This window comes from Mya arenaria, chromosome 4 (assembly GCF_026914265.1).
Source record: "Mya arenaria isolate MELC-2E11 chromosome 4, ASM2691426v1".
NCBI lineage: Eukaryota > Metazoa > Mollusca > Bivalvia > Myida > Myidae > Mya > Mya arenaria.
The window spans coordinates 50,411,147-50,466,974 of record NC_069125.1 but is presented as its reverse complement, the minus strand read 5'-3'; the positions used below and the strand labels follow the sequence as shown (position 1 = coordinate 50,466,974).

The window sequence follows — 55,828 nt, the reverse complement described above, 5'->3', positions numbered from 1 at the left end:
CAGGTGTTACGTAATTTTGTGTATTGAAGTTAAGGGAGGCTACTACAGTGAACCGAAGTCAGAAATTACAGAATTCACTTTAAAGGGCAAAATAAGAACACAACATTTTATGTTTTATCAAAATTAACACTTTGCTAATATGAAAAAAAATATTAAATGACACAGCACCAAAATAACACAAAAAAACGATACTTATTTTACGAGTATACACTAATCGCCATTTCCTGTAGACGTAACGGGGCCATTTTAACAAAGTAAATAATCGTGGGATTTTTTTGACGATCATAATATGCAGAACTGAGGTAAGTTTGGGATTCAATCGCTATTTTTATCGATGACGCGAATTCGCTTTCTTCTTTGTATTGGCGAGTGCTCATATTTAAGATAATAAACATGGATAATGCAACAATTAATGAGCACAATGGCAAACAACTAGTTCACTAAACTAAAGAAGCTGTCTAGATAAATTGGAAGTGTTCTCTGCTTCATGCTTTTCCTCAAGGTTCTTTGAAAAACATGAGAACAATGTTCCTGATAAGTTAAATGCTTAATTTATTTAAAAGTTGACAGGTTCTACCAGTTTTTTTGTCACCCTTTTTTGAGCAACGCTAAAGTAGTTCCGAGACTACACAGGGTACTCGCATGATACGGAATCAGAAAACGACAGTATCATGGTACCGATTTTTTAATATGGAGTGCTGTATTTTCAATGTTGGATGTGGAAAAGGAATTTGATAGCCATATACTAATATTGCTTTATTGTTCATGTCCGCTACTGGTAAACATTTGTGCCATGTTATTTTAACCCCCCCCCCTTCATGGCCAATTTTAACCCCGATAAGCCAAAATACAAGGAATTTAGACCAATGACCCTTAAGTGTGACCTTGACCTTTGAATATGACCTTGGCCCTATTGTCATCCGCCTCCCAAGAGCGAACATTTGTGCCAAATCGCGATTCATGACCAAGTTACACACAATACCAGCAGCACTACAGCGTATTTTTTTACCAAAGACCTTGTGACTTTGACCAAGAGACATGGGTCTTGCACGCAAAACCATGTTTTCTTATTGTTAACATTTGTTCTAAACTCCTTTGCATGGCCAAGTTAAAGCCCAGACAAAAGTCTTCAACTCCCATCAGCTTGCAAGACTTTCCGACTGCCCAACAACATTTCCTTATCTTATAACCTAGGTTTTATTTAAAAACATGCTATGGTAATGTTTTATTAAAAATGATTATACCATGCGTATCTTGAAAGCAGTAGGGAATCGTTTACCTACTACATAATATAGCAAAACATGAAAATACACCCAAAATAACCAGTTATGTACATGGATACGCTATGTTTTTCATTTCTCAGTAGCTGTTGACAATGTAATCATACATAGTTTATGAAGTTTTTTTTGTGTACACTTTTATTGAGAAAATTTTTCAGGACAACATTCTTTGGAGTATGCAGTTAATGGGTATAAAACAATTCTTAAGAATAATGCAATACATGTTGAGTTAACATGTATTTTCTGTTATGTTTTGCTTTGGTATAAGTTTTTTACAAAGTAAGGATTGAAACTGATGCCCATACTATGACTGTGTTTATTAATATGATATCTAATATCGCCAGGGTTCTTGAGCATGCTCTGCTTCTTCTGCATTTGTCATATGCGTATTTATTAGGTACTTCCTAATACCGTCGTCATAGAACATGTGTAACCTATTCATACTTATCTGAAGTTATATGTTATTTTAAGTAGAAAGTGAACCTACCTTCAACCACTCGTCGATACAGGATTCATGGAATATATGGATACAGGGCAATGTTTTCTGTGCATCTCCAGTCTTGTATTTCTCCAGACACACGCTGCAGTCCGCCGTGTTTTTGTCTCTCTGGGTATATCTCGCGGTCGGCAGTGTGGAGCACTCTTCTGAAGTCAGGCCACTAGAGACAGTTCCCAAATTATCTCCTAGTTCTAAAAGAGCCTGTTTGGAAATATAGCTTATTTAGAAACATGCCTTAAACGGATCACATACAAAATGGGTATTTTTGTACTTTTGGCTTTAGATTTGCTCCCGTTTCTTAAATCAAGATTATTGAATAAAAGAACGTTCGGACTTTTACAAGCACCTGAATGGTGTTGATGAACAAATAATTGCATACCAAAGCTTGACACTTTCATAATTAGATAAAAAATGCATGGCAGAATGGTTTTAATGGCAAATAACTGCCGTGAAAAAACCTGATAACGTTCGCGAATTGTTTCGTCTGAACAACTTAATTTTCGCGATAATTATCTGGCTAACTAGTTAATATATTTGAACGAAGATACATATCATATGACTAAAACAAAATTAAAAGTGCCCAGAACTGTCACCTGTTACCTTTTCATACTGTACAATACCTACAGAATATCTAGTTAACCAGTTATCCTTTTACCTATTAAGTGGAATTCTCAAACCATAACTAGATAATTTGCTAATGCAGGCTTCGAAACAGGATTCTCTACTTACCTTTAAACTGAATGTAATTTGAATGATTCTCTCTTTAAATGGATACGCTATATCTTACCTCATATCTGTTTCCGACAATGCTCACGCGAGTTTCGTTCAACATTGAAAGAACCCTGTCAAAGTTCTCGCTTGTGCCCATCTGTAACGGAAGCAGTGTTAGAGTATATTGACAAAACAAAGTGCATGGCAATGATACCCATGAATTTACGTCCTTATTGAAAACACTATATATAACGATGCTATTGTTGCAAATAATTTAATGTTTACCAGTGTATTCCCATATGTTTCTAAATGAAAAGGAACACATTTATAAACACAGTCAATTATTATGAAAGTGTGCTTTATTGTCACAAAAGTGTCTTATCATAATAGTAACTCACTATATAAGCATATCCCTATAAAAAAAATATGATGGTCAACTATTCATTTTCTTCAGGGCCACGCCAGGGGTTATACGTAAAATGAGTCTGCGTTAAAGTGAGCTTGTTTCAGTCTGCAACCAAATGTGGTAGCGAAAATACCGGCAACCGTCTCCTGTGGTGGTTCTGGAACTCCAGCAGTTCCTCATCAAGGTCCTCATCAAGGTCCTCATCATAGTCCTCATCAAGGTCTTGGAGCGAAAACTCCTGTTGACTGGCGGCCATTTCCTGTGAATTAAATTTACTTAAACTTTTAAGTAGAAACCATTTTTTATATTTTAAATGCGAGATTGAACATGACCATAAAAATATGATGGCCAACTATTCATTTTCTTCAGGGCCACGCCAGGGGTTACATGTAAAATGAGTCTGCGTTAAAGTGAGCTTGTTTCAGTCTGCAACCAAATGTGGTAGCGAAAATACTTGCGACCGTCTCCTGTGGTGGTCCTGGAACTCCAGCTGTTCCTCATCAAGGTCCTCATCAAGGTCCTCAAGGTCCTCATCAAGGTCCTCATCAAGGTCCTCATCATAGTCCTCATCAAGGTCTTGGAGCGAAAACTCCTGTTGACTGGCGGCCATTTCCTGTGAATTAAATTTACTTAAACTTTTAAGTGGAAACCATTTCTTATATTTTAAATGCGAGATTGAACATGACCATATAGACCCCAAAAGGATACTCATAGTACCTCTTTACAAAAACCTCAGACACAATACGTTTCATCAAATTACATTCACAACAAGTTTCATGACTATTCCAAACAGAGCTATTGAGAGTAAAGCATTTTCTATTTTAGTCATATATACATTGACCCCATTGTTCTCCTTATAATATCCAGGGATAAATCTTCACATGTGCATGATATATACCAAGTTTCAACACTAAAATGTATTCCTTACTCAAACTATTGAGATCAAATAATGCTTTCTAGTTAACTTTTAAGTAACAGCGACCTTGACACCACCAACTTCAAATGGAATTATAACCTTCCTACAGACCAAGTTTCATTACTTCTCTGAAAACATAAATTCTTACTGAAGTTAACTTCAATTTTTTTTATCGATTTTATATCATTTTACCATAACAAAAGGTCGTTCTTCCAATAATAAACATGGCTTTGCTAGTATTAGAGGAATATGAATCCAGTTAAAAGGATTGGCATGAAAACATTTATTTAAGGAATTGTAGGAGTACACCCATTCAGGAATAATAACAAATATTTGACCCAATGTGATACAGAAAAGAAATCTGGATAAAAATGATGCATTTTTATACTGAAATACAAAATGTTACATCCAGATTTATATTTTTGTGATTCTATATGTACGTATATATTGAGATGAAAACACACAAACCTGCTGTATGTCCTGGAGAGGTCTACTCCATTCATGTTGCATTTGATGATCGTCCTGCAGAAAACCTGTATATAAAACTCAAATTTGAAAGTTTAAAAAAAACCCTATGCATTAATTTGTTGATGTCCATGAGGTAAAATCGACATCTATGAATATTTCAACTTCTTTTAAAATGAGCCATCCCATGAGAAGATTCATCAACATTTTATTGACATTAACGAAAAAAATAACTATGCATTAATTTGTTGATGTCCATGAGGTAAAATCGACATCTATGAATATTTCAATTTATTTTAAAATGAGCCATCCCATGAGAAGATTCATCAACATTTATTTGACATTAACGAATCAATACCAATTACCTGCCAGTAAAGGGGACACGCTAGGCACAGCCTCAATATATTCATCCCAACCTCCACCCCTTTGATTATTTTGCAATAGTTTGATGATTTTTCTCTATCATGCATTATAACTTTGTGCACATGAACATTATAGAAATCAAAGATTAGGGAAATAGTATGAGCGAAACTTAATACAATTTATAGAATCGAAGTTTTTCCATTTTTATCTAGCTCTATACGAATTGAACATGTTGACTGCTTCGAGTTCCCTATTATGAAACATTTGACAATTCAATGGCCATTATTCTGATTCTGGATTAGGCCGTTAAATTGGCCAACATATTATTCCCATAAATATTGATAAATATCCGACGAGGAAGAGAATGGACAAGAAAGTGTGTCATCGCAGACAATATGGACTACCTTTTATGTTTAAACTTTCGACTACTGTACTTGTTTCTACAGTTTTTCATATAAATAGCGATTAAAGATTCAATGATATCAATTGTTTTATCGATTTTATAATAATTTTACCATAATAAAAGGTCATTGTACCAATCATAAACATGGCTTTGCTAGTATTAGAGGAATATGAATCCAGTTAAAAGGATTGGAATGCATACATTCATTTGCACTGTAAGAGTGCACATATTCAGGAATAAAAACAAATGTCTGAAACAATGTGATACAGAAAAGAAATCTGGATGAAAAATGTTGTATTTTTATACTGAGAAACAACATGTTGCATCCAGATTTCTTTTTTTTTGGTTATTTCATATAATTATGTATATACTGTGATGAAAACAAACAAACCGGTTGTATGTCCTGGAGAGGTCTACTCCATTCATGTTGCATTTGATGATCGTCCTGCAGAAAACCTGTATATAAAACTCAAATTTGAAAGTTTAAAAAAAACCTATGCATTAATTTGTTGATGTCCATGAGGTAAAATCGACATATATTAATATTTCAATTTATTTTAAAATGAGCCATCCCATGAGAAGATTCATCAACATTTATTTGACATAAACGAATCAATACCAATTACCTGCAGGTTGTTGGGCCAGTAAAGGGGACACGCTAGGCACAGCCTCAATACATTCATCCCAACCTCCACCCCTTTGATCCTCCTCTCCCTGAAGAGACATGGCCAGCTCATGGTCAACAGTCTCCTGATGTGACCTCTCCCGATTTTGACTTCTGCCCATTCCTCGAGATCTGTGACCCGTATTGTGATGAGAAAAACCTCTCCGTCCTATGTTTCGACCATGTTGGCCACGCCTTATCGTCATTTCTTCTTGGGTTATCGATTCTTGCAGTCTAAGGGCAACCATTCTGTCTTGCTGCTCTTGCTCCTCCCTGTCAGCTTGTATTAATTCCTCCAAATGCAGGCGATCTTGCTCTTCTCTGTCAGCTCGTAGTATTTCCTCCAAATGCAGGCGATCTTTCTTTTCCCTCTCAGCTCGTATCAATTCCTTCAAATGCAGGCGATCTTGATCTTCCCTCTCAGCTCGTATTTTTTCCTCCAAATGCAGGCGATCTTGATCTTCCCTCTCAGCTTGTATTATTTCCTCCAAATGCAGGCGATCTTGCTTTTTCTGTCTCTGTCTTTCATAGTTTAACTCTTCCTGTTATAAAGAGTGTTGATAAGCATACGTGTACAAAACTATCATATTTTGGTATACAGTTGTATCGATAACGAGATGAATGGGAATCTCATGGACTCTCCTGCAATACTGAATCTGGCTAAATGATTATTTTGCAATAGTTAGATATTTTTTCTCTCATACATTATAACTTTGTGCACATGAACATTATAGCAATCAAAGATTAGGGAAATAGTATGAGCGAAACTTAATACAATTTATAGAATCGAAGTTTTTCCATTTTTATCTAGCTCTATACGAATTGAACATGTTGACTGCTTCAAGTTCCCTATTATGAAACATTTGACAATTCAATGGCCATTATTCTGATTCCGGATTAGGCCGTTAAATTGGCCAACATATTATTCCCATAAATATTGATAAATATCCGACGAGGAAGAGAATGGACAAGAAAGTGTGTCATCGCAGACAATATGGACTACCTTTTATGTTTAAACTTTCGACTACTGTACTTGTTTCTACAGTTTTTCATATAAATAGCGATTAAAGATTCAATGATATCAATTGTTTTATCGATTTTATAATAATTTTACCATAATAAAAGGTCATTGTACCAATCATAAACATGGCTTTGCTAGTATTAGAGGAATATGAATCCAGTTAAAAGGATTGGAATGCATACATTCATTTGCACTGTAAGAGTGCACATATTCAGGAATAAAAACAAATGTCTGAAACAATGTGATACAGAAAAGAAATCTGGATGAAAAATGTTGTATTTTTATACTGAGAAACAACATGTTGCATCCAGATTTCTTTTTTTTTTGGTTATTTCATATAATTATGTATATACTGAGATGAAAAAAACAACAAACAAACCGGTTGTATGTCCTGGAGAGGTCTACTCCATTCATGTTGCATTTAACGATCGGCCTGCAGAAAACCTGTATATAAAACTCAAATTTGAAAGTTTAAAAAAAAAACCTATGCATTAATTTGTTGATGTCCATGAGGCAAAATCGACATCTATGAATATTTCAACTTCTTTTAAAATGAGCCATCCCATGAGAAGATTCATCAACATTTTATTGACATTAACGAAACAATACCAATTACCTGCAGGTTGTTGGGCTAGCACAGGGAACGTGCTAGGCCCAGCCTCATCCAATTTGTGCCCGCCTCCACCTTTTTTATACTCATCTCCCTGAAGAGACATGGCCAGCACATGATCAACAGTCTCCTGATGTGACCCCTCCCGATTTTGAAACCAAAAATCGCTCGATCCTCTGTTACTACCATCATGGCCATCCGGTTGCCCCATTTGTGCCTGGATGAACGATTCTTGCAGTTGAAGGGCAACCATTCTGTCTTGCTTCTCTTGCTCCTCCCTGTCAACTTGTAGAAGTTCCTTCAAATGCAGGCGATCTTGCTCTTCCTGTCTCTGACGTTCATGGTTTAACTCTTCCTGTTAATAAGAGTGCTGATAAGCATACATGTACAAAACTATCATATTTTTGTATACAGTTGTATCAATAAGGAAAAGAATGGAAATTTCATGGAATCTCCTGCAATAGTGAATCTGGCTAAATGATTATTTTGCAATAGTTAGATATTTTTTTCTATCACACATTATAACTTTGTATACATGAACATTACAACAATCAAAGATGAGTGAAATAGTATGAGCAAAACTTAATACAATTTATTTTCCATGTCATCAAACTCTATATGAACTGAATATGTTGACTGCTTGACGCTCCCTATTATGAAACGATTGACAATTCAATGGCCATAACTCTGATTCTGTATTAAGCCGTTAATCAATTTGGTCAGCATATCATTCCCATAAAAATTGGTAAATTTTCAATGAGGAAGAGAACGGATAAGAAAGTGTGTCATCGGAGACATTATGGACTACCTTTTGGACGAGGCTATACAACATGATCCCTTTACGACTGCCATGCTTTTTATTTCATATTTTACGAGGCTACATTGTATGCAGATATATTCCAAGTAAAACAATATATATACATTGAATTAAAATTGTACCTGCATTAATCTAGCAATTTGTTCATCTTGTTCACTGTTGTTCGGGCGAGGCACATTATCCTCTTCGAAGTAATATCCCCAATATTCCCAAAAACGTCCAATGGTCAGCCCCATTCGTAGACAGTGGCTTTCTCTGGTATGCTTTTATGAGCAGAACAAGATTATATGGCTTAGTGGGCTGGTCTATTCGGTGAAAAAATAAAATATATCATTTATCTGTTTCTTTTACATTCTGTGAAAGTTATCAAAGTGAATGTCCTGTCCCATACGTAGACACTATGCCCCAACCGTAGACACTGGTTTTGTGCTGAATGCTATTATGAACATAGCCAGTTTATATGACTTAGTTTAAACTTTAAACTTTCTGACAAACAGCATACAAACATATATACTTTATATGTTTAGAAATTAAATACATCACAATGTGTTTTAGGATTAGAAAACAAGATATAACTTAAATTAATTGTGCTCCTCTACTTAGAAAAAGTAGGCATCTCGTACCACTTAAGCGGGTGTCATAAACCGTGTGACGTAGAGGACGGAAATCATGGGCCAGCGCGTGGAGAATATGCAGATGATCTAGGACGAACGCATATTCGAAAACCACGAATTCAAGTACCCACGAAATTGTATTTTTTCGGCAAACCACGAAATTTCATCCCAACGAATATAAATGATTTCACAGTATATGTCTTGTTGAGGTTGTTCATTCACTTAAAGTATAAATCATATTATTTACCTTGTTGCTTACATTTTGTGAAAGTTATCCTACTTAATACCAATATCCCACCCGTAGACACTGACGATCTATAAATATATACGAGAGGTACATGATTTGTTATTGCTAAAGCCCATGTCTCATTAAATATGTAGGCATAGTATGTGCTTTAATATAACGATATGCATATAAATATGTAACTCTTAATAACCGATAAACTAACAAAACTGATTTTTCTTAACGTAGTTGAGTAGCTGATCTATGAAAGTAAAAGTAAAGAAATAAAATAATAGATAGGCTAAGACATTCTAAGCCTCGTTGTTTTGAAAATTACTTTAAAAAACCTAAAATAGTTAAAGCAATATTTCTATTGAAGACTTTTACGACTATTTTTTTATCATTGCAAAATGATATGCAATCATGATTTTGAAAAAAAATAAATTGAAGGCTTAAGGAACTAGATGATTCTATTACATATGAAGACATTTTAATGGTCATTAAACCACTTAAAAGGTTGTGTTTTTTTGCATTTTGCCGACGATCAATTATTAAATGATTTTTTCATCGATTAGTTTTACATGCTGTCGTCCCATCTCGTTGATTTATTTAATGTTATTCTTGACTCGGGATATTTCCCCTTAGAGTGATCATAAGGCAATATCGATTCTATCTATATAAAGAACGACCCTTGCAATACAAGTCAACACCGGGGAATGACGTTAATGAGCTGTGTTACATTTTTTTTTACCGGTATTTCAAATAAACGAGTAAACACCTTGGCAGACAATTATGACATGCCGAGCGATTCTCAATTTGGATTTCACAAGGGACGGTCTACTACAGGTGCTATTTTGTTTACAATGCAATTGTGCAAAAACTGTTAAATGATAAACAAAGATTGTATTGTGCCTTTATTGAAATGAAACGTGCTTTTGCTAGTGTAAGTTTAAATAGCCTCGTGTTAAAGTAATATAGATCAGGAGTAGATGGAAAACATGCTTAGAATTGTTAAGAATATAAATGTAAAAGCATGTGTAAAAAATACAGTGTACTGTCCGATTTTTTTTACTGTGCTGCCGGCCTGAAACAAGGGGAGAAAATGTCCTTGATCCTATTTGCCCTTTTCGTTGATGACTGTGAGCTATGTTGAAAAGATGATCTGCTATGCGGATTTACTATTGACGATATTGATGTTAATTATTTGCTGGTGATACAGTTGTTTTTGTAAAAAACTGTTGATGACTTACAAAATATTCTAAAAACGTGACATTAATACTGTTCTCTAATGGAGTCTAGAAATAAATATAGATACATTAAAGGTCATGGTTTTTCGTAAAAGGGGCAAAGTACGTAACAAAGAAAAATGGTTAAAGTACATTGAAACGGTTGATAATTTTTATTACCTTGGAACTATTTTTAACTTTGCCGGGATTTTGTTTACACCAATAAACCATTGCAGGGAAGGGTCTTAAGGCTCTAAATGTACTATTTAACAATAATAACAATAACCAAGCGTTCTGTGCCAATTGTTTGACGCTTTTGTAAGTGTCACGTTGAATTATGAATTTGAAATGTGGAGGTTTTTCAAATCGAAAGAAATTGAGCGTATTATAAGTTTTGTAAAAATATACTTGAGGATTAAACGAGCACATGCATTATGGCCGTTTATTGTGAAATAGGTAGATACCCATTATATGTAAAAAGATAATATTATAACAAACAAGCTATTCAATGATTTGTTAGAAAGTCTAGATAATCGTTATAATTGGGCTAATGGTTCTGTAGCTATTCTCAGGAATAATTAGGCGTGAGCTATAGCCTCGCCGAAATTCAAAGAGTGTTATTTAACTCTTCCTCCTCTCTTCCATCTCGGTAATTTCAGTATGCAATATTATTATTATTATTATTTCATTTGCACTTTAAGTTAAGATTTTCTTTCACATATTTTAGTCAACATTCTCAAACTTACATTTTATTTAGGGTCCTTACCTAACTGTTGCTAATTGTTATGGTATTCCGACTTTGATATGCATGTATTGATATGTTGTTTTTTAAATCTGTTTTCTCTTTATGCATACTGTTTTGTAACTGGGCGGTTTTATTCACCCAGATATGATCTTCCGATTGAACTTTATACTATTTTGATAACACTTTTTAATTACACGTCATTGTGTAATAAATGCCCTCTTATTTTTTTAGTGCTTTCCCTTCATTCATACCAGTTAGACTTGGACTGTTTTTTATTTCAAACCTTACTTTGGTCAATACATAAATGCCCACTTTTAATTTAAAGCTATGCGCTTGTGTTCCCTTCGCCCACAAGAGCTCGGTTAAGCCTATCACTTTGCAACATTGACCTAAGACAATACATAAAAAATCAGAGTCCTTGAGAAAAGAAAATCACTTACTCAAAAAGAAAGGTTACGAAGAAAGTCCGAATATCATTCAGACCAATTAGGTTCTTTCAGAATCTGCCATTTTCTGTCATAGCCGATATAGGGAAAATACTGATAGTGAATGTTACATAGGGCATTATGAAAGCGCTGAAAGGCTGTATGCGCGACAAGCGTGGTTTTATATATTTTGCAATTTTATTAACAGGAGATAAAAATCGAATACAAAAAAATATTTTGAGTGACCCCAAACTATTACCAATAAGTGCCTGTCTTTACGTAAGAATAGGTTATGAAAACTGATGAATTTTAAATACAATTAGCAAAGTTTATTATTATCACTGATAAACCTTTATGTACTAGAATATATTAACATTGCTTTCATCGCTCAAGTTTACTGCTAGTGTAACTTAACTGATACTATATATTTGCTGAGGACGTTTTGACTATTTACAGAAGGTTTTAAGGGTCTTTCGTCAACACATTTCCATTTTCTGCATAAAACTAATTATCAATAACGATCTATTCCTTTTAGTTCCTCACCAAAAATTATCTAAGATCCTTCGGTTAGTTTTTAAATTCACATTGAGGTTCCAATTCTATGAACGTGGCATAACAACGTACGTCCCATCTTTTAACATGTCTTGTCAAGAAGTAAATCTGACGAAACCTGATTTCGAATTGCGGTACTAAAGTATACAACGAGGCCTGCGAACCTCAGCCTAAAAACTAGTTTTTTGGTAACAAAACAAATTATTTCATGATTTGTTCATCAAACATTTGTCTATTTAAGTGATGTTTTTAACTTACTTAGTGCCACCTAGCCAATGTTTTCAAATGCCTGCGATGGCAATTGCAATCGGCTTCAAAAGCAACAATGTTGAAAATGGCGTGTCTGGTTTGTAAAATACAAATAGCAATTGTTTTTTCTTTACTTTTGAAGTGCTTGACAACATTCCTTGACCTTTTCTCACGCATTTGACGAACTTTTATCATTTGATGACGGTATACATGTGCTCAATGTACCTTCTGATTGTCTGTCGATCAAAACTTCTTCCTACTGGCGAGGTTTTAATAGTTTTGATGACTGATCAATATAGATGACTGATCAATAATTACCCCGACCGTTAATTAATGGACCCTCCTCCCGTGAAAAGTTGACCATCGTTGAAAAGTGATCAAGAGTGGTATTCAATATCAAACAGAATCAATCATATAGCCTTTATTCATTGACTTTATTCATAATATATGTTGGTTATTGATGACATAATCCGATTAGCTACATCACTCATATACCCGGTTAAGACCAGTATTAAATAGTCAGGTGGTTTTTCAATTTGTGAAGCAAGTTAATTATATCCACATTCACTGTTTTTATGAACACTTTCGAAGTGTAACATATGCTAAAAGCTAAACAAGGTTCATAAATTGATGCTGATAAATTCAAGTACATGCTGATTATTTTTGGTAAAGTTTGATGACTGTATGAACATTTTTCGTATATTCCTTTTTTGCAGTAACTGAATAGATGAAAGACAAGAGGGCCAAAAGGGGGCTCTATATCGTTTACCTGACAAAGAGTTCTAAAGTTATTGATCGGATAACATACTAGACGCCGCCCGCCCAAACGCTCGCCCGTTTAAAACAATAACTCGTACACTATTTAAGTTGGATTTATATTATTTGTCATAAAGAAAGAAAACAAAACACATACAGATAAATTGTTGCAAAGGTCACCTAAGGATCACTTTTTTAATGAATTAACATGGCGTGGAGGAATTTGACAGAGGTTCATCTTCGGAACACTACTATGAAATAATCTTTAAATCGGGACAATAATTTTTGTAGAGAAGATTTCCAAAGTTTTCCATTTAGACATAATAAAAGGTAGCCCCGCCCACTGGCGGCCATTTTGTTTACGAATCAACATGGAGTTAAGGAATTTGATGGAGAGTCAACTAAGGATTATTTCTGTGAAAGTATTTTTAAATCGACCCAGAGAGTCCGCAGAGAGGATTTTCAAATTTCCATAAATACATATATACACATATAGCAGAATATAGTCCCGCCCCCTGGAGACCATATTTTTAACGAATCAACATGGGTGAAGGAATATGATACAGTGTCACCTACGGAGCCCATCTGTAAAATTGAAATAAAAATAAAATGTTGGAATCAGGCCAGCGGTTTTCGGGAACATTAAGTTTGTTTTTTTCGGTCGCCATGGCAACCAGAGTTCAGCATGGAAACCCTTATATTTAGGATGACCACCGAAGAAACATTCCTGCGAAGTTTAGTTGAAATTGTTCCAGTGGTTTAGGAGAAGTTGTTCGAAGGAAAATTTTGACGACTGATGGACGGCGACGGACAATTACCCTATTAATAACTCGAGCTTAGCACTTCATTCTCAGGTGAGCTTATATACACGTGTTTACATTACTGTCTGTTCATGGAATAATCAATATATTCTATATACCAATGACCTCAAACATGGATAATAGCGCACCCTATTATTTCACTTTAAACGGGCCAGAACTCGCACACAAATAATTGAGTGTGTTAAAGTAACATGATCAATATACCTGACCATAATACATCGGTGATTGAAATGACAAAGAGAAATAATAAACACGAAACGAACCAGGAAAAGGTGGTATTAAGTACGATTTAAATTGTGTCATTCCACATAAAGAAAATACAATTTTGCCAATAAAGTACAGGGTGCTTATGAGTTTAATGTACGGTCAGCTTTATGGGAGTTGTACTCATTATTTCATATCAATTTTTAAATTTAATAATCATAACAGAAATATTGGCTGGTACAATACAATACTACAATTGCTGGTAAGCTGTTAGCGTTTCTTCAATCATAAATAATACTCTGGATATGTGAGAGTGCAAATATAAAAACATATATTATAAGACGAAGGAATTATAAATCAATTGATATGAAGCACTTTTTAATTACATATTAACAAGGACAGGCTGGCCTGGGCTTGTCACCAGGGTGTAAGTTGTCCTTTAAATTAGTATAACATATCATTTTTACCATTTGACATTTTATCTATACAAGCGTCGTTTTTCGTTGACTTTCGTAAAGGGAATTCATACACGTTTTGTTTCTCTAAATTTGAGTGCTTTTCTACTGAAACGAAATCCCGATGTTATTTTGAAATAAACTATTTTAAGGCTTAGTCATCATTTATTTCTTCATGAATCTTACATTGCATTCAATCAATACCAGTGAACCATTTTAATGTAATATTTGCTTTTATTGCCATGCTTTACCACATTCCATGCTATTTTTTATCTGATTGGCAAGTATAACTTCCGTATTATTATCGTCTGCCTCTGTGTACATGTCGGAGGGCCCCCTTACTATTGGGTCACGTGACAATGTAGGCGTAGCCTTATCAGCATCGGCGTTGTGTCAAACATATTAATACGTATCAAATTGATATTTCATGCATGCGGTCCTAATAAAAAAATTCGACCCGAGTAGGTAAAAAGTTTTGACAGATTTTTCACATGCATAAACATCACTACCAGGGTTTATTATCGAAACACTTCTAACATTAAAATTTATGTTAACAGATCTTAAACTTTCACAAATGTTCTATTTTATTTACCATTAAATTTAGCATATTTGTAACACATCTGTACAGTAAACCAAAATGTGTGTGCATTGTTCATAGAGCAGAAATAATAAATCTTAATTTTATCTTATTGAAATAATAATAATTACTTAAATATAAAATAAGATTCCAAATTATTATGAAACTAAAATTCACTTTCTATTTCAACAATTGGGGGGTTTTATAGCATTTTTCTCTTAAATATTTACTGTCGACAGTGTAAATAATAATAAAAAATGTTGATATATTACCTGGTAATTTCGTATGAACATAAAAATTGCTCAAATAAGTATAAATTATTTTTAAGATTATCTTTTAATGTTTTATTTAATATTCAGTTGTCATTCCGATTCTCTTGTGCAATGCTTACTGATCTGAAACACTTAAATTTAGTCAAATCGTCTAGTTTAAACAGAATTTATTTCAACTTAACACGAACAAGGTATTTTAAAGCTGCACTCTCACAGATTGAACGTTTTGACAACTTTTTTTTATTTTTTGTCTTGGAACGAACCAATTTTTGCAATGGAAACCAGTTATATAAGACTGCTGACAAAAAATCGATCGCAGATTGTTATATTTAAATTCAAAAAAATGATGTTTTATGGATTTTTCTTAAACAGTTACTAACGGTTTAAACCATATAAAATTCATTTTCAAACGGAAATATGAAAATCTACGATCTGGTTTTTTGTCAGCAATCTTAAATTATTGGTTTGCAGAAATTTATGCAAAAATTTGCTCTTTCTAAGACAAAAAATAAAAAAGTTGTAAAAACGGTATATCTATGAGAGTGCAGCTTTAACAGCAATACAACTAATAAGGATTAGAAAACAAGTTACTTATAAAACTTAAATAATTTCCTTTCCTAATAATTATTTAGTTCAATAAACATATAATATTCAAATCCGATACAGATACTTAAAATAAGATGCGTGATATATTTGCTTATATACTGTTATCATTTCTAACACATGCAGCTATATAGTGGGTTTATCATCTCATGCATGACACACTGCCCCCGACACCGAACACTATCCGAACAGACCCGACCAAGCATCGAATCTCCTTGGAACTTGATATAAACCTCTGTACATACAGAAATATGTCCTTATTTTGTTTAAAAGTTAAGCGATCGTCACCGAAAAGTAAACTATGAATGGTTGGTGCACAAGGAACGTCATTGAATCATCGCTGTCTCTGAATGGAGTATAAAGGGCATACCATGAGGAAATGGGACGCATCTTCAATTGCGGTGCATGTACATAAAGGAGAGTCAATGATTTTTTTTCTGTGAAGATCATGGTTTAGCGAACTGCATCCAAGTCTTAGACGACAATGCATGATATGGTTGCGATGCGAACCGACATTGTAAAGTGGAGATGGGGTTGTCAAGTGTGTTTGAAGTTTGTTTTTAAAAGATTGGACTGTTTCCGAGTGTCTTGTTGCTATTGGCAGGGACTTTTAATCTCGAACTGTAGCAGGAAGAAATGATGACGCATATGACTGGGTGCGACAAACTCGTAGGGAAAGTTTTCAGAGATTCAACGACGATAAATATTCAGGCCTCATGCCTTTACACATCTTATAAAAAAGAACAAGCCTATGTTTTTTCTTCTAATTGCAAGGGTGTCCCACTTCAAATCAGCCATAAGACCCTGCATGTTACACAGTTTAGTGGCAACGGTAACTATCCACGCTGCTTAGGTCTGAATTGCTTCGAGTTCACTCTGTAAGTTAGCACTACAGTTGTCGCAGACAACGTCACTATACTCCAAAAGGGGTCTTATGAAGCTTATATACATTTTTCAAGGCAAGCATGACAAAGAATGAATTTAAGGGAACGCATGATACCCAATCTCTTCCAAGTTTTGTTGAGAATGGAAGTGATATGATCTTTCAAATTAGCATCATCAGAAAGGCAGGGACCAAGATGTTTGTGAGAACGAACACTTTAAATTCGAGTATTGTGCATAAACAAAGGGGGTGAATCCCCCTATCACGTTTCTTAGAAAAAATAATTGATTCTGTTTTGGAAGGATTGAAAGTGACAAGCCATTTAGTTCACCAAGTAGATAGTTTCTGAAGATCAGCTTTGATTACAGCAGCTGAAGCTTCAGGTGTCTCCACTACAATGTAGAGGCTAGTATCATCTGCAAATAAACCAACCTTAGCTTCAATATCATCAACGATGTCGTTTATATAAATGAGAAAAAGAAGAGGACCGAGAATAGAGCCTTGAAGCACTCCCACAAGCACATCAGACCAAGATGAGGAGAATTTGAGACAACGACCGGAAATATATGATGTAAACCAGTTGGGAAGAATCCCTCTGATGCCAAAAGAAGACAGTTTGTGAATTAGGCCTCTATGCCAGACTCGATCAAAAGCCTTAGATATATCACAAAAACGCCTTCACCTTCTTCCCCTCATTAAGAGCTTGACGTTTTTCTTTATAAAGTAAAGTAAGTTGATTTACTGTAGAATCCCCTTTGATAAAGCTAGACTGATACGGAGTAATGATATTGTTGCTGACAACGTAATTGTAAAGCTTTTAGTGAATACAGCGTTCCATAAGCTTGCCTAGACAGCTAAGGAGAGAAACAGGACGATAATTTGAGGGCTTGGTAGGATCAGATTTTTCTGAATATAGGAGTAACATTTGAAAGTTTCCAATGCGCTGGAAATGTGGAGAAATCAATGTTTGGAGATAAAAGTAGAAAATGGAGCCGCCAGAACACATGCTCAATGCACAAATTTATGACTCTAGGATTTATGAGATCTGGGCCACTAGCCTTTGAAGTATCCATACAACTAATGGCATCCTTCAAATCCTGTTCAGAAACAATAATGTCTTCAAGAGAGCTTCCATGCACAGTAATAATATCAGGAAGTGGATTCTGTGAATCGTCAAGAGAGGATTGTGAACAAAAGATGTTGTTTAACAAAGTTTCTTTTCCGACCGTTGAGGCTTCAATGTTGTTATCAGACAAGGTGGAAAAGTGGTTTGACGTGTTTCTTTTGGTGATTTACTTGGCAGTTTTAAACCATACCTTTGTTGAAACGTTTGTTGAATTTAATTTATCTATTAATTTGGTATTGTTGTCTGCTTTTAATTTTCGAATAATTTTGGTCACATCATCTCTTGCTTTTTTAAAATTACTCCAGGCTTCATTGGTACTGAGGCGTTTTGCATGTTTGTGTAGTCTAGTACGTGTTCTGTAAGCTTTCTGATATCATTGTTCATCCATGGAATATCGTGCGGCCTTAATGTTGCTATTTTATTTGGGACAGTCTCTGAAGCACACGATAAAATGGTTTTAGCAATTCCTTCGGCAACATAGTCAAAATCATCATTGTGTATAAAACTCCAGTCCTTCATCGCCTATTTGTCTCTGTAGTCATCATATTTACCATTATAATATAACCAAACACGACGTTTATGACAGGTCACTTAAGGTTTGTCGAATTTTAGAATACAAACAACAGGATAATCTTGTAAGATCAGGTATAAATGGGTCAGCAACAAAATTTGTAATGATATTATTTGGTGTTTTTACAAATATAAGATCAATAATTGAGCATGACCTTTCGGTGAAGTGGGTTGGTGAGTCAATCAGTTGGTATGCGTTATATGACGTTAGAAGCCGAGATATTTTGTTTGAGACAGACAATTGTACATCTTTATTAAAGTCACTGGCTACTACGATGTTTGCACAATTTTCATTAAAAGCCTGGTCTATACTCTGCTCGAGCAGAAGCCAATAGATATTGTTAGCATCTTGTGATCTGTAAATCCACCGACAAGTAATTTACGATTACTGACATTGAGTTTAAGCCATAGAGCTTCCAGACCATTTATGCTTAGGTCTTGTCGAATCAAAGCATGTATTCCTTGTCGAATGTATATAGCTACACCGCCCCCAATTCTACCGACACGATCGCATAGAAATGGTAGGGAGAAATTACCAATGATTAAATCGTAGTCAGAAACTCTATCAGATAACCATGTTTCCGTGAAAATCAATACATCATATAATTGGGCTTCCACCTCAAGAATGTCAATTTTAGGTTTGGTATTTATCTGTACTCATAATCTGTTATGATTTTAACTAGGAAACCATTGTGCGCTATTTGAAAACGGGGAAACACAGATGAGACAGCAAAATGATTGTTGCGTTTATTATTTTATTCATGTTAAATGATTTATTATCGGCCTCCTTCTAGCCCACATTGACAATTCTAGGTTTGTTTTGTGGAAATAATGTTTTTTGCCGATTTTCAGACCATTTGGTATATAGCCTCTTTAACAGCCACACCACTAAGTATGTTCACTGTAACACTATAATTTTTTTCACAATTAGTATTGTTAATTGGAATAGCCGCTCATCTGTAGTCAGGAAACTTTAACAACCTCTCTGCACACAGGACATGTTGCGTTGTTCTGAAAGTTAAAGCCAGTAAATGTGAGTGGTATAAATCTCTGAAGCACAAAAGATCAAGTACACATAATCCTCCATGAGGGCAAAATATTTTTCTGTGAACTAGAGAAAAAAATCTTACACTGTCATAAAACAATTTTCTGCTTCTTTCATACTAAAATTTGAAGAAAAATACTGATTTAATTGTCATTAGTTGGAGAGTCGCGTGATAATAAAACAGTTAAAAAAATGACGTTATTTTAGTGATTTAATTAAAACAATACTTTAGAAAACACAATTAACAACTTTTATCAAGCAATCCTGGAACCAAAATCTAAGAACAGTGAAAGTATAAACATTGATATCTTCAATGCATTCAAAAATAGCGGCAGTGAACAGGAAACATGACCTCGGAACATCTCAGACACGTCTTTAAAGAAATTCCTAAAACTTTGATGGAACTGTAGTTTCTTGTGTAATTGGATAAAAACTCCTCGTGCGATTGTTTCAAATATAGCAACTATAAGGCTTTCAAATGGCTTCTTCATGTTATCATTGTTGTTTTGCTTCATATATATAAAGTAACGCAACGGTATGGTTGCATCATAATTACAACAATACAATTTGATATAATCATATGTTTTAAGCAAAATATTTAACGGCAAATTTGATGACCCCAAAATGTTTTAATACAAAAAGCAGATATGACACGCCACAATGCAACGAAAACCACGTTTCAATATGGGCAATCAGAATGTTTGGGCAAATAAAACCAGTTAAGGATAGACGTACATATGAACAAAGACAACTATATTTGTTTTTCAAAGTTATAACTAAAGCTTTGTCAGCAAAACGCAAAAAAAAAAGAAATTGTGAAACAGCTTTAAGAAAGATTTTTGAATTAAATATCAATGTGAATATTGAAATCAATAGGGGATATTATGATAGGACGCTTCTCTGGTGACCTGTATCCATCGAGTTCGGTGTGTAAACACGTATCCGTAGAGACCGCAGGTCGAGCCGGATACATATTAACTCACCGAACGAGTAAATATACCTGCCTATTTAATAATTCCTTTTTATTTTTCGGTTTCAATTTGATTTACATTAACCGCTATCTATCAAATGCGCGAAGTTACAGAATTCACTTTATTGGGCAAAATAAGAACAAAATATTTTATGTCTATCAAAATTAACAAATTGCTAATATGAAAACAATTATAAAACGTCACAGCATAAAAACACACAAGAAACGATACTTATTTTACGAGTATACACTAATCGACATTTCCTGTAGACGTAACGCGGCCATTTTTAACAAAGTAAATATTCGTGGGATATTTCGACGATCATAATATGCAGAATCGAGGTAAGTTTGTGATTCAATCGCTATTTCTATCGACGGCGCGAATTATCTTTCTCCATCATTGGCGAGCTGCTGATATTTATGATAATAAACATGGATAATGCAACAATTAATGAACAAAATGGCAAACAACATGAGAACCATGTTCCTGAAAAGTCACATGCTTCTGGAGCGTTAGTAAAGTTAGATAATTTATTTAAAAGTTGACAGGTTCTACCAGTTTTTTTTATCACCCTATCTTTAGCAACGTGAAAGTAGTTCAGAGATAACACACGGTACTCGAATAATACGGAATCAGAAAACAACAGTATCATGGTACGGATTTTTCAATAGGGCGTGCTGTATTTTCATTGTTGGATATGGAAAAAAATGCATGGCCAAGTTTAACCCCCGATAAGCCAAAATACAAGGAATTTAGACGAATAACTCTTAAGTGTGACCTTGACCTTTGAATATGATCTTTGGCATTTTGACATTCGCCTCCCCAGAGTGTACATTTGTGCCCACTCCCGATTCATGACCAAGTTACACATAGTACAAGCAAAACTACAGCGATTTTTTTAACTTTTTACTTTGACCAAGAGACAAAGGTCTTGCACGCAAAACCATGTCTTCTTATTGTTCGAAGTCATTTTAAAAACTCCTTTGTATGGCCAAGTTAAAGCACAGAAAAAGCCTTTAACTCCCATCAGCTGGCAAGACTTTCCGTCTGCCCAACAACATTTCCTTATCTTATAACCTAGGCTTTATTTAATAACACGTTATGGTAATGTCTTATTAAAAATATATTGCAATGAGTAGCTTACCTACTATATAATATAGTAAATAATATATGTATATAATAATTTCATTACTCAGTAGCTGACAATGTAATCATACATTTTTTGGCGTTTTTTTTGTGTACATGTACTTTTATAGAGAAATTTTGTCAGGACAATATTCTTTTGAGTATGCAATTAATGGGTATGTAACAATTCCTAAGAATAATGCAATACAAGTTGTGTTTAGACGTACTTTCTGTTGTGTTTTGCTTTGGTAAAAGTTTTTTTACAAAGGAAGTCCTGAAACTGATGCCCAAAGTATGACTGTGTTAATTATTATTATATCTAATATCGCCAGGGTTATCGAGCATGCTCTGCTTCTTTTGTACTTGTTATATGCGTATTTAATAGGTTCCTCTTGATGCATTCGTAATAGAACATGTTTAATCTATTCATACTTATCTGAAGGTATATGCTATTTTTTTAAACAAAACCTTAACATATTTCCAAACTTTGGAGTCCTAATTGCATGCTTGTTAAAAGTCCAATATACAAGTGAAAACATATCAGAAGTAAGAAGTGAACCTACTTTCAACCACTCGTCAATACAAGATTTATGGAATATATGGATACAGGGCAATGTTTTCTGTGCATCTCCAGTCTTGTATTTCTCCAGACACACGCTGCGCTCCGCCGTGTTTTTGTCTCTCTGGGTATATCTCGCGGTCGGCAGTGTGGAGCACTCCTCCGTGCTTAGGCCACTAGTGACAGTTCCCAAATTTTCTCCTAGTTCTAAAAGAGCCTGTTTGAAAAATAGCTTATTTAAAATAACATGCCTTAAACGGATCACATACAAAATGGGTATTTTTGTACTTATGGCTTCTTTAGATTTGCTCCCTTTTCTTAAATCAAGATTCCTGTAGAAAAGAATGGAGTTTACAAGAACCTGAACTGGTGTTCATGAACAAATACTTGCATACCAAAGCTTGACGCCTTCATAATAAGATAAAAGAATGCATGGCAGAATGGTGATAAATGGCATATAACTGTCGTGAAAAAACCCTGATAACGTTCGCAAATTGTTTCGTCTGAACAACTTTATCGCGATAATTATTTGACTAACTAGTTAATATTTGCGAAAGAATTCCGGTGAGATACATATCGTATAACTAAAACAAAATTAAAAGTGCCCAGAACCGTCACCTGTGACCTTTTCATGCTGTACAATACTTACAGAATATCTAGTTAACCAGTTATCCTTTTACCTATTAAGTGGAATTCTCAAACCATAACTAGATAATTTGCTAATGCAGGCTTCGAAACCTGAGAACAGGATTCTCTACTTACCTTTAAACTGAATGTAATTAATATGATTCTCTCTTTAAATAGGTAAGCCATATCTAACCTCATAACTGTTTCCGACATTGCTCAAGCCAGGTTCGTTCAACATTGAAAGAATCCTGTCAAAGTCCTCGCGTGTGCCCATCTGTAACGGGAAGCAGTGTCAGAGTATAATGGCAAAACAAAGTGCATGGCATTGCTACCCATGCATTTAGGTCCTAATTGAAAACATGGATATATCGATGCTTATGTTGCAAATAATTTAAAGTTTACCAGTGAGTTCCCGTATGTCTCTAAATAACCTGTAACACATTTATAAACATAGTCAAGTATGATAAAAGTGTGCTTTATTGTCACAAAAGTGTTCTATCATAATAGTAACTACTCACTGTATAAGTGTATCCCTTATATTAAATATGATGGTCAACTTTCTTCAGGGCCACGCCAGGGGTTTCATGTAAAATAAGTCTTCGTTTAAGTGAGCTTGTTGGAGTCTGCAACGAAATGTGGTGACGAAATACCTGCGACAGTCTCCTGTGGTGGTCCTCGAACTCGAAGTCTTCCTCATCAAGGTCTTGGATCGGAAATTGGTGAAAAGGCTGGAACTCCTGTTGACTGGCGGCCATTTGCTGTGAATTACATTTACTTAAACTTTTAAGTTGAAACCACATTTTTATATTTTAATGCGAGACTGACCATGACCATATAGACCCCAAAAGATACTCATGGTACCTCTTTACAAAAGCCTCAGACATAATACGTTTCATCACTTTACATTCACAACAAGTTTCACGACTATTCCAACCAGAGCTATTGAGAGTAAAGCATTTTCTATTTATAGTCACATATACCTTGACTCCATTATTCTCCTTATACTATCCATAGATATGTCTTCATATGTGCTTGTATATACCAAGTTTCAACACTAAAATGCATTCCTTACTCAAACTCTTGAGCGCAAACAATGCGTTCTAGTTAACTTTTAAGCTTGACACCACCAACTTCAAATGAAATTATAACCTTCCTACAGACCAAGTTTCATTACTACTCTGCATACATAAATTCTTCCTAAAGTTAACTTGATTAAAGAGTCAGTGACTTCAATCGATTTTATAATCATTTTACCACAACAAAAAGTCGTTCTTCCAATCATAAACATGGCTTTGCTTGTATAAGAGGAAAAAGTATCCAGTTAAAAGGATTGACACGAATACATTCATTTAAGGAATTGTTGGAGTGCAACCAATCAGGAATAATAACTAATATTTGACACAATGTGATACAGAAAAAAATCTGGATGAAACTTTTTGTTTTTTTTATACTGAGATACAGCATGTTACATCCAGATTTCCTTTTTTGTGATTTTATATGTATATACTGAGATAAAAACACACAAACCTGCTGTATGTCCTGGAGAGGTCTACTCCATTCATGTTGTATTTGATGATCGTCCTGCAGAAAACCTGCATATAAAAATTTGAAAGTTAAAAAAATATGCATTCATTTGTTAGTGAAAAGGTGAAATCGACAGATATGAATATTTCAATTTCTTTAAAAATTGAGTCATCCCATGAGCAAATTCATGAACACCTTATTGGCATTTACGAAATAATACCAATTACCTGCAGGTCGTTGGGCCAGTAAAAGGACATGCTAGGCAAAGCCTCAACACGTTCGTCCCAGCCTCCACCTCTTTGATCCTCCTCTCCATGAAGAGACATGGCCAGCTCACTTCTGCCCATTCCTCGAGATCTGTGACCCGTGATGTGATGAGAAAAACCTCTCAATCCTATGTTTCGACCATGTTGGCCACGCCTTATCGTCATTTCTTCTTGGGTTATCGATTCTTGCAGTCTAAGGGCAACCATTCTGTCTTGCTGCTCTTGCTCCTCCCTGTCAGCTCGTAGCATTTCCAGCCAAATGCAGGCGATCTAGCTCTTCCTGTCGCTGTCTTTCATGGTTAAACTCTTCCTGTTAATAAGAGTGTTGATAAGCATACATGTACAAAACTATCATATTTTGGTATACAGTTGTATCGATAACGAGATGAATGGGAATGTCATGGACTCTCCTGCAATACTGAATCTGGCTAAATGATTATTTTGCAATAGTTTTAATGATTTTTCTCTATCATACATTATAACTTTGTGCACATGAACATTATATCAATCAAAGATTAGGGAAAAAGTATGAGCGAAACTTAATACAATTTATAGAATAGAAGTTTTTTTCCATTTTTATCTAGCTCTATATGAATTGAAAATGTTGACTGCTTCAAGCTCTATATTATGAAACTACATAATAAATATATACGAGAGGTTCATGACTTTTTATTGCTAAAGTCTGCGTCTTATTAAATATGTAGGAATAATATGTGCTTAAATATAACGATGTGCATATATATATATATGTCATTCTTAATAACCTGTAAACTAACAAAACTGATTTTTCTTAACATAGTTGGGTAGTTGATCTATGAAAATAAAAAAAAATATAATAAAAGAATAGAAAGGCTAAGACATTGTAAGCCTCGTTGTTTTGAAAATTATTTTAAAAAGCCTAAAACAGTTAAAACAATGTTTCTATTGAAGACTTTTACGACTATTTTTCATCATTGCAAAATGACATACATTCTGCTGAAAACTATGAGGCATGCGATTTTACCAGCAATCATGATTTTGAAAAAAATAAATTGAAGGCTTAAGGAACTAGATGATTCTATTACATATAAAGAATTTTCAATAGTCATTAAATCACTTAAAAGGGGATTTTTTGCAGACGATCAGTTATTAAATGATTTTTTCATCGATTAGTTTTACATGCTGTCGTCCCATCTCGTTGATTTATTTAATGATAATCTCGATTCGTGTTGTTTCCCCTTCAAGTTAACACCGGGGAATGATGTTAGTGAACTGTTTCGCAATGATTTTTACCGGTATGTTTAATAAACGAGTAAACACCTTGGCAGACAATAATGACAATTATGCCATATCGAGCGACTCTCAATTTGGATTTCGCAAGGGACTGTCTACAACGCTTGCTACTTTTGTCAACAATGAAATTGTACAACAACTGTTAATGGATAAACACAGATTGTATTATGCCTTTATTGATATGAAACGTGCTTTCGATATTGTTAGTTTAAATAGCCTCTCTTAAAGTTATATAGATCAGGAGTAGATGGAAAACATGCTTAGAATTGATAAGAATATAAATGCAGATGTAAAAAAAGTTCTTCTTTACTGTGCTGTCGATCTTAAGCAAGAGAAGATAATGTGTCCGGTCATATTTGCTCTTTTCGTTAATGGCCTTGAGCTATTTTGAGAAGATGATCCACTATACAGATTTAGATTTTACTGACCGTTCCAAGGCGGTACCTAACAATCCTTGATAAACACACCTAGTTTTTTTATATGGTATATATGTACTGCTTTGTTTGTAGAGTTTTGTGTTGTTGTTCAATATATCTGGTTTGTGATTGTTTGTTTTGGTGTTCTATGTCTTTACCCTGTGCCATTAAACGTCCTGTGTTTCTATGTTTAATTAATAGTCATGTCCTTTGAGTGTCTGTCAGCGAATGTTTAAGTATGAATGCATTTCTTCACGTAATGTTTAATAGTCTTATCTTTAAATGTATCTTTCTAGTTTTCTAGTTGGTCAGGTGAGTTTAAAAACACGTGTTAACATAACTGTCTGTTCATAGACTAATCAGTATATTCTATATACCTATTACTTGAAATATGGATGCTGTCAATTTTATATGTTTTAATATGCTTTAGGATGGCGCAACCTATTTTTTTTTACTCAAAACGAGGCAGATCTCACTCACTGACTATGATTGACTAAGTAAACATGATTAATATACATGACCAATAGAAATCGGTGATTAAAATAACAAAGAGAAATAATAAACATGAAACGAGTGGTGTTAAGAATGATCTAATTGACGAGCTTGGTTATATAGATTTAGCATTGTTGCACACTTCGCCTATTCTATTATGATTCTCCTTCATGTACGGCCAAATTTATGGGACGTGTACTCATTATTTCACATCATTCTCTTAATGAAATAATCATACCAGAACTATTGGCTGGTGTAAATGCACCAGTCCTATTCAGTCAAATAACCGTTAGTGTTTCTTCACTAATACATGACACTCTGGGTATGTGAGAGTACAAATATAAAAACATAGGTTATAAGACGTAGGAATTAAAAATCAATATATATAAAGCACTTTGTACTTTAATTTTAACAATGACAGGCATACCTGGGCTTGTCACCATGTTGTAATTTGTTCTTTAAATTGGTATAGTATAACATATCATTTTTTACCATTTGACATTTGATATAAACAAACGTCGTTTTTTGTTGGCTTTCGTAAAGGGAATTGATACACGTTTTGTTTCACTAAATTTGAGTGCCTTTCTACTGTAACAAAATCCCGATGTTATTTAGAAATATTTATTTTAAGGTCTAGTCATCATTTTTTGTACCTGAATCTGGCATTGCATTCAATTAATACTAATGTAAGTTATACTTGATTGTATTGCTATGTTTTACCACGTTCCACGCTAGTTTGTTTTATCTGATTGTCAAGTATAACTTCTGTATAATTATCGTCTGCTTCTGCGTACATTTGCGTAGCTCCATATAGGCCTTGTAGGTCTGGGCCTAAAACCTTTTTAAAAAATGACAAAATTTAAATAACCCAAAAATGCAATAAAATCTAATAGCTACTCAAACACTTTAAACAACTCAAAAGTTGTATATAACGTTATTATAACCAAAGCAAGTCTGGTGTTTATTTTAACTACGTGCAGGGTATATTGCTTGATTTTATTGTTATCATTGCATATATAATAAAGTTTGTGTTATGTGCATATAAAATGAATGTAATTACGCCTTTCGTTTCTCTCCTGTACTGCTTCCAAATTGCTTCGGGGTGGGGGGGGGGGGCGGTGGTATCCCCAAACTCACATAGAACTATCGGGCCTACAAGGTTTTATACGCCTTTGGCGTGCATGTCGGAGAGCCTTTACCAAATGGTCACGTAACACTATAGGCGTGGCCTTATCGGTATCGGCGTGGTGTCAAATATATTAATATGTATCAACTTGATATTTCATGCATACGGTCTGAATAAAATAAATTCGATCCGAGCCGGTAAAAAGTTTTGACAATGGTCAGATTTTTCCTGACATATGTATAAACATCTCTACGGTGTCGAAACTTTTCTGACATTACAGTTTATGTTAGCAGAACATAAACTTGCGTAAATGTTCATTTCAAAGTGACTCATTAAATTTAGCATTTTTGTAGTACGTCTGTACAGTAAACCAAAATGGGTGTGCATTGTTCATAGTGCAAAAATAATCAGTCTTAATTTTATCGTATTGAAATATTAATAATAAAAATCAGATTCTAAAATATTCTAAAACTAAAACTCACTTCCTATTTCAATCATTCGGGGTTCGATGGGAATTTTCTCTTAAATATTTACTGTCGACAGTGTAAAATAATAAAATAAAGTGTCGATAGATTACCTGCCAATTTTGTATGAACATAGAAATTGCTCCAATAAGTATAAATCAGTTTTAAGATTATCTTTTAATGTCTTATTTATTCGTTTAGTTTTCTTTTCGATTCTCGTGTGCAGTGCTTACTAATCTGAATCACTTTAATTTAGTCAAATCGTCTGAAGAGATTGTTGAGGTCAGGCGGTTGAAATGTAATCGTTACAACTCGGCTATCTCTGTCTAAATATCTTTGAGCAAATTGACATTTTTTTTTAAACAAACACAAAACAGTAACTGATAGATACTCATTTCAACATTTTTTGTAAATAAAAGCCTAAAACAAAATATTTAGTCAGGTTATTTAAGCTTTTCGGCATTGTATGCCCGACCTTGTCGCATTTTTCGATAATACTTAAGGTTAAGTTAAACATAATAATGTTTTAGGCGATGGATTTAATTGTACTCTTGGTGTGAGACAAGGAGAAAGTTTGTCATCTTTTCTTTTCTCGATGTTTCTGAATGACATAAAATATATTTTTATACATAAAGGTTTAGATGGGATTGATGTTGATATGTTTAAGATATTCCTTATTTTATATGCTGATGATATTGTTATATTTGCCAACTCAGCAAATGAGCTTCAGTTAAGTTTAGATGCTCTACAAGAATATTGCAATAAATGGAAATTAGTTGTTAATACCGTTAAAACAAAAATTATGATATTTAGTAAGGCAGGAAGATTGAGAAATTATTTAAAGTTTTATTACAATAACGAGGAATTAGGAATCGCCAATGGGTTTTCATATCTTGGTATTGTGTTTAGTAAAGGAGGATCTTTTTCGGATGCCCAAACTACATTAGCAAACCAAGCGCTTAAAGCCATTTTTCAAATGAATAAATATCTTTATAAGTTCACTTGTCTATCAGTAAAGCATAGACTTGATCTATTTGACAAACTTATTGCCCCAATTTTAAATTATGCAGGAAAAGTTTGGGGTTTTGTCCAAGGTAATGCAGTTGAAAGAGTTCATCTACAGTTCTGTAAACGTATACTCGGTGTCAAAAAGACAACCCAAACTGATTTTATTTACGGAGAATTAGGAAGTTTAAGTTTTAAAACAATTAAATATATGAATATAATTAAATACTGGGTAAAACTATTGTATACAGATAATAACAAATACATAAAAAAGGTTTATATTATGCTTAAAAATGACATGGAGCGAAATGCAAACAAGCCGAATTGGTGTTCACTTACTAAAGACCTTCTTTGTAGTTTAGGTTTATTTGATGCATAGTTTTATCAAGAAATAGGCAATGTTGAATTATTTTTGTCATTAGTGAAACAGCGGCTAAAAGATAATTACATCCAGGATTGGCATGGTAGACTTAATGCATCAAGAAGAGCTCGATTTTATATTAATGTATCAAGTTTTAGACTTCAGCCATACCTCAAAATATTAAATGTTACAAAGTTGCGTAAGTCTATGTCTAAATTGCGGCTATCCTCACACAGATTAAGCATTGAAACAGGTAGATGGAATAGACCGCAATCAAACCATTAAACGAACGTATATGTACCATTTGTAATTTATTAGAAGACGAGTATCATTTTGTTTTAGAGTGCACATTGTATACTGAACTCAGAGTTAGATATCTTCCTAGGTATTATATACAACGTCCCAGTATGTTATTGCTGCTTTTGTCGCCATTGTATATGTACATGTTTTGCAGATGGGTCTATGACCTTCTTGGAAATAAATGTTCTGTTCTATTCTGTTCTGTTCTTAAAAAGAGACCTCTTTTGAAAAATAACTTATCACTGTTCAAAAGCTTTTTGATCACTTTTCACACATAATGACTCTTTAAATTGTCCGACTCCATAAAATGCAATTCAGTATAGTTTTTGTAAGTTTCATTTTTGTCCAACATGTCCTTTAATTTTTTTTAAATAATTATGTCTGCAATACAATGTAATAATGAATATAATTCAGGATGTGTTCCCATTTTTAAATTTTATTACTTTACCAAGTCCTTCTATATATACGTGGAATGAGTAGATTGGGAGACTTCACAATCTTTCTGATATGTAACCCCCAATTCATGACTCTGAATTACAAAAACAAAATTAAATAAATCTTATATTATATCAAATTAAAGAGCATAACTATTGGTCAGATTTATAGATCTTTCTATGCACTTGTTTTTGTATATATATTAGACATATTTATAGGCTTGTATTTTCATTTTGAAGCTTATAATTAATTTGGAGGCTGCACGCTGATTAACTATTTTAAATATGTACATATCTAGTGATATGTAAGGCTAACCATTCCAAGGCGGTTACCGCAACACTTAATGTTAATGTGTTCTTTTCGCTTTTTAGTCTCTAGTTCAATGTCTCTTTGGCAATGACATTGTGCCTTCTTTGAGAACTTGAACTTGACTTGACCTTAGGTATTTTATTACATTGTTTGAATGTTTAATTTGCACACAACAATGATGATGATGATGACACTAATACTATGCCAAAACCTTAACACATTTTCTTCAAACAAAACAAGGAAATTCAGAGTAACTTTTATTACATTACTTTAGAAAATAAACCTATAATCAATGAAATAAAACTGTATCTCTAAAATAACATGTTTTAATAAATTATACCGAACGACTTGACAAATACTTGTAAGGACACAGTTTTTTCTGGTTTAAATTTAAATATAAATGTATGTATCAGCCGATGATGACAAACGTTCATTGATACATCTAGTAAATAATTTTCTTAATAGAGCAACATTACTATATATTTACATCCGTACTTGATTTTCTGAACGATAAAAATTGAGTTCATTTTGCATGAACCGGTCGACCTTTCGTGACCTATGTAGGAGGAGTTTGGCCACAAAGCAACGCTCTAATTGGGCGTAGTGATCTTACTATTGCTAAATATAGCATGGCACATGTTCTGTTGAATGCCGGCTTGTTTACATGTTTCTTTTGATGTTTTATGAAGAATTTAAATGAAAGTCATTATCTTCTAGAAGTACCATTTGGAAAATGCTTTATTTTGCATTTGATAACCAAAGAACACGCATTGAACAAATAATAAAGATAAATTAAAACTGACACGGTTTTTACTACGGTTCGTCTGTAACAACTGTCAAAACAAACATGGCGGATGATTCTAAATTCGGCGATTTCTTTCTAGGACAAATGTATTCGTTCGAACAAACATCTTAATATTGACAATTCGAGAAGACTAGCACATTACAACACTTCAATATCTTTGCGAATGTTAAAAGACAACACAGCAATGAAATTATGACGCTATAATTACCTTGAACTGGAAGTTATCCATGAAATCACCATGACCACATTCTTTATGCCCACTCACATGGATCATGCATATGTAAAACATGAGTTAAAATGTATCGAAAGTTCTCTTGATTGAAATAAACATATTACAACAAAAATCATTATTACCTCCACATATTTTACAGAAACTACCAAATGATAAAAATAAATCTTTGATTATTTATGTCTTTCTGCAAATTACTTATGGACTATTTATTATGCGGAGGATAAAAAGAACGCCCAGCTAAAACACCAAGGGCGACAAGTGCTCTTACCATTTACATTCGCTCTTCACGTTTTGTTCCACTTTGTTGTAATTAAAGGCTTATTCTCAATCGCTATTAGGTCGGAAAAAAAACAAATAAGAAGGAAAAATGTAAATATAAGTATTGATCCTTATTTTCTGTGCGTTCATGCAGTATGAACGCTCGGCCGCGATTTTGCATATTTTGCTAAAATCGCTAACGCGGTTTATGCATATGCAAAATCGCGGCCGTGCGTTCGTACTGCATGAACGCACAAAAAATAAGGATCAATACTTATATGTTCAAACGATTATTGCGTTTTTTTCTGTCCAGCTATTCGAAAGCATGATCATGACAGAGCAATGACAGGAATAGTTATATGTTACAAATCTACATGTTACATAAAGAGAATGTGACAAGAATACACGATGACTGTCTTTCGAAGTATTTTATTTTTTAAAAATATACAAATCCATGACGGATACGAATGCTGAACTATAACGGTATCGAACTACTAGAAAATACACTTATTAACTACAATACCATGCCAAATTCACACTTCTTGGTTTTATATGATTTAAATGCAAGAACAGGGCTCTGTAAAGAATATTTGACTTTGGACCACTATGTTGATAACTTTGAACCTTATGCTGACCCTATTGATGGTTCGCATATCATGCCTAGATCGCCGAACGAGAAAAGAACAAAAAGCTCTTTGGTTTGAATCTTATAAACGTTCGTAAAAACGCCACCAAAATTGCAAACGGGCGTTTACATAAGGACATGGATATCGGCGAGTTAAATTCATAAACCAAAACGGCAGCAATGTTTTGGACTACTGCCTTTATACGGATGACATTGTAAATATAATCGAGGACTTAATTGTAGGTGTTCGAACAGAATTGCATCAATTTCCAATGCAACTGAGAATATGTTTTTCTAACAGTCAAATCTATAATGGTATTCAACCTTCACAAGAGCAAAAGTCTACACAATATGTATTTGATTCCGATCATCAACTTTTATTTGTTACGGGGGTGAAAAGACTATTCCATGATGAGTTCATCGTGATGTTTGAATTGCACGAAAAAATATGTTGAGAGAGATATAAATGAGGTTGTTAAATTATTAACAAATGCACTGTCACGATGTAGTGAAACTTGTGAACGTACATTTATCTTCTAGCCCACGATATTTTTTTTTTATATATATATATATATATATATATATATATATATATATATATTAATTAATTATACCGAACGACATGACAAATAATTGTAAGGACACAGTTTTTTTTGGTTTAAATTTAAACGATAACCAGCACTTAACGGATTGAATACAATATATCTATTGTTGAGTTGATAACTGACTTTGAAAATTTATTTTAAGATATTGATAATACGGAAAAGACATTTCAAGAAAGAACAAAAATTAAAAAAGTAAGTAAAAATGGCTGTTATGACGGTTTAGTGCGAGAATGGTTCACGCACAGTATACACCATATTCTTCCACTGTCGAATAATTTTTTTTTAACAAAATATTTTTCACTGGAGTATACCCGAATCAATGGTGCGAAACTGTTATAATCCCTCTATACAAAATGTTTTCACTACCAAAATTGGCAGGGGAACAAGCAAACTAATCGAAACGAATTCAGAGATTTGGGGTGTAGATCTCAAATGTGTGGTAAAACAAGTCCTTATTAATGCCTGTAAGCGCTATATGAGTTTACCACTAAAACTACCAATATTGCTGTATTAGGCGAGTAGAGTCGTTTTCCTACGCATGTTGAAATGGTAAAACGTGTTATTGAATAAGACTTTTAAATGTAGATAATAGATATGCAAAATATAGCATTCCATCATGGTCGTTGGGTGACATATGTAAATAATAGATTGCTAAACTGTGGACTTCAATGCGTTTATCATAACTAAAAAGTATTAAAATTAATGAAAATAATGCCTGACGTAGGTTTAGTTGAACACCGGTGTGTACCACAAGAAAAACCGCGCTTGCGTGGTGGCTGTCAAGATGATTAAGTTAAGATGCAAGTTATTGCAGAGGTGTTTCTAAATTAATATGTATAGAATCGTGTATTGTATTTGATTGCAAGGTCTGCTCTTTAAATCTCTTTTCTTTTCTTTCGTTAAGAAATTTAACGGATGCTACAAATTCAAACTTGTATTTCAACTTACTTGAACTATCTTATCTCGTATCTTTACTACATTTATGTAATTAGCTTTTTTGTATGTGTGCTTGTATCATATTGTACATGTTTAACAACTTCTGTTACCATTGTTACTTTTGCACATTTATAATGTACAAATTTGTTGCCGTGGGCCGGTGGTGCAGTCAGTAAACTTACAAGGATTTAAAGCGATTTACCAGAACTTAACCTTTCTAAGAATCATACATCTTGTCAACGCATTGCAGACCGTCCGATTACCAATTGTAGTCTGACATGCACAATCAAGTATAGGACCCGACGTGTTGGAAAATTCGCTGTTGCCTGGACAGCACCAAAGATCACTGAATTTGCATTCATCTTCATCCTTATTGCATGCTCTTCCAGACCAACCCGGCTTACATTCGCAGTCACCGTTGCTATTTACCAAAACAGTACGCAGTATACGCGATGGTAGGGTCCAGATAACAATGCGCTTTGAAGCCGCAACTCCTTACTAGTATGTTTTATTAATGTTTGCATGGAGTTCAAGGGTCATACTGACAAGCCTTCAAATGACATAAACGTCAGCGAAGAAACATTCTTTCATTTACATCTTTTCCTACGTTATTAGTTTGGTTGTAAGTGGCCTGTATCTCATTAAGGTATAGGATTTAGATAGATTAAATATCCTTTCAGTGCTGAATGATAAAATAGGGCATGTCCCGTCATCTTATTTACTGTCTCTAACACGCCCTAACTGGTAAGAACTGCTTCTTTGCAAAGTACATATTATATGTAATTACACATTTTGTACGACTTGGATCTGTGATTACCAATACAACTTTAATGTATAATTAATTAATGCCCAGCTTTATTATCGTGATGGATACTCTCATAACATTATTATGTATTCTTCACCCGCAAGGCCATGTAGCTATGAAAAACTATAGGTCAATTTATTAATAAAGGTACTAAACAGATCAATGTTTTGCTTAAATAGACGTTTGAATTGAGGGCATTATCATTTTACGTTGAAATAAGTCATAGTTACTACACCCGAAAACCGAGCTATTGAAATTATCCAAATAGCTTCAGCTCACAACAAATCGTACCCAGCTTTTAGTACTTTAATGTTACACATTTCGTACAATATAAAGAAAAGAAAAACAAAAACACATACTCAAATATAAAGGAAAATGTCGAAGTGTAGAATTTGAATGATAATGTTTAGAAGGCAAACTAATGGCAGAGAGGCAGAGATTAGTTTTGAAGGACTGAAAGAACAATCAAAAATGTAAAAAAAATGGACTGCCAATGCTTTTAGCTTTTTATGCTCAACTAAAGTTACCTACGTCTCCAATTTTGAATAATGTTTGGAATTTCTTTTAAACAATTTAACTTTTTAATAAGAAATCGAAATAAATAAACTCGCATCGTACACGACTGTTTATATAAGCACATGAATATTGGGTAATCTAAAATAGTTATTCAATTATTTGAATCATCAAGTTGCTTGAGTGGGGTGATTTGCTTCATAAGCCATCACATTCATTTAATAAGAACTCAAATTCTGTCAAGAACCCCCCCCCCCCCCAATACTTGTTTCCAAAACAGACGAGCTTGTTTTATGAAAGAGCATTTAAGCAAAAGTGATATCCTGATGTCTTCCATCTTGTTTCATTGCATCCTGAATACGAATTTTGAGCAATTACAATGCTACTTTCGTTAAAGTTTATTTCATAATCCCAGATAAAATCGTATTCAAGTTATCTTTTTACTCTAGCTATCATTATCTTACTTCCTGACTCACTTTCTTTACTAGCTCAGTTTCTTTCCAAATACTCAGCATAAATAACATATGTTAGCAAGCATCAGGAAGAATATCCCATAGCCTTATTGAGCAGGCTTGATGCAAAATGTCATATTTACGTATATTACATATTTTAACACATGGTGCCGCTACGCTTACACAATGTCAGTATATCTCGGCAAGCTTCTTAATACATATCAGTTTGAGAATGACCGAGGTGTTTCGTATGTCGTATTATGTCGATAGGTTCCGTCTATTTCGGTACGACTTTCCGAACTTGCGCCCCCTGGTGCTAAAAGATGCTTTAATTTTGTTAAAATGCATTTCAATAAAATTATTTCTCACATATTTTTTATTGAAATGCATGTTTACTTGCTATTGTATTTATTATGAAATGGTTACGATTGCACACGATTTGTTTTATCAAAGTGTCATAAAAATTATTTCAATTTTAGATACTTAAGAAGGTGTGCTTAATCTATGAAGGCATAATGGTGCACAGGCTGCTTTCTATAAGAGCAAAAGGGTGCTATGACCCTTGCATAACTTTCTAGCAAAAACCTTACCTTATTCACACTATACAAACTCAGGTTTAAAAAACATAATATAATTGAAAAATCTTTCCCCTATCATCTTCAATCATGACAAGTTTTTACATGATGTTGTTTATTTCAAAACCACCAAGATAAAGTGTTGTGGTTTTAATTTTAAGATTCACTATAACCACAGAATTAGATGATTAAACAATTAACTGCATTGCACTTACACAATTTTAATACTGTCATCATAAATATAAAATCCCAGAAAAATAAAATGTTTTGACTGTTTAACTGCTTTTTATCCAGCTTGAATAGAAACTATGGTATAATATTTTCACATATTTTTCAGCCATAAGCCTGTATGAATTAACCCTGACTTTCTGTGAAATTCAAAGAAATAAAACAAAATTAAAATTTCCATTGGTCATTATCAACTTTAACTTGAAGCCCCTTCGGTAATTGTAAAATTAGACAATTGAAGTAAAGGAGTATCGGAATGATCTTTAGATCTTTGATTGTTTAAAGGATGTACAATTATATTTTCTCGCAGACGATGTTTACAAAACAGTAAGACATTACTATTATTTTAAACACACTCTTGAAAATTTATGTAGGTTTATTCGAACTATATTTAAATCATGCAACCGAATTTAACAATACTTCACATCATATTCTAACATATAAAATTAAAATTAAAAAAACAAAAAAGGATAAAAGATATAACACAGCACTTAACTGAAAGAAATAGAAAAAAAAACCCAACTTACCCTACAAATAAATCCTTAGCTTCATCAGTCGCCGATGGCCAAATTTACAACCAAATTATTCGTTCATTCACTAAAATATTCCCATTCATGCATCCGCACTAAACTCACGCAGAAAACGCGGAACAAATACATCTACACTGGCGGTACGCTTTGTTTACTCATCTGTCGTTTAATATTTATTACTGTAACCTTAACCGCTATGTATAACTCATTCTTAACCCAAATTTCTAGTATTGTATATATCTTATCCATAATGAACAAGAACACTCCCAACCTCCCCCGTCAATGTCTTGCCAATACAAGTAGATATCTATTACACTAAATATTAATTGATACTTAACCTTGAAACGTATTTGTCTCCATATTGAATTTCAGTGTCGTTATGATATGTATAAATTGACTATATCTGTAGTATGATTGATATTACCAAATATATGATTACCTTCACTTGTGTAACATGCAAATCGGATACTACTATCACTCTGTATAACATTGTACTTGCCAATGATATGTTTTCACGAAAAATTATATAGCCAGACAGAGCCCCTGGTGTTTTATACCGCAGTCTAAACAACGTAGTTGACACGGTGTGATTATGCCCCATTTTGTAGACGGGATAAAACAACAGTGGCCCTGCTAAGCTTTTATACATGTACATGTATATATGATTATTGTATTTCGTACTATTAATCAGTTATTTCGAATTCCTGTATCCGATTACCAATATTTTAACATGCGTTTTTTATATATCCTATTCATGTTGTTGTATACATTGTAACCTGAATTAGTAAATAAAACGAGTTTTGAGTTGAGTTTAAAGCTAAACACAACGAGTAAAACGCGACAAAATAGAATATACATTGTTTCCGGACTTGATTGCTTTTGGTGTAATACAGTACTGCTTCGTTTTCGTTTAATGCGTTGAGACCAACTACTGAGACATAAACGTCATTTTGTGAGGTGACCATTTTGCCGACGATAAGAAAATAGAGGGATACTGCTGACCAATGGCTAACCATACAGATAAAGAAGGACATTCTTACTAGTAAAATGAAAGTAGTAGAGTTGTTTTATGATTAATTATGCACTAGCGGATCCAGGTGCCCCCCTCCCCCGTCTAAAATCGTCCAAGTTTACTTTTTAATTCAATAAAGGAGAAAAAAGTAATAACATACCCCCAAAATGCACCATTTTGAACTAGAAATTGTTACTTTTTCGTTTGGAGAAAACCCCAAACCCCACTGCAAACACTTTCAACCAAATAGAGTTCGAGGAGGGGCGCGTCAAAAGAATTCGCCCCTAAGTTACGCCCCCTCCAACGTCAAATCCTGGTCCCATTCCTGTTATGTACTATATGTTGTCAAAAAATCGTTATAAATGTTAAATTGGCAGGTGACCTTTATCTTGAAATAGCACATGCAAACAAAGGGAAGTGACTAAGAATTCTCAAACATGTAAAGCTCCTTTTTAAAATCGATACGTTTTGAATGTTTTCGTACTTGATTGTAATGAACCAAAAAAAAAGAACCTCGAATGTATTTGTGAATAAACTATATGATAAAATTTCACCAGCGAAACTTTAAACTCGATTTGCACAATTATCACTATGCCGACTTTGTAACCTTTCTACAGGCGTCGTAACAATAATTATTAATTATTTATAATTTAACAACACTACACAAATAGGCACTAAATATACTCATTATAATTGTGAAGTGAGAAAAAGGTTGACATTTCAAGTCTTTTGACTTTTTTTATCTGTATAATTAGGTCAGCGTTCATCGTATGTATACTTGTACTAAAGATGTTAGCATAAAGTCAACATCCTTTTTGTCGAGTTGACGGATTAAAACACGACATATCCAATAGTGTGTCCACTAGTCCACTTATAAACTTAGCATGTCGACTAATTTTGACTTCACAAAACATTTATTGCAATTATTTATTGTTAACAATCTATTTTGTCGACAAAATACGTGAGGCTAATTATTGGATAAGAAAAAAACAACCCGGGAATGGATACGATAGTTGAACGAGGACACGAACGATGACAACGACGCGGAAGGCGTCCAACAAATTCCGGTGTCAACGGTTAAAATACGTAGTGTTCGCCCAAGACGCCATATTTATGCACATAAATGCACACAAATGGAAATGGTTCAATTGCGTGTTTTTACTTCTTTTTAACAGATTGAAAATAGAACGATACATTTACCAAAAGGAGGTATTGGAGAAATTGTCTTGAAAACAACGATCCCAGTGGCTTGTCAATATTTGGACGGACTACCTATTCAGGATCAGTGTAAATTGACATTAGAGGTATGACTCAATGTATATAACAAATTAGTTTATCATTACGATTATTTATTTTTGAAATATTGTTTTTATTAAAATATATACTGAAATATTGATATCATGCTTCCATGTGATATCTTTTTATCGAACCCATTCTAACAATGACGATATTTTGATAGATTTGTTAAATGGGTTGTCTTAGTGTTTTGCGTCTCTCACCTCGTGTTTGTTTTGTCTGGATCATTGTTTCGTTAAACAGGATTTGGGTTAAACTTTAGGAAACTTGGTCTGTCTATGTAGTTTTAAGTGTTTCATTCAATAAAATACAATGAAAACTACAGGGACCAGCCCTGTAGTCAAAAATGCTAGTATAACCCTGTTTAGAGACCCAAGACGAGGTCTCAAACGACGCTGAAGGAGAGACACAAGCGAATAAACACCACAGACAGACCACACACGCAACAAAATAGCTTTATCAATAAATTCAAACCTATTTATTTTACAACGATTGTGAAACAAGTTATTGCAACATTATGTTTATCACTCTCGTTGGCACGATTTTACGCGAGAGTGTGGTCTTGTGTTGTGGGGGAAACCGGAGTACTCGGAGGAAACCCACTTGTCCGGCTTGGTGACCACAAACCAAACTCACATGCACCCAGGCCGGGAATCGAACCTGGGTTCGCCTAAGTGCTGGAAGCTTTATCAAAGGCAAGATGCCGATTTGCCAATTTTATTTTATTTTACTTGTAATATATGATGGATTAACCGCCTTGGAATTGTCCGAGTCCCTGTAGTATCATGACATGATGACGATATGAATATTCTTGTTAGATACAATCATAACAATGTTTGAATCATTACATGGTTTGATAGATGGGTAAAAAGAAAATACCTGAATGCACCGGAGACGTACGAAGCACCATGGACTGCAGCAATGTGCTAACAGTAAGTTTACTAAGTCGTATATATGTACTGCTTAGTCTTTATCGATTCTGTGTATTTGCAGAAATACCGTTAAATATACCGCGTGAAAGGTTCAATCATCACTTTATGTATTTCCCATACTGTATAAACATTTGTTTCTAACGTGTTCCATTTATTCAATATTTATAATCACAAACTAAAGGATCTTTGATATTTTTTTGGTTATCGTAATTGACACTTTATATATGTTTCATTTTAAAAACCTGAAAATTTAGGCGTTGAAGGCAATGAAGTATGAAACAAGAAATTCATATCAACTAATAAGTGAACCTTTATGTGCATTAGTATTGATAGTTTAGGAACTATAACTATGTGATCATTACCAAATTCCCTTCTTTTATTAGAAAAAATATCCTTAGCACAATATATTGAAAATACCAAAACTACCAACTGGTCTTGTCTGTTCTGTACAATTTGAAGAAATTCCCATTTTCTATTATTGAGTTGGGTTTTCAATTGAAAACTCTCATTTAAAATATACTTCTTTTTTAACCCGGCTATTTATTTAAAAACTTTTATTCCATATGAAGTGCGATCAGGTTTAACATATTTCAACCAATTTGTTTGCGTTTAATGAAAAATATAATCTTGACATAAAGTTTTAAGTTTTATTTCATAATACAATAGACAATATGTCCATGAGTATACATATTATAAAACGTACATTAATTGTTATACAAAATAAGTCATAGGTCGTAAGACATGATGTATTGACAGCGAAGAGGATATGTTTTTTACTCATAATACTTATGAAACGTTTTTCGTAATTCAAACGCTTGAAACATACATCGCTAAATTTCTATTCACAACAGCTTTCTGAGAGGTCATCAACTCAATAAACTTAAACATATTCCGTCTTTTAAAGTAATATGGTTTGATATACATTTCTCGTAGTTCAGCATACAATTGACATTCAAGTAAAAAGTGGTATTCGTCTTCAAGAGTGTTACAAAATAAGCATGTTCTTTCATTATAAGGTGTTGCTGTTGGTTTATGCCATCTACCTGTTTCGATGCTCAACATATGACTTGACATTCTTAACCTAGACAATGCATATCTATATTTTGTTATATTTACATTACACAAATAGGGTTGTAATTCAAAAAAACGACACATGCACGTAATTTCGAGCTCTACTAGACTCTCTGAGCTCAGACTGCCAAATTTGTATGTAATTATCAGTAGCCCTTCTTTTAAACATATTTAGAAACAAATTTATGTCACCAACACCTTACATACATCGAGGGTAAACAGGTTGGAAAAATTGGATAGTATACGTTTTGTTTTAATGTAATTATATAACAATATGTTTTGCGTGCGTTTTGAAGTTAAACTTCAATTTATAATTAATTATATTATTAAATATGTATTGCAAAAATCAACAGGCGGGTCTTTACCCCAACTATAACTGTATAGTATATCAACTTCAGTTTTCATACTATTGCTTATAGTAACACTATGCTTTTAGTAACGGTGACATCGACCTTTATCTCGTTTGCCTCAAATGCAACCCAAGTTTACGTCTTCAAAACAGCTTGCATTATTCCAAGTTTCAACACTAGAAGCTTTTTAATTTATTGAGCGTTAACCTTTTTCTGTCTTAATTACAACGCTTTTAAAATTAACCCCATAAAATCAAAAGGTTTTTCATGCTCTGTCTTCAAATACGCTTCTTATACAATAACTTCCATCACTAAAATACACACGAAAACCATTCTTAAGTTTTGCAACAGAGACCATGACCTACAAAACACACCCGAACTACGTCTTTACATTTATCTACCAACAAGCCAACTATCCATGAAATCTTACTGAAGTTAGTCCAAGCTTCTTCAACTCCCATTCGCTAATAATGCTCCAAATGAGTATAAGACAACTCCATAGCGAAACTCACCAGTCTTGTATCTTGTATTCGAATTGTTTGGAAAAGTATCTCTTCTGATAACTTTAATTGTGGATCTTAATAAAAAATGATGACTTAAAATAACTGTTAAATGTAATATTTTTCTTACAGTTATCGAAAATTTCAACAATATATCAAAATCCATATATATAGTATTTCATATTTTTGACAATGACATGTAACTTTTCTAAGGCCTGTTACCTATGTCTCTGTGCTGTAAAAATGCAATAACACAAAATGACAATAGCAACGACAAAACATCTGGTTAAAGATACGCTTCAAGTTCTTTGTCTCGTATGCATCCGCAAAACGTATATATTGTATACATTAGCAATATGCATATCTAACCGCGTACAGTTTGATGTTGAGGCGATTTTCTCAAACGAAAGTACTTGGATCGGGCACTTCCAACTGGCATGTAGCTCCAATAATCTTTTTTAAGATCCCCAAGACACTGCGTAATAAGTCACGTAACTGTCTTATTTTAATGCCAAACGTTATTTAATTTTGTCAACGTTTTAAATTCATATATTTTAATTATAAGAAAACCCTGACAACTTCTTTACGGTTTAGACGACATTTATGCAGAACTAATTACTATGTTAAAATATGGTTAAACTATACATACCGATGAAATTACTTTCACTGCCTTTAATCTGTAACGAATATTTAAAAGTATTGCTTCTAACTTTAAAACAATTCTTCTTTTGAAAGAATCTAACACTCATCGTCATGTAATACAACATTTGAAGACCACATCTTATTCTGCTCGTCTAAGAATCAGACGCTGACAAAATAAAATTGTGTATATCATATGATGACAGATTCTTTATTTGTACAATTAATCGAGATGTTTTGCATTTTTTCTCTTTGTTTCAACAGTCGCTGAATGCAGATGGAACCTTTGAACCAGCAGAGATACGGTTCCCAATTGTAACTGTGGACATTGATTACAACGACAAAAGCGTGTTTGACATCGATCTCAGATTTGGGTCGCACACAAGCGCGTTGTGGCATAATTATGTTCTTCCGAGTGTCCGGGTAAGATTTGTCAAAGTTTTTCACGTAATAGTTTTTTTACATCATTACATACATCTCACATGCATTTCATAAAAGAAATTTTAGTTCTAAATTTAAAAAAATGGATTACCAATAATGTAGCATGAACTTGTAGTTTTAACATGTATTTGACATATTTACCGAACAGCTGCTTCTGAGAATATATTAATAAAACAGTTTTATATGATCTTTTGATTTGACACTTATACTAGGTTTTGTCATATAGTGATCATCCTGGCTGTCCGTCCGTCAGTTTTGTTTTTATCCTGAATAACCATAACCCATTAAAGTTACCAATAGTAACAAATTATAAAACTATAAAAATATTGTCAGATTTATGGCCCGAGTTTGTTATTCAAATTCAACAAATGAATTTACTTAACATCACAGCACGATTTTGAAGGAATTGAATAAGATTTAAAGAATCAATATATTACATACACCTCTTTCACCAACATCATCAAATTGGCTTCTTTGACATAAGAAAAACACTTTGTATGCATTTTGTGTATTTAAAGAGAAGTTAGTGAAATTTCAACAACTAATAATAAGCAAGCACACGTTGAACTCGAGCACGTTTTAAGAGCAATAACTGTTGCCCATTGTTCCCAAATTGCCTCCCTTGGCATTTTTGTGTTTTAGTAAATCACTAAATGAATTTGCTTTTGAAATGAATGAATCTTGAAGCATTAATTGATCGCGGTGTTGAATCTTCAATTTTGAAGAACCATAACTCTGTGACATATTGTTTCCTTATTTCATCCGTTGCGATAACAAATAGGTTTGACCATTATTCAAGGCATGAATGATTTTGTATTTGAAATTGATTGATGTCAATAAGTGTTTGTACCCTTTAGGAGAATCATAATTTTACAATCCATTCTAGTAATCTTTAATCCAAAGGCCCCATGGTAACTTTAATTTTATATTTATTTTTCTATAATTTGTTAGGGCTGCTTAATTTAGAAACTGTATTGACATTGGGTATGCTTGCAACGGATGGCAATTATAAGCTGTACTCAGTACCAAAACAAAATTGATTGGTTTATTATACAGAAAATAAATGTATATAAATTCAACAGTAACAACAGATAAACAGTTTTTTTTATCTGTAAGCAGTTTTTTTTATTTCATGGCCAATCACCTTAATCCACTATTAATATACTTGCATTTTCTATATAATACAAATGACAAATATCTGATAATGCATTTTTAAGATAACATTTTTCTAAAAATATATCAGAATGCCTATTTGTTAAAAAACATTCTTAATTATAATCGATAACTAATTTAAATATTGTTAGCATTAAAAGAAAAGTTTCCTCTTGATTCTCTTGTTATCATTATTGTTCGAGATTTCTTTTCAATTTATTCACTGATGACTCCCTGGACATACTATGCAATCATGAAATCATCAATGCAAAAGTGACGTCACGATTGAAAATAAAGCAAATACTGAAAACAAAAATACTGTGCTTTATATATGTTGTTAATCTTACTTAATTTCATCTCATCATTTATACTTTTGCCAAACGGAATTTAATTAAATTATATGAAAATACCAGACACTGTTCTTCGGTTACTTTATGTCTGCAATGCATGCAACAAGGCAAATGGCATTGTTTTGTGGTGTTGTTCGTTATTTTTTTATCGACCGATCATTTGTTTGAAAAAATATGACACGTTTTCTCTTATAGTACACACTCCTATTCAACTCGTCTAGGATATATGATAGTAAGCTCGGTATTTTGGGTTTTTTTTCATTAAAGGTCATTGTCGAGGACATGGAAGAGTACAAAAGCAAGTGGTGTTACTCTCATATTGATCCACATATGAGGACTACAGATGGAAGGTTAAATTATTTCACTTTTCAATAAATTACGTGTTCACTTTTACTCTATATCCGTCTGTCTGTCCGTCAGTCTCTCCCTCCGGAATACTAGACGCTGTAATAAGAAGAATACAAGATATGTTTTGAAATTAGAATATAATGCACGTTGCTATGGCAGCTAAAATTCCCAAAAAGAGATCCTACGATAACTCAAGAAGTATGCAAACTAGGTATATAAATTTTATCTTTAACTGTTTAGGGGCCAATAAGAAAATTATGAACATCATTTAAAAATATTTTGTTACTAGCTTACTACTCAACGAAAACTGCAGCTGTCGGCGAAATAGGACAATTCCAAATGTATGGTAATGTAATAAGTACTGTTAAGTCTTACCATAGATTGTTATCAGCTAATTGGTTTATTAGGTACTGCTGCTGTGGTTTGTTTTATGAAAATAAGAAAAAATGGTGAATATCTAGTTTACAGCTAAACCTTAGATATCTTAAAATACCAATTAAAACCATTCAAGATACAAATTTGTACAGAGATTTTGAAACCAAAAACGGTTCTCCGTGTACAAAATACATTTAAAGACGTTTAAATACAGGAAAACTTAGAACATAGGCTTTATTAAAAACAATTTTGTACAGAATCTTATTTTAGTATAATAGTGAGCCAAGAAGTAAGAGAATGTTTCTCAAATTTTAAAGTCAGTTCACATTAGTTTTTGCCACTGCCGCACTGTCATTTTGCTTATGTTATGCACTTTGCAACGTGTACTGGTGATAAGTCATAGTATGGATTAGTTTGGTATTCAAATAAACATCTTGGATGAAAATAGCATTTGACCACGATTAGTTTTCTTTTAACAGATATTACGAACAACAAAGCGATGCCGGAGTTTATATGATGTACACCAATAAGGCGTATGATATTGAGGTAAGACATGTAGAAATAGCTGTATCAGAACTTTTGAATCTTCTTTAGCAGCGGCCGAAATTTGGCTACCTCACATTTGAAAAAAATAGATAGATTTATTCCAGCATTTTGTAGATAAAAAAATATATATATATAATTAAGGCAGCATTTTATGCGCTGATGTTATAGTTGCGTTTGTTTCAATGTTGTGTCAATCTGCTATTGTTTGAAATAAATGTGCTTGAAGCACTCACTCGTAACGCCGTAAAATTTTATTTTTAAATGTTAAGTAATGAACAGGCTACGCCTCTTTCCAAGGCCCTGTACTTTTCTACTATTTTGATATATATTTATAACGTCTTTGATTTGTGTTTAAGATTCAGACACTGAATGTTATTGTGAAAATCGGCGATTATTAGAAACGCACTTTTACTGACAGTTGATCGATACTTTGCTTTTTATAGTTTATTAACATTTCACTTTAGATTAAATGGTAGGTGGCGTTGGCACTTGACAGTCCTCTCAATAAACAGTCTCAATCAAATATGGACATATTTTATTCCACAATGTACATAGAGTGTAGGATGATATCCCCCCCGGATGATTGCCCCCCCCCCCCGACATTAGCCCCTAGGACCATATCCCCCCCGGATGATAGCCCTCCCAGACAATAGCCCCCCCCCCCAGACAATAGCCCCCCTGCATATATATAAATGACTTTACATATAAAACATCTTCAAAAGAAATAAAACATATAATGTCACTATCGCATTAAGGATTATCACCCTATTAAATAATTAAAGGTCAATGCAAATGATAATTAAAGGTGAGAACATACTGATCAAAGATTATTAAATAAGTGCTTAGTCAACAAATAACCGAGAAAACAATTAACTTTTAAAATAATAAATGTTTCATTGCAAAATCACATGCTTTTTCCGTTTATTTTTCACTATTCATGATTTTTTTCCATTGATTTATGCCTTTGGGTTGTTTCATTTTATAATAAAAATCATTGTTTTGCAAATTTGCTTAAATAAACTGGTTATAATATGCATTTTAATATTGGGGGGGGGGATATCGTCCGTTTTTTCACTAAGACGGGGGGGGGGGGCTATCATCCGGGAGGGCTATGGTCCTAGGGGCTAATGTCCGGGGGGGGGGGAATCATCCGGGGGGGGGGGGATATTATCCGTACCTCATGTACATTACATCTTTATAACAAACACTGATATAGATGCGTTTTGTACACTTGACACGCTAAACTTTACTGTGTCTCAAACATGCACTTGATTTTATGTTACGCAGACCTATTGTATATACAACTCGTTACTAATAACTTTTGTAAACAATGCAAAATAAGATTGGGGAATTTCGTTTTTCCCCGGTTAAATGACGATATGCGCCAACGTTGTACTTACAGCCTCGTTCTGGGATTGATGTTTACGAAATATATTTATAGAAAACGACACCAACCATGGCCAGACGTCGATTTTGACTGCTGTATACAGGACATATATCCTTAAACGTTAAACCATACAATTAATTTGCAACGCAAGAGCGTTGTATGGAAACATTGAAAACAGTTTAAAGCAAATAACTAGCACTTGTCCTTCGAATCATCAAGGCGATTTGCGCAATATCGACAAGCTTGATTAGAAGTGAAGACAACACATTGGTATAAAGGACGATCTTAAATGTTCCCAAAATATTTAGAATGTGTTTGATGTCACTTGTCTAACAGCCAGTAAATGCAAAATTACGGGGACTGTTTATAGTTCCCGACGATATATCCGATATGACGCGTGTCATCAAGTTCACACCTGTGGCATTACGGGTACATCGTTGTAAAAACAGAACAGACGAAGATGACAGTTGTAGGCAAAAAGTTTATTAATTTATTAATTTATTAATTCAACAAAAACATCGAATATTCGAATACCGATTTTGACATTCGAATACCAAACGTTTGATCGAATATTGGAATATTCGAATATTCGTTTGCATCCCTACTAATAAGCCATTTAAATACATGTAAACTCATGGAACTTGAGACGTCACATTGCCGTTGTTTAGTGGAGTCCATCCTCTCAGCAATTAAGATCATTGATATTTTTTACAACATCACAATACGCATTTATTTAACAACGCATCCAAGGCAGTGTTATAATAGTTCACATAAAAGCAACGAAAAACAACAACATCAAAATACAATAAAATAATTCCTCTTCACAATAAAAATGAAATCTTGAAGAGACTTCGAAAGAATATCGCTTTGGTAAATTGTTAAAGTCTTTCAATATTTTTTTCAAATAATGACCCGCCCGGGCCCCAATTCCCAACAACAACAAAAATAACCTGTATTGCTTCGGCGATTACAAATCGTAACAATAATAAACCGAATAATCATCATTGAAGTGAGTACTTTCAAGGTTTCTTTGCAAGTTAGATTCGGTTCTATATTTTAGCTCGATGTATCGATCCGTTTGTAATTTATAAGTGAACGTAAGTCTATAAACCTAAAATCAAGCCCCATGTCGCACGTCTTAAACCAAATATAAAACTTGCCGTTGCAATGCCGTTAAATTTTAGCACCATGGAACATGATAAGCGATCAGCTGCTACTATGACCCAAAGTACTTAACAATAAGTTGTTTTTATATAATAGGTACAGCAGAAAACTAAACCATGCAACAACGATCATGCAATGTGCGCCTGTTGTGTTGCTGTTCGTGCAGGGAAGGACGTGTTCATGATAAATAGATGCGGATCAATCCATTACATTGATTTTGTCCATTGTGGCGAAGGGGGGATATTGGAAGTTCTAGAAATAAACTCCGAAAAATATAGGGTAAGATTATATTTAGCATTCATCATGTCGCTATTGTTATGAACTATCCTGAAGTTTAAAACAACGCACAACTTTCTTACAGTAATCTTGACTGTTTTATGTGATGCTTTTAGGTTCTGACACCAATTGGAACACGTATTGAAATTCGTCTTTATGGTGGTAGCTATGAAGGAACGATGAATATAGACATATACATGGCTCCTAAAGATTTTAACAGCATTGAAGGATTATGTGGAACATTCGACAATGATGTCAATAATGAGTTTTTGGGCAGTAATGGTCAGCAACTGCTGAATGAGAATGACTTCGCTGAGTCATGGAGGTAAAGTAGTTGATAAATACTATATTTGGTTAGTAGATTTTTGTGGAACCATGCGTGAGTGGAGGAAATCGCCATGTTATTTTGTTATTATCTTAGCATTTAAAGTTTTTAATCATTAAAAGATCGTGACTTTATTCTCACCCTTTTCCATCAATAAACTTTAAAACAAGTTCAACACACATACCTGTCGATTGACCTCATAAATCATAACAACATACTGCCATCATCAGCGATTTGATGTATACCTCAAGTATCACGCGGAACTATTTAAGCGGTGGACGGCTTCCCCAAAGGCACAGTTTCCTCTGGTATAAATTAATCGATTAAAATTAATCGTATCTTTAAACAACGTTCGCAAGTATGGCGCGGTTACAAACGAAATAGTGTTGAAGCCATTTTTGGGAGGTAGAAGTTGACCGTCTGCTCGATGCAAACCTGACATTGCAATCATGATTTGTTTCACTGATGGACGAGCACATTGCGAAAAGTGAACATGCATAGAGAAGACATATTCAAATAATAATAATTGAACAACAATGCAAACTACAGGGACAAGCTCAGTAGTCAAAACGTTAACGATAACCCTGTTCAAAGGCACAAGAAAAGCCAAACATACGCTAAACGAGAGACGTGCAACGCTGAAACCATTACAGAACAACCACACAACTACATTTGTTAATAAATGGTGGAGTTACCGCCTAAGAACGGTCTGTGAAACAGGTGTTTACTGACTGCCACATAAGTTAAATATTTTTCTCAAATATATCTACAACTGGTTATAGTCTAATTGTATCTGTCATTTACTTTAAACATGTTAATTTTACAACGATTATGAAACAAGTTATTTCAACGTTATATTAATCACTCTCGTTGGCACGATTTTACGCGAGTGTGGTCTTGTGTTGTGGGGGAAATCGGAGAACCCGGAGAAAACTCACTTGTCCGGCTTGGTGTCCACAAACCAACTCACATGCGCCCAAGCAAGGAGTCGAACCCGGGTCGCCTAGGTGAAAAGCGAGTGCGCTAATCACTGCGCTAACCGGACAATCTGTCATTTGTTGCATATATGTAATACTGTATCATTTGGCATTCCAGAATGGACAGTGACACCCAAAATACTGGTTTGAAGGAAAAGAATCTTTTCATAAACTCAGATCGAAGTTTGCAGTCATGGAAAGAAAGAAATCATTTGTACTGCTTTTGTCAAAGCGGAGCCGCGAACTGTTCGTCTACTCAGTATTACAAGTGTTCATTCCCAAACAGCATAACGCCATTAAAATGTCATGTTTCCAAAGGAAACAGGAAGAAGCGAGGAACAGATTCTCACATGAAAGAGTTGCGGCGACTTTTTGATTTGATGAACTCTGTCGACCCCCCAATGCACTATTTGTACAAGGTTTGCATCATTAACATGCCATTCCTAAATATGCTAATGTAAATATTAAATGACTAGGCACTATCTAATTTCAGTCAGTTCCTTTGTTTTAGTATTTCGTACGCAGTACTTATAGAATCATGATAAACTAATATGTTATATGTGTATATTTAAAGCGCCAAGCAGGGGCCCAGGATATTACCACTGAAGATGCAAATAAAGCATGCACGGCTTTAATAAACGGAAGTTTAGCGGTGCAGAGTTATTCAGATTTGTCGGCGCTTGAAAACCCTCAAGAAGTTATAAAAAACTGCGCGTATGATGTTAGGGTACTGAATTCGAAATGCTTTAATTGTACCATCGTGCCTTCATTGTGAGATAATGTCTGTTTACGTTTTAGTTAACTGGTTTCCCGTTGACATCTTGTTGTTCAGTTACTTTATATAAATAAAAGGACATTTTTTAACAATTTTTATGTTGTAAATGTTATGCTTAGGTTGGTGGAACGTTAGTTTGGGCAAACGCACATGTGGAGTCGTATAACGACTTGGTAAAGAATATGATAGACTTACAACCGGAATACGCTGCTAACAACACTGAGAGGATAGACGTTTTTCTGGCAAATACTTGTCCATCTAACTGCACAGGAAACGGAAATTGCACACTCGTTAATAATAGTGGGGAAGGTATATATTACATAATCTTTTCATCGCTTAATCTTGAATCGGGAAATATGACATAATAGTATATCGATATAATTGTGCATTCAGTTAAGAACACCAGCAACCTTCATTTATCTCATAAATGCACGATCAATAATTAATTTGAAAATGAATTACTCGTACAAGAATAAGGTTTCAAATCATTTAATTAAAGAGGTAACCATTCCCTCATACCTATTACTTCTTTGACATATGCAGACAGAGAAGTTAAAATGTTATCTTTTCTAATGAAGGCTTTTTTGCAGGCGTGTGCGTTTGCGATACATTTTACCATGGAGCTGATTGTTCGATCGATGAAAGAGATCCGTTGATAATAGACGACATAGAAACTGGGGGTGAATGCGACACTGCTGAAAGGTCCGACGACTGTCGATGTTTTTCAATAAGGAGCGGTGCCATTCTGCGTTCCATTCGGTGCAATGTTAAGACATTCAAGGTAAGAAAAATGTGTCATTCAGCTGTTCTGTGCGATGTTTCTTTTCATCGAATGAAAAAAGATCTGCTTTGTTATCATCTTTCACCTCATCAACGTAACGAAGGATATGGAATATTTTTAACATTATCATGTCATTACTGTTAAATTATTTAACAACGGTCGTATCTTTAGAATGTGAATTCCAGGAATACAGCTTGTTAAAGGACTTAGTGAAATGTAGCTTTCTATGTATGGTCTACGGAATATGTGCCTATGAGCAAAAACAAGCAGAAAATTGCACCCGATTTGTTCATTTCAGATATCCATAAACGGGGAAGAAGAATTGGTTTCTGAATATCGTTCAAATGGTTCATACGAAGATATATTCACTGGGGTTTGTTGCTCCAACCACGTAAGTGTTCACGTGTTATCTTAACGTTGTCTTTTTCTGCAGCATGGTGTACATACAGAAATAATGTTCAGTGCGTAAAACCTTTATTCCAGTAAAGCATATTTTTATAAGAATAATGAAGCATTATATATTATGTCCAACATATTCTGAGAAAATAGATACAATATGATTTGTTTCTTTTATCCAGAACAAGTACGACGCTGATGCATTTGCAGTGAAGTACGAGGTTTCAGCAAGTAACGGTGGCTCTAATTATGGCAATATCAAATCGGTCTTTGTATTTGATTCTACATGCCAAAATGTTGCTTACGATAAAAATACGAACGGGACTGTCTTTTTAAATACCGTAAGTTTATCGTCATAACGCGCTGGAAACCTCTTAGAACCATTAAAAGCTTACTGGTGTATTTACCAATAAACAAATATTGTTTCATGTATAACCACGGTGATGTAATTAAAAGAGTTTCCGATTTAACCATCTTTCTTGCTTTATACCCAATATGATTTACAACTTTGTATATTTTATCATATATTATTCTTGTGATGTACATGTATGGGACAGTACTTCAGATTCCATTTGTCGGTAATCAAATAATTTGTGGCGTTTAAATTTAAGTATCATCCTAAACACAGATATTTGTCACAATTTCAGACAAGCGGATGTTTTATCGAGAATAGGTGTTATTCTGATGGTGAAGTTTCACCGTTAAATACTTGTCTGAGATGCAACTCCTCCGTCAGTGCTACAGACTGGTCTGAAGGTAAATAAAGAGGATAAATGAGAGATGATTTTGAGCGTCTCGGTCAAAATTGAATTTAAAAATTTAGATCTATAACAAAAAGGGGAATCAATGACATGCAAGTGAGATAATCAGTGGCGTTGTTGACAACAGTCACTGGTATGTTTACTGAGGTCTGTCATTGTAAGTGGAGGATATACAGGGTAAAAAAGTGGACAGCCGAAATCGACACATAGTGCCTCTTTTGAATTCTCGTTTCGAAACTTCGATAAGGCGACAAAGGGTAAGTAAAATGGCACCAAAATTTGGAGAAATAAATTAGTTAATTTGTATTGACGGATATTTTAGTTGCCCCACTTGTCGCCATTGCCTTTTCAACTCGCTAACGCAAAAATACATTAAGTAGCATTTGCGGTCTTTCGCCTTGTTGCCATACAAAGACCTGACCAAAGCGAGACATAGTATTTTTAATAAGCTTCCTTCTATTGTTGTCATGGCTTTTTGTTTTGAGAAGTTCACGCATTGTGTTTTATTAAATTTAATATTGTTTTAAACCAAAATGTGACACATGCAGTGCAAAAATGCGACACATATTAACCTACAAAAGCGAAACGCCACAAAATGGTGACATGTCGTGTACCACCAAAAGTGAGTCGCAAAATTGACCCTTCCCTTTTCAACGCATTTTAATCCTGCATAGCAAAAGGAACGACTTGAGAACAATTCATCTTTCTTTTGCGACTAAAAAATTATTTACCCATGAAAATCCTTTTTCAGTTCATAAGTCAGCTTTTAGCGTGCTTTCACTCTTCAGCCGTTCCCCTTTAAAACTCGACCATAAGAACGGATGAAAAATGTATAATTATTTTATTAATAATTATTGTGTATTTTAAGCACCATGCACAACAACGACGGTTAGTACCACAACTACGACAAACCCTACAACTACTAAAAAACCAACGACAACAACTGCAGAGCCTATGACAAGTACTGTAGAGCCTACGACAACTACTGCAGAGCCAACGACAACTACTGCAGAGCCAACAACAACAACTGCAGAGCCTACGACAACTACTGTAGAGCCTATGACAAGTACTGTAGAGCCTATGACAAGTACTGTAGAGTCTACGACAACTACTGCAGAGCTTACGACAACTACTGCAGAGCCAACAACAACAACTGCAGAGCCAACAACAACAACTGCAGAGCCAACAACAACAACTGCAGAGCCAACAACAACTACTGCAGAGCCAACAACAACAACTGCAGAGCCAACAACAACTACTGCAGAGCCAACAACAACTACTGCAGAGCCAACAACAACTACTGCAGAGCCAACAACAACTACTGCAGAGCCAACAACAACTACTGCAGAGCCAACAACAACTACTGCAGAGCCAACAACAACTACTGCAGAGCCAACAACAACTACTGCAGAGCCAAAAACAACTACTGCAGAGCCAAAAACAACTACTGCAGATCCAACAACAACAACTGCAGAGCCAACAACAACTACTGCAGAGCCAACAACAACTACTGCAGAGCCAACAACAACTACTGCTGAGCCTACGACAAGTACTGTAGAGCCTACGACAACTACTGCAGAGCCTATGACAACTACTGCAGAACCTACGACAACTACTAAGGAGCCTACGACGACTTCTGCAGAACCTACAACCACTACTGCACTACCCACAACAACTACTGAAGAGCCAACGACAACTACTGTAGACCCTACCATGATTACTGCAGAGCCCACGACAAGAACTGCAAAACCCATAACAACTACTGCAGAGCCAACAACAACAACTGCAGAGCCTTCTTCGACGTCAACTGAAGATTCACTACTGCGTGGGCTGCGACGACTTCAGCAGCTCGTACAACGACTGATGGTTCAGCGACAACTAAGTCATACGACAACAACTGTACAATCTACGACACCAATTACAGAGTCTTCTTCGACAAAAACAAAAGAAGAACTGCACGATATACGACACCAACGACATAATATACAAGAACAACTGTAAGCCTACGACAACAACCGCAGAAGAACAACAACAAATAAACAAAAACAAAACAATAATAAAAAAGGAAGTAAAAACATTTTCGTAGACCTTTTTAGCATGTAGAGTTTATCAAATCAAAGAAACATTTCACCTGTTACAAGAGCTTTCGAACCTTTAAACATGTTTTTAATGTCATATATACATATATAGAAATGAGAATAAGGATTTATGGGATTAAAACTAACTCTTTGCAAAAAGTACATAAACGATGTTAAATCGCTCTTTTTGAACGCCAAATTATTCTATCGAACATAAGAAATGTTAAAGTGTAATTCTGTTAAATAAAAAACTCAGCAGTGGAACAAAAAATATTTTTTGAGTGTTTCGTTAAGATTACAATTATGGAAGGGATTTCCCGCCAGTTCCCTTATAATGCTTTATGACATTCCAATTTCAATTTTTCTTTTGCTAAAAGTAAATTTGATTATAATTTTGATTATTTCAAAGACTTGGTGTATTTGGTATGTTTGAAATATTACGTTGTTAAACGTTAATTTTATGAAAATTAAGCGTAAACTGCCAAACAAGCTGGAAGATTTAGTCAAATGAAACATTTTTAACTAAACTTACCGAAGTTGGTAACACAGCTGGTACTGTTCTCAAAATAATTGTTTTTT

At 34.1% G+C, this 55,828-nt stretch overlaps 3 protein-coding genes across 3 annotated transcripts in view; 1 reads left to right on the top strand and 2 right to left on the bottom strand.

Moving 5' to 3' along the window:
• Positions 1 to 7,476, bottom strand: part of LOC128230395 (trichohyalin-like) — a 10,132-nt gene extending 2,656 nt beyond the window's left edge. The window contains exons 1-9 of the mRNA XM_052942616.1: positions 7,345 to 7,476; positions 7,108 to 7,172; positions 5,670 to 6,249; positions 5,435 to 5,499; positions 4,281 to 4,334; positions 3,351 to 3,509; positions 3,030 to 3,155; positions 2,567 to 2,647; positions 1,768 to 1,980 (exon numbers count right to left, since the gene is read on the bottom strand). Of these exons, the coding sequence (XP_052798576.1) occupies positions 1,768 to 1,980; positions 2,567 to 2,647; positions 3,030 to 3,155; positions 3,351 to 3,509; positions 4,281 to 4,334; positions 5,435 to 5,499; positions 5,670 to 6,249; positions 7,108 to 7,149 (1,320 nt within the window). The 5' untranslated portion in view covers positions 7,150 to 7,172; positions 7,345 to 7,476. The remainder of the gene's footprint in view (positions 1 to 1,767; positions 1,981 to 2,566; positions 2,648 to 3,029; positions 3,156 to 3,350; positions 3,510 to 4,280; positions 4,335 to 5,434; positions 5,500 to 5,669; positions 6,250 to 7,107; positions 7,173 to 7,344) is intronic.
• An 11,743-nt stretch (positions 7,477 to 19,219) lies between these two features.
• On the bottom strand, positions 19,220 to 38,123 carry LOC128230396 (uncharacterized). The gene is made up of 7 exons (XM_052942618.1): positions 37,315 to 38,123; positions 24,535 to 24,883; positions 24,311 to 24,364; positions 23,434 to 23,541; positions 22,977 to 23,057; positions 22,161 to 22,373; positions 19,220 to 19,467 (listed from the first exon to the last, which is right to left on the bottom strand). Exons 2-7 carry the CDS (start codon positions 24,820 to 24,822, stop codon positions 19,420 to 19,422), a joined length of 792 nt encoding a protein of 263 aa, XP_052798578.1. The 5' UTR covers positions 24,823 to 24,883; positions 37,315 to 38,123; the 3' UTR covers positions 19,220 to 19,419.
• Positions 38,124 to 39,544: 1,421 nt separating this feature from the next.
• Positions 39,545 to 54,876, top strand: LOC128230888 (von Willebrand factor D and EGF domain-containing protein-like). The gene is made up of 16 exons (XM_052943314.1): positions 39,545 to 39,633; positions 40,486 to 40,557; positions 43,382 to 43,540; positions 45,328 to 45,410; positions 46,263 to 46,329; positions 48,977 to 49,159; positions 49,273 to 49,481; positions 50,577 to 50,877; positions 51,033 to 51,185; positions 51,353 to 51,542; positions 51,824 to 52,014; positions 52,313 to 52,405; positions 52,593 to 52,751; positions 53,058 to 53,166; positions 54,040 to 54,725; positions 54,814 to 54,876. The coding sequence occupies exons 2-16, from the start codon at positions 40,486 to 40,488 to the stop codon at positions 54,874 to 54,876; spliced, it is 2,718 nt and encodes a 905-aa protein (XP_052799274.1). The 5' UTR covers positions 39,545 to 39,633.
• Positions 54,877 to 55,828: the final 952 nt, after the last annotated feature.

What these genes read in the sequence shown, in the direction of transcription:
- LOC128230396 (XM_052942618.1), bottom strand. Translation starts at nt 24,822, where the DNA reads ATGCTACGAGCTGACAGGGAGGAGCAAGAGCAGCAAGACAGAATGGTT. An exon ending in CTCTCCAGGACATACAGCAG is followed by an intron (nt 23,542 to 24,310) that starts GTTTGTGTGTTT and finishes TGTAATTCACAG; the next exon opens with CAAATGGCCGCCAGTCAACA. An exon ending in GTATTGACGAGTGGTTGAAA is followed by an intron (nt 19,468 to 22,160) that starts GTAGGTTCACTT and finishes TTTAACTTTCAG; the next exon opens with AACAACGCAACATGTCCTGT.
- LOC128230888 (XM_052943314.1), top strand. Translation starts at nt 40,486, where the DNA reads ATGGGTAAAAAGAAAATACCTGAATGCACCGGAGACGTACGAAGCACC. An exon ending in GACTTCGCTGAGTCATGGAG is followed by an intron (nt 49,482 to 50,576) that starts GTAAAGTAGTTG and finishes TTGGCATTCCAG; the next exon opens with AATGGACAGTGACACCCAAA. An exon ending in GGGTTTGTTGCTCCAACCAC is followed by an intron (nt 52,406 to 52,592) that starts GTAAGTGTTCAC and finishes TCTTTTATCCAG; the next exon opens with AACAAGTACGACGCTGATGC.